The 72,089-nt window shown below is 35.3% G+C and overlaps 2 protein-coding genes and 1 pseudogene across 2 annotated transcripts in view; 2 read left to right on the forward strand and 1 right to left on the reverse strand.

The window, feature by feature from the left end:
* Positions 1-4,021, forward strand: part of LOC115992607 (serine carboxypeptidase-like 31) — a 5,050-nt gene extending 1,029 nt beyond the window's left edge. Inside the window, exons 2-10 of the mRNA XM_031116830.1 lie at positions 285-392; positions 580-675; positions 1,280-1,372; positions 1,453-1,535; positions 1,855-2,142; positions 2,608-2,738; positions 2,916-3,011; positions 3,105-3,210; positions 3,875-4,021. Coding sequence (XP_030972690.1) covers positions 285-392; positions 580-675; positions 1,280-1,372; positions 1,453-1,535; positions 1,855-2,142; positions 2,608-2,738; positions 2,916-3,011; positions 3,105-3,210; positions 3,875-4,021 — 1,148 coding nt within the window. The remainder of the gene's footprint in view (positions 1-284; positions 393-579; positions 676-1,279; positions 1,373-1,452; positions 1,536-1,854; positions 2,143-2,607; positions 2,739-2,915; positions 3,012-3,104; positions 3,211-3,874) is intronic.
* Positions 4,022-14,042: 10,021 nt separating this feature from the next.
* LOC115990426 lies at positions 14,043-32,912 on the reverse strand (annotated as a pseudogene).
* Positions 32,913-50,072: 17,160 nt separating this feature from the next.
* LOC115993109 lies at positions 50,073-57,919 on the forward strand. The gene is made up of 6 exons (XM_031117388.1): positions 50,073-50,589; positions 52,267-52,316; positions 52,893-52,970; positions 53,648-54,254; positions 54,463-54,989; positions 57,274-57,919. Exons 1-6 carry the CDS (start codon positions 50,446-50,448, stop codon positions 57,302-57,304), a joined length of 1,437 nt encoding a protein of 478 aa, XP_030973248.1. The 5' UTR covers positions 50,073-50,445; the 3' UTR covers positions 57,305-57,919.
* Positions 57,920-72,089: the final 14,170 nt, after the last annotated feature.

Genomic DNA, 72,089 nt, shown 5'->3' on the forward strand with positions numbered 1-72,089 from the left:
CTCTCTCTCTCTCTCTCTCTCTCTCTCTCTCTCTATATATATATATATATATATATATATACAAAAAATTGCTTGCACATGTTAATGGAAATTTTCTATATAAACAAATCATTGTTAATAAAGAATTACTTCAAAGTATTATATAAATATCTTAGTGGGAATTCTTTTTACTTCCTTTTTTTCTTTTTTTTGAGAGAACCTATCCTGGAAGTTTAAATCTATGATTTTGTTTGGCACTTCGTTTTATGTTCTCTGCTAAGGTGACAAGATGCTTTCCTTTACAGGGCCCGGGTGCTCTTCTGTGGGATATGGAGCAACACAAGAGATTGGTCCTTTTCTAGTGGATACGCATGGAAATGGACTTAAATATAATCCCTACTCATGGAACACAAGTAGGAGAAATCATTCTTTTCTTGTAAAAGTTTTGTCACACAAATATTTTAATGCATAATATATAGATACTTGTACGATAGCACTATGAACCACTATTTAGTACTCCATTAATTAATTTAATTAATTAAGGGTAGCAATAAGCTATTAAAATGTTATGTTAAGAATTATTAATGTCTCATGATACAGAAGCCAACATATTATTCCTGGAATCTCCTGTTGGGGTCGGTTTTTCATACTCGAATACAACTAGTGATTACATTAATTTGGGAGATGAATTTACAGGTAAGGACCATACAAATTCTAGTGCTCATGAGCTCTGTTTATTTTTATAGGTAAATATTGTTAAAATAATGATTAAATTTAATATAGTATTTCTTATAACAGTTTAAAATATTAAGACGTGATAGTTTATCAAGTGGAACGAATGCACTCACCTTTTATTTATGAGAGATTGAAGATGCCACTATATAAGTTTATTTCTGTATATTAAGAAGATTCAGAAAGTTAGTTATAACTTCAAAAAATATAAAAAAATAGCCCTAATCTAATTAGATAATCCTTATTCTTAACAAATAAAAAATGGGTTAAAATTGTAATTCAACAAAATGAAAAAAAAAAAAAAAAACTATCAGAGAAACATTTTTTCTAAAAATTAATACACTCTCTATTTAAATATATTTTATGCACATTTGATACATTTTTTCTTAAAAATTAGCACATTCTAATGTTATTTAAAATTTTTTAGTTTATAATTGCTTGATTATTTTTATGCAGTACATGCAACTTTTCTCCTTTTTGTAAGTTTTACGTTACAAAATCTTGTTCTGCAAATACTTCGAGGGCTCCTGATCATTTTGGTTGTACGTTCTATGACTAATTTTTATAGCAAATGATGCATATATCTTCCTCCACAAGTGGTTCCTCAAGTTCCCTTCATATAGAACGCAAACCTTCTATATTGCTGGAGAAAGCTATGCAGGTATTTTAACTCTCATAGATGTTTATTGTTCTTATCTTAACTGAATTCCTATCAAATACTCACACTCTCCACATTCACAGGAAAATACGTTCCAGAACTTGCTGAGCTCATCCATGACAAGAACAAAGATCCTTTTCTTTATATCGATCTCAAGGGTATTTTGGTATGGTCCTAGACAATAATAAAATTAATTAATATGTTCAAATCTAGGTAAAACTTAGGTATAGTTTATTAAGTGATTAGGTGCAGTATATTAGGTTTCTCAATTAAATTTGAACATATAGTTACATTGACTTGTAAAATACTAATAGTAATATATATTTTTAAGGATAATTAAATTCAATGCAACTATGTACTTTGAATTTGTTTAGGAAATATAATATATTACACAAAAGGAACTGTACTAAAATTTTACACTATGCATCCTATTGTTCCATGATTGGAAACCAAAGTACACAACTAATCCCTTTCTCAAAGTACAGTTGGGTAATCCTGAAACATCTGATGCTGAGGACTGGAGAGGTCTAGTGGATTATGCTTGGAGTCATGCTGTGATATCGGATGAGACTCATAAAATAATCAAATCAAGCTGTGATTTTAACGTTAATGATACATGGAGCAACAATGATTGTAGTGAAGCCATTGATGAAGTACTCAAACAGTATAAGGAGATTGATATCTATAGCCTCTACACCTCAGTCTGTACTGGCAATTCAGCTGATTCAGATAACAAATCAATGCAAGTCATGATGAAGCGCACATCTAAGATGGTGAGGAATAATACATAATTCATTTTCGCGTTTATTGGAAATCAATTTATGTACAACGGAAAATACTCTTTTATAAAATCAACAGGCACTAATCATCATTTCATTTTGAAATGAAAGTTTAGAGTGATTACACCTCACTTAGAGTATTATCTATGTAGAATTGATCTCAAGAACAGGTTTAGGTTCCAACTTTAATAATTTGGTTTATATACATGTTAGGAAATAATTAATTGATATTTTATTCTTTGAATCTAATCATGTATAGAGTATCGTCACACCATATAAAATTATTTGAAACATACCATAAGAGCCTCATTTAATCTAATTTTAATCATGTAAGGGAAAAGGTTGTCCTCAAAATATATATGATTCTCCATATTGCCTCCCATGTTGCACATTAATTTCATTCAAAGTGTTGCGAGTTGATTGAATAAATAGATGATGGTGATGGATTTTGTTTAAAAGATGCCAAGAATCATGGGTGGTTACGATCCATGCCTTGATGAATATGCTAAGACATTCTACAACAGACCAGATGTTCAGAAGGCTCTACATGTTAGTGATGGTCACCAGCTAAAGAACTGGAGCATCTGCAAGTAATGCATTTTCTATTAATTGTTAACATTTCGTTTGCCTTTGTTTGAAGTTCCCTGATCTAAAAGAAACTTGAAGCAAGTCTTTAACTTTCTAATAAAAAGAAGCGGCCAAGAAATTTTTTAATATGATTTTCATGATACAAACTGAACATTTTTTTTCTAAAATTTTGGCTGTAGTATGAATATATTTGACAAGTGGTCAGACTCAAAACCATCTGTCCTTCCTATATACAAGAAGCTAATTACAGCAGGACTTAGAATATGGGTCTACAGGTATAAGTTTCCTAGCTACCGTATATTATTTTCTAGAGATTGTGATGATAACATATTTATCAATCTTATGGTATTCCTTTGTGGGTGGCTCAGTGGAGACACAGATGGAAGAGTTCCTGTATTGTCTACAAGATACAGCTTAAGTGCCCTGGGACTACTCATCACTAAGGCATGGAGGCCTTGGTACCACCAGAAAGAGGTAATCATCAAGATTCAGAATATGGCAATTACTACATTAAAATACAATTTTATTTTCCATTTTAACAACTAATCCTGACATAGATAATATCTTATCTTAATATACAACTCTATTTTATTTGCACTTATTTAAAAGTAAATGGGCATTGGTTATCTCAAATTCCTTAATGTACACTCTCCATACACATCATCAGTATCATGTGTTAAATATGAACATTTTAAAAAAAAAATGTGGACGCTAGGTTTGAAAATATAAATATTGTATATATAGAGTTACATCTAAGTGAGAAACCATATTTTGCTATTTAGGAAGTCTTTAAGGTATTCCAATACTCCACTAGTCCACAGTTTATATCTTGGAACAAAGAGGAAAACTAGAGTGTTTCACAAAGAGAGTGCAAGTATGATACATTCCTGTTTTCAATTGAACACTCTTCATTCTTGTGAATTGTGACGTCACTTTGATACCTACGTATAGTAAGAATTATTCGTAAGTGCTGCATTTACATGCTGAGTTCCATTAACTCTTGCTTAGAGTACTTATAACATGAGCTCGCTATTTGATGCAGTACAAAATTCATGGTTGTAATAGTAATAAATATTAACAGGATTTTTGGTACCTTTTAAGTACTAATCAATATGGAATGGAATGGTATTTGGTTCAGGTCAGTGGTTGGTTCCAAGAATACGAGGGACTTACTTTTGCAACGTTTAGAGGAGCTGGCCATGCAGTACCTTGCTTCAAACCAAGCGACTCATTGGCATTTTTCTCAGCCTTTCTCCAAGGAGAATCTCCACCAGCTGCTCGTTAAATCAAAACTTACAGCGGATTGTCTCTGTTGCTCTCCCAAAAAATTTTGGTCTTAGTTTTCTAGCTTGTTATGTGTAATTACATAGAGATCACTCCTCAGTATAGAGAGTGTTGCCCTATAGTACGTCTAGGCAAAAATGACATCTTCCTTTTCGTGGGTGCAGAAGAAAGTTCTCATATCTAGCATGCAAGTGGCTTTCCGAATCTCTTAATAAACTCCCAATATTATTATTAGCTACCAGCGCCATATTAATGGGAATGGTTATAATGCAATTATCTTAGTTGTAGTGAATGCTTCATTTTCCGGAAATCCTTATGAAATGTTAAAGTTGTTGAATGATTGAGAGTTTGAAAGAGAGAAAAGTGAATAGAGCAAGCAATAACATGTGGTTTTGTCTTAATTATGGCCTACGTGCATAACATGAAGTTCTTAACTTCTACATTTTTTATATTAAACTCTTCAATTTACAATGATCTTAATTTGGAGATTATATATTAGAGAACCCTAAGTTAATCTTAAATTAACCCATAGTTTACTTGTTATATAACTGCATGAGCCTACAATTGGTTTATACCTCTTGGGTCATAATATGTCTAAAATGAAGTAAAAATTATCCAATAATATGATTAGAGATTAAATAATTAAACTTCTTACTACCAAAAATAAATAAATAAATTTTAGTAATTTTTCATTGCCAAAGTTCGCCTTTGTTTTTTATTATTTTTTCAAATTAAACATTTGTTGCGATTTTCTGATGCACTTGGTATCATAGAACTAATCCTATGTCACATGTTCAGCCAAAAGAAGTTCATTGTAGGCAACACAATACGCTGGATATTTATGTATTTCACAATGTACCATATTTGATTTCATTGTCTCCCCAAAGCAGCAATACAAATCAAGATCTATTCAAGATTTATTAAACAGCAATACTGATCATTAAACCATATTGGGTAATGACTTTATTACTATATAATAGTAATACAACCGTAGTTCCAACAATGGTAACAATATTCTCCCCACTAGAAAACGTTAATTTCTGAATTTTATGAACATGCTACCCCCACAATATTATTCCAATAATATATATAGCTACTGTAGGAGCTAATTAAGGAGAAATAGCAAATATTAATTTCTTGGTACCGATTTAAGCGAAAGAGAATCTAATTTTTGGTAGCATAAACATTTTCCCGTGTCCATAATTTCGTAAGGCTGGCATAGAAACTCGTTCTAGGGATGGCAATGGGGAGGGGCGGGGCCGAAGGATGGGATCTTCGTCCCCACCCCGCATGGTTTTGTCTTGTCTCATCCCCGCCCCACCCCGCCCCGCATGACGGGAAATACTTTCTCACCCCATCCCCGCCCCTTGGGGCCCCACGAAACCCCGCCCCACCCGTAAAACTTTACTTTTTGTTAATTTGCCCTACAACTAGTACAATTTTTTTAATGAAACCTATTTCATTAATAAAAATATACTTGAAATTACAACTAAATTTATCCCATCAAATCAAATAAATTTTTAGAAAAAATTGAATAATATATCCAAGTGTTTAACAAGACAATCATTAAAAAAAATAAATAAATAAAAATCTCATAGTATAACACATAACAAAATAAAAGCAGAGAATCACATCAAGTAGAATAAAATATGCTAATATTAATATATTTGTTTACATAGTAGGGTTTTAGGGTATGAAAAATTTACAATTATAACCTTTAGTAACGTGGGACGGGGCGGGGATGGGGAGGGCAGGGCGGGATGGGTCTAAAAAGTCTAAACCCATCCCCGCCCTGCCCCATGGTGCTGGGCTAAAATCTTGCCCCATCCCCGCCCCATCGCCTTTGCGGGCGGGGAAAACCCACGCGGGGCGAAGTGGGGAGGGGCAAGTTAAGCGGGGCGGGGAAAAATTGCCACCCCTAACTCGTTCTATTGCAAAACTTCCCACCTTGGAATATTTGAATGATGGTTTCAATTGATAATTCATTGTTGGATATATTATCATTGCTCCAAAGTAAAGAGGTAGAGGCTTCACAGGCTTTGAGCTTTCAATTTCAAGAAGAAAATAGCTAAAAAACGTTCTAAATTATAGAAGCCTAAAATTAAGGTTAATTTTGTCTAAAATTAGCAGCTCTAAAATAGGAAAATAGCTCATAAATGTTCTAAATAATAGAAGCCTAAAATTAAGGTGGATTTGGCCTAAAATTAGCAACTCCAGAATAGGAAGAATATCTATTAATTGGTATAGAGCTGGAAAGTGAATCAATCATTAATCTACACCATAAATCACGCCCAATTAAGCCAAATCAGCCCTTAATAGCTTGGATTAAATTTATTATGTCTTCATCTTCCTTTAGGCCAAGTTTGGAATGTCTTGTGTTAGAATCAACCCAAATCTCTTGAATTAGCCCATTAAGTGCTTTTTTGATCTTTCTTGGATATTGCTCCAGTAATAGGCCCAACTGGAATATGCAATGGATCCTTTAATGCTTGTTGATTCTCATCATTCCCCCTCTCTTCAAAAGGATTCATCCTCGAATTGTCACCTACATCCCCTCTAGGATGTAGCTTGGACAGCCTACGGGTTGGAAATTTTTCTTTTCTTGTATGCACCTAAACCCAATCACTCAGTTCAAAGAGGACTTGTCAACAACCCTTGTTGGCTTTGGTCGCATATTGCTCATTTTTCTTTTCTATATGTCATCATACACTTTCATGGAGTTTCTTCACCATCTCAGCCTTCTTTTGACCATCCAAACTAGTCATTTTATTAACTTGTTTGTATTTGATCACATAAGGGAAGGTCTTAATGAATTCCACCAACTTGGCATGTCTTCTATTTAACTTACGTCCTTTCAAGCGCTTCAAGGACTCATGGTCAGTATGTATGACAAATTCTTTCGGCCAAAGGTAATGTTACCAAGTCTCCAATGCTCTCACCAGTGCAAAAAGCTCCTTGTCATGTGTTAGGTAGTTCAAAGCTACCCCATTTAGCTTTTCACTAAAATAGGCTATTAGCCGGTTCTCTTGCATCAAAACAGCTCCAATACATATTCTTGAGGCATCACACTTAATCTCAAAAGTTTTAGAAAAATCAGGTAATGCTAATAAGGGAGCACCACATAACTTTTCTTTAATTTCAATAAATGCACGATCTTGCTCACAACCTCATTTAAAACCTACAAATTTTTTAACAATTTTAGTGAGTGGTGCAGCTAGTATACTGAAATCTTTGACAAATCGGAGAAAAAATCTAGCCAAACCATGAAAAACTTCTTACCTTAGTGATTGACTTAGGTGTAGGCCATTCCTTGATAACCTTCACATTTTTCCTCATCCACTTCAATTCCTTTCGTGCTAACAACATAACCAAGAAACACAACCTTGTCTATGCAAAAGGAACATATCTTTAAATTGGCATATAGTTTTTCTTTTCTCAAAACAGCAAACACATAATGCAAATGATTGATATGCTCATCTAAGTTCTCGCTATATACCAAAATATCATCAAAATAGACCACAACAAATCTGCCTATAAATGCATGCAATCCATATTTAGTTTTAAAGGCAGATTTCCATTCATCACCCTTTTTCATCCTAATTTGATGATAGCCACTTTTCAAATCAATTTTTGTGAAAATACATGACCTATGCAATTCATCTAACATGTCATCTAGCCTAGGGATGGAATGTCTATACTTTACTGTAATGTTGTACTTTACCGTAATATTGTTGATAGGCCTACAATCAACACACATTCTCCAAGTTCTATCATTCTTAGGCACAAGTAGCATCGGCACCATGCATGGACTTGTTAGGAAATTTAGACCTCGGTTGATAGAATTAACAAGTTTTAAACCCAAGTTGTTAATTAGATTTATTATGAATAAAACTTGTTAAAACAAACAAACATCAATATCATGTCAAAATCATGCAACGGAAAAGTAAATAAGACAAGATATGATAACTCAGGAAAACCAATGAAACAAACTAGTTTCATAGTAAAAAAAAATACCTAGGGGGGAACGTTCCCGAAAAGCAATCCACTATAGTAAATAGAAGTTTCAGATCTAGTATAAAACCTTTGTACCTAGACTCTACAATCCCCGTAGATGAGCTTACAGCAGAAACCTTCTGCTGCTTCAAAACCTCTAAACTCTTCAATATATGAACGCCACCCTTTTTGCACGGGTCCCAGTATGTGACTAACCAATGATGCACAACTCCTAGTACATGACTAACACAGCAACTTGAAGAAGATTGTTGGCTGCAAAGTTCTTCATTTCATCAACAATGAAGATCAAGAAGCACTTAGTTACAAAACCCTAAAGCACAAAGACGCAATAGCTTCTTTCAAAGAGAATAAGGTTTCGGTCACCTTTTTCATGTGTTCTCCTTGTGTTCTCTAAAATAAGCCTTATATATGTCTAGGGTTGTGAGAAAAGAAACCTGACAAAAATACATAAGCATGGGCCGAAAATCAGATTTGAAAATCTGAATTCCCGTAACCTCGATAGATACCTCGATAGATAGTATCTGTCGAACCTCATTAAACCTCGATAGATAGCTATCTGTTGAGCTATCTATCCGCAAGTGTCGAGCTATCTGTCCAGTTTTAGTGAACAGTTTTTCTTCACTTGTTTCTTGGTCCAATCTTCATGGCTTAAATACTAGACTTAAACAACATGTTTCTTGAAGTATTAAACATATCCTAGATCTACCCAAATATAAGTAAAGTGAGTTTTGTCAAATGATTAGCCAATTACACAAAATATGTCCTTAATAATCTCCCCTTTTGGCAATTCGTGACAAAGCCACAACAAAAACAAATGAAATATTAAGAGAAGTCATAAATCACTCTACACATATTCACTTGTTGAATACAATAAAATCTATCCTAATATAAAATCTTGAAAAACTTTGGAAGAAGAGAGTTTATGGCAAGTAAACTTTGAGTACCTGTATTTCTGAAACACTTTAAACAAAACTCATCAAGGCATCTTTATGTGAAATAGAAATAATAGATTGCATACAAGTAATAAAAACCATGTGTATAAAGAAAGAAAAGAAACAACACATGTAGAGGTAGGTGAAGAAGAACATACATCATATATATATATATATATATATATCAAATATAATCACAATGTATGTAAACATGGTCACAAGACCGGTGTACAAGAAGAAGGAAGTAAGCACTTCCCCTAACAAGATGAAACACATCTCCCCCTTACAGGGGCATGTATTTCTTCCCCTAACATGTAGAATCTTAAAAAGAAACCATTCTTTACAATTTCTCCCCCTTTTTGTCATGATTGACAAAGGGTACAAGAAGCTAGAATGCTTCATCCGAGAAATATAAAGATGATCAAGAGGGCACAAAGAATCCATAAAAATGCATGAATGTAATGAAACAAGATTCTATGGATGACGAGATAAAAGAAAGATGCAAAACATGTGAAAAACAATGCATGCAAGAGGATCTCGATCGATCAAGAGGTGTCGAGATGCTATCGAGCCAACCTCGATGGATCGAGAAGTTGTCGAGGATCCAGAAGAAATCTCAATCGATCCACCTAGCTGTCGAGAAGCTATTGAGATTGCGATAAGAGGAAGTTGAAAAGCTTGATAGATAGCCAAGTGTCAAGGAGGTGTCGATAAGCTGCCGAGATTGCTTAAAAATAGTTTTTCAAGAAGGGAAAAACACAAATATGAATACAATCAAGCATGCAACTCAACCAAGGGTCCAATCAACATTTTAAGTTCTCAAAATCATCTTTCAACAACAATTTGAAGCTCATAGATCCCAAAAACACACACACACACACACACACAACAAGTCTAACCAATTTTATATTTCAAAAATGAGTTTAGACAATTTAGTGAGCATACATTAACACATGTAAAACCTTGTGATGGCCAAATCACATTGTACCTACACATGTATCAAAAGTAGCAAAGAATATTGCGTATTGTGTGTGAAAAAACATCGCAAGATTGCACAAATGTATACATGTTATGACGATTTGAGATATGAGAAAATCACTTTAACTCACGCACAATCATAACTGTTTAATGGAGACTATCACCTTCAAGGTACATCCTATAACTCCCACTTCTCCTAGAATACACGCTTACAATCATTTATAAAGCATATTTATTCTTTTTGCTTTATTTTCTTTGCATATTTTTATTTTAATAAGCATATCATACATGGGCATATAAGAGAAAGAAAAGAAATACTCAATGATATTAAGCTTTTGACATTGCACTTTTACTATACCGAAACATATAGATGTCATTTCATGATTGGTGGGCAACAGTGGTGAGATGGTTATTTATGCCTTTCTCTTAGGATTTTTTAGTCCTTCCCATCAAAAAGAGTGATACGAGTGTTAAGTACAAGAGATTACTTAATCTTTCTCATCACAAACAAGAGCCACAAAACTTACTTGCTTAGTTGTGTATAGAGATGCTCATCTAAGTTACAAGAGATACAAAGTTTAGAGGCCATCCAAGGTACGTAAGTACCAATATACACAAATATACACTATTTTTGTATTTTTCTAATTTTTCAAATTTTTTTATATGAAAAACAAAATAAACAAAACTGAAAACAAACAAAAACATGTTAAACAAAGCAACACAATGCATAAAAACTAGATGCAAATGCATGAGAGCATGATCCCAAAAAGAAAGTCTAACTTTAGATAGAAAGAATTAAAGCAAAGGACAAACAGAAAGATAATTAAGTCTTAGGATCCTTTGTCACCCACACAGCATGAGTCTTTGGCCATGAAGATGAAAAGGCACGTGTCCTAGTATGACTACTAAAGGACATAAAGGAATTAGAATTCCCCTAAAATTGAGTTAAAAAGTTCAAAACTTCTAATAACTCACCAAGAATAGGTACAGAACCTTTAGACAAATGATGAGACCTATTGGACACTCACTTATGAGGAAACAATTAGGACAAGTATAACCTAAAGCACCACAATGGTGACAAACATGAGTAGTTTTAGAACTACTCGGTTTCCTAGAAGGAGGTCTAACCTTGGAGGTTGACAGAGACCTTAACTTAGGAAAATTTGGCCTAATATGACCAACAATATGACAATGATGACAAGTGAGGACAAATTCAGAATTTTTATTCTTCCTATGAGGAGTTTTAGACATAGGTTTAGAAATTTCAGTGTTAATCTCAAAAATTTTACCTTTATCTATCCTAGCAATATTAGCCTTCAACTTTTCATTATTCATTTTAAATGAAGGAATATAAAAATCTTTTTCTTTTAAGTTAGGCTCAACAACAAGTTTGGCACTAGTTAATTTTTCAACTTCAGTTTTAAATTCAAGTAGTTGCTCTTCCAAACTTTAAATTTTGTCCACCTAAGATGAAATTTTATTTTTAAAATTTTTATTCAAATTATTGGCTTCATCCAATTTTGCAATCAAATCAACTTTTTCAAGCTTGACCTTTTTAATTTTAGCTTTTAATTTTGTAGAATATTCAAGAGATTTCATACAAAAATTATAAAGCTTGCAATAGGCATCTTGAATATCATCATCATCATTCAACATAAGATAATGTAAATCAAAACAATTAAGAGTTTCTATGAATGGATCACATAGCAAAGATTAAACCTAATCAGAGTGTGCCTGCTCTGATACCATTTGTTGGGAAATTTAGACCCCAGTTGATAGAATTAACAAGTTTTAAACCCAAGTTGTTAATTAGATTTATTATGAATAAAACTTGTTAAAACAAACAAACAAACATCAATATCATGTCAAAATCATACAGCGGAAAAGTAAATAAGACAAGATATGATAACACATAAAAACCAATGAAACAAACTAGTTTCACAGTAAAATAAAACCTGGGGGAAAACCTTTCCAAAAAGCAATCCACTATAGTAAAGAGAAGTTTCAGATCTAGTACAAAACCTTTGACCCTAGACTCTACAATCCCCGTAGATGAACTTACAGCAGAAACCTTCTACTACTTCAGAACCTCTGAACTCTTCAATATATGAACGCCACCCTTTTTACACGAATCCTAGTACGTGACTAACCAATGATGCACAGCTCCCAGTACGTGACTAACATACCAAATTGAAGAAAATTGTTGGCTGCAAAGTTCTTCACTTCATCAACAATGAAGATCAAGAAGCACTTGGTTACAAAATCCTAAGGCGCAAAGACACAATAGCTTCTTTCAGAGAGAATAAGGTCTCGGTCACCTTTTTCATGTGTTCTCCTTGTATTCTCTTATGTGACGGCCTCTAAAATAAGCTTTATATATGTCTAGGGTTGTGAGAAAAGAAATCTTACACTAATACATAAGCATGGGCCGAAAATCAGATCTGAAAATCTAAATTCCCATAACCTCGATAGATACCTCGATAGATAGTATCTATCGAGTAGCTGTCGAGCTATCTATCCGTAGGTGTCGAGCTATTTGTCCAGTTTTAGTGAACAACTTTTCTTCACACTTGTTTCTTAGTCCAATCTTCATGGCTTTATTACTAGACTTGAACAACATGTTTCTTGAAGTATTAAACACATCCTAGATCTACCAAAATACAAGTAAAGTGAATTTTTTCAAAGGATTAGCCAATTACACAAAATATGTCCTTAATAGGACTCATGCTCTCTTTCATATGTCCTTTGGTCAGCAAATCCTCAACTTGCTTTTGAAGTTCATTTGTCTCCTCTAGATTACTCCTATAGGCTAGTTGGTTAGGAATTGTCACACCTGGCACAAAATCAATTTGATACTTTATTCCTCCAATAGGTGGCAATTTACTAGGCACATCATTAGAAAATACGTCCTCATATTCCTACAACAAAGTGAAAACAACACTAGGTAAAGATTCGTCAAGTTCGTTAGTATTAAAATATGTCTCTTTGTACAAGAGTACAAATATAGGCTGGTTTGTATAAAAAAAACACTCTTAACATCACTCGCCTTAGCATAAAAACTCGCTTGTTTTTTTTTTTTTTTTTTCTCTCATTTTTTTCACTCTCTATTTTCTTTTCACTGTCTTTTTTCTTTTCCCTCTCTTTTTTCCGTTCACTCTTTTTTTCCCTTTCACTCTCTTTTTCCCTTTCACTCTCTTTCTCATCATCTTTTTTTGAACTCTCAGTCTCACAATTTTTTTTCAATTCATTCTCTCTTTTCAATTTCATTTAATCTTCATCCACTTGTCTTGGAGTCAATGGTACAAGAGTAATGGTTTTATTGTCTTTTACAAAAGAATGTCTATTCTTGAACCGATCATGATTGACCTTCCTATCAAACTGCCATGGCCTGCCCAATAATATGTGACTCGCATGCATTGGAACAACATCACAAAGTACTTCATCCTTGTACCTCCCAATTGAAAAAAAAAAAAAAAAAAAAAACCTTGTACTTGCTTATTTACCTTAATCTCCCCACAGTCATTCAACCACTACAACTTATACAGTCTAGAGTATTTCAAGGTAGGTAAATTCAATTTTTCAACTAAAGTAGTGGTAGCCACATTAGTACAACTCCCCCCATCAATGATCATACTACATACCTTGTTGTTGATGTGGCATCTAGTATGAAAAATGTTCTCCCTTTGCTATTCCATGTCATCCTCTTTGACTTGAGCACTTAAAGCACACCTAGCCACAAGTGACTCAGCCTCCACTGAATACTCCACATCATTGTCACAAGCATCCTCAAGTGATGGACTGGTCATCATCGCCCTCGCTTTCAATTTCCACCTCTCCATCAACATGTGCGATCATGGTCCTTTTATTTGGGCATTGCGAAGCTATATGACCTACTCCCAAACAACAAAAACATTTAATATCATGATTACAAGTTATTGATTCGTTTTTACCTTTGTTGACACTAGGAACTTCATCTCTCCTTTTCGGTGATTCGGTTTTAGACTTAAAAACAACCCTTTTGTCTTTCCTCCCATTTGACCTCCATGAAGCAAAGGAGTCCGGATTTTGAAATGACTGAGTTCCTTTCCTTTTAAGCTGTCATTCCACCTTTATTGCCATGTGCACCATGTCCTCCAACTCCACCATGTTGGTAATGTCCCTATTCAGCCCATTCAAAAACCTAGCCATGGTAGCTTCTCTATCCTCTTCTACATTAGCCCGAATCATGGCGATCTCCATCTCCTTGTGGTAGTCATCCATGCTCCTATGGCCTTGAGTAAGACTTTGTAATTTCTGATACAAGTCCCTATGGTAGTAACTAGGGACAAACCGCCTCCTCATGGTGGCCTTCATTTCCTCCCACGTCTCAATAAGCCTCTCATGGTTTCTCCTTCTGTTCATCACAAGTTGATCCCACCATATAATAGCATAGTCAGTAAACTCAATGATAGCAAGTTTTACCTTTTTCTCCTTGGAGTAGTTGTGGCACTCAAAGATTAACTCCACCTTCTTTTCCAATTCCAAGTATGCTTCAAGATCGTTTTCCCTTAGAATGATGGTATCTTCATTTTGATGTTTCCTAGGTTTTTGTCAGTTCCGTCTTGCCATCTCAAATCTCTTTAGAAACCTCTACCACGCCTTTCTCCCATTGGCACAAACCTACCTCATTGTTTAGTGGAGCCTGATCCTTTTCATCTTTGAACTCATCCTTGTGGTTGTCATCAAAATCATTCATGCACACATGCCTTTCTTGCCTTCTAGCATTAGGGACTCTTTAGGGTGCTTCTCATGCAAAGTAGCAATAACAGCATCTTTCCTATCCATCCAATCCTGAATCTCATTAAACAACACGTTCATGCGTTCAAATTGTTGTTTCATAACCTGCAACATTAAGGATGACTCCTCCCCCCTTCTATGTTTGATGCTTTGCCCCTGGATGACATATTTTTGAAATTATAGAGAAATGTTAGAAATAATTACTCACAACACTCCCTCACGTGTTTGCACTCAAATTATGTCACTCACACCCGTGTTTCACTCTTAAATTGGCCTTTTCCTGATATTAGTCTCACACTCTCTTGTCTTTTTTCACTTGTAGCTTCCCTTTTTCCAGTTCTTCATTAAATTAATAAACTTGATCAAGAAATTCAACTTGTAGTATTAAATCAATACTGACGGCAAGAAAATATTACAGAAACAATGAATCAAATGAAGAGGATAAAAGAAAACAATATTTTGGTTTAAGAGAACTGAAACTACAAACAATTTTCTTTTCTTTTCTGACATCTCTACTTTTTTTTCCACTTTTTTTTTTTGGGTCCTTTGTGCACGACTTTAACTTGGTTCACATCACAAAATAAGAACAAAGAATAAAGAACATAAAAGGAATAAGATAGGATGATAATAGGAAACAAAAGATAAAGGGATAATAAAACTGATTTTAGAATTTGTGCTCTGATACCAAATGATGTAAACCTCAATCGACACGCAAACTAGAGGTATAAATAACAAACCTTGACCCAATGATTACAACTGAATCGCGAACCGAAGGTATAAATTTTAAACACCACAAGGAAGAATCCCTAATAAGTTCACAATTCTTGAAGAGCCAAAAGAAGAAGCAAAACCTCACATTTTTCTGATTTTTATTCAATAATTTTCTCCATTACAATGAGTGCATGCTATTTATAAGACATGACTAAAAATAGGAAAATATAAAAAACGTACTAAATAATAAAAGCCTAAATTAAAGTTAATTTGGTTTGAAATTAGCAGCTCCAAAATAGGAAAATAGTTAAAAAAAACGTTATAAATTATAGAAGCCTAAAATTATGGTTGATTTGGTCTGAAATTAGCAGCTCTAAAATAGAAAAGTAGCAAAAAAAATGTTCTAAAACCCCATCGGGTGATTTTAAGGTCACCACTCCTAAGAATCCACTATTATCAAAACAAGCAGTTACAATTAAAGGAATCCCAACACCTTATACCAATCTACAGTTGAACCCTTATTGAAAGTTCAAAAACATGTACAAAACACCTTTGAACGTTTAGACCCCCAAATTACAACTTAACCAATTCAAGCAATATGTCAAACAACTAGTGTGCGGAAACTTAACATATGCTATAATATGAAATTGGTTAAAAACTATCTAACCCATAACAAAATAAAACCACAGCAGATAATGAAAAGGCAAAGATAGAGAGGAAGGAAGATGCAAACACAAAGACAACACGCGATGTGTTATCGAAGAGGAAACCGAAGCCCTCGGCGTAAAACCTCTCCGCCGCCCTCCAAGCGGTAAACAATCCACTAGAAAATACAGTTAGGATACAAGGACAGCAATAGACCCTCCAAGCCTAATCTGCCCAGTGCACCTAAGCCCTCCAAGCTTCTTGCTCCAACGAGGTTGCGCCGAACCTTTTTCTTTTCTAGCTTCCCGGATTCCGCTACTAGACCGTAGCATCAACCAATGAAGATTGGTTCCTTCCTAACTGTTTCCCAGAAATCCAAACAGCAGTCTCACAATGATGATGATGGTGAGAACCTGGTTTGGTATAATGCCTCTCAAGGATTTGACAATGGAGAGGAAGAGAGTTGAGGAATTTGAAGAGTCTCTAAGGTATGGATTGTGTGTGAATTAATCTTGTTTTTCTTTAGGGTTTCTCTCTCAAAATTCTCTCTGGAAGCTCTCTTTCAATCGTGGGTAATAGGGGTATTTATACTGGAGTGGGAGAGGAATATGAAACGTCAGGTTTTACAAAACAGGGGTGGCTCGCGGCTTGACCTCGCGGCTTGACTAAGTCGCGAGATCCAGTCGCGAGATAATCGTATGGCCATTTGTCCTGTTTTGTCCTGTAGTGCTCCAGCTAGTATGACTGTTCATCTTCCAGCATGCTTGGCACGTGTGCTGCTTCTGGCGGCTTGCAGCCGCGAGTCACCCGCGAGTCCCAGCCGCGAGTCTCTATTTTCTTGCACACTCTTGAGCAAACTTCACTTTATCTCACTCACTACCCTTACATCAAACCCACCTAAATACAGGGTTACTAAATGCTGAATTACAAGCAAATTTGGCATGGAATAAAGCCAATTAGATGGTTGAATAAATTCAACCTTACACTTATCCCAATACCCAATTAGACAGGTTTTGTAATAACAATCTCTTCTTTCAATACACGGCTCCCAGTACGTGACTAACCAATAGATGCGTAGGTCCTAGTACGCGACTTAATCACCAACTTGAGAAAGATGCTGGTTGCAAACAGTAAAGTTATGATTTACAAATATGTATTATGTTGGCTTTTATTCTGTGCCAAATTTGATTGTAATTATATTCAATCTTGTGTATCCTATATTTATTGTGGAATTTGATTGTAAGGGTTGTGTGATAGAGAGAGAGGGTGTGAAGACTCAAGCAATTGAAGCTAGAAGATTTCTTGCGGGTATCTCACGACTAAGCATACTGCGAAGTGAAGCATGTGCCTTGCACATGACTGGAATGCGAATAGTCAGTACAGATGGAGACAGCTGTGTTTCGCAAGTATCTCACAGGTAAGGCCTTCCCGTGAGACACCCGCGAAACATTCTGTTCTACCAGACTGTACTATCTGATACACACTTTTTGTACCCATACTATATATACCCACATTACCCACAAATGTTGAGGAGTGTTTCTGAGAGAAAACCCTAGCCAAACACCTTGAGAGTTAGAGATTATCATACCCATATATCTCTACACATAAGCTTGTGGATTTCCTCAACTCCTACCTCTCCATTTCCATACCATTGAGAGGTTGATAGCCCAAACACTTACCACACCAAGTATCAAGTAAGGTTTTGGTGCTACTGGTAAGTATTGGAAGAAGCCAAGGATTGCAGATGCAACATGGAGCTTGTTGTAGGATCCGGAGAGTTAGACAAGACACGGTTCTGAGAAACCTTGTTAGAGTAGGAGATTGGAGGGCTTAGGTATAGTGGGTAGATTAGGCTTGGAGGGTCTCTTGCTAACCCATGTATCCCAACTAATTGTCTAGTGGATCGTTTACCACTTGGAGGGCGGAAAAAATATTTTTCGCCGAGTTCTTTGGTTTCCTCTTCGATAACACATCGGCATGTTATCCGTGTTTGCATTCTTCTTCCCTACTCTTTTACATTTCATTTTACTGTTGTGTTTATATGAATATGTGTTAGAGTAGCTTGTTTGTTTATCCGCTCGCATTTTCACTATTCCGCACTTAGAATTAAGTTAGTGTAAAATCTATCAAGCCGTAACTTTGATTTGGGGGTCTAAACAGCTCGTGTTTTTTTTAACACATTTTCGAGCTTTCACAAAGTTCTTCAGTTCATCACACGATGAAAATCAAGAAACTCCTTGGTCACAAAACCCTAAGGTGTACAAACACAGTAACTTCTTCAATAGAAAGATGAACTAGGGCAAATTCTATCTCCGGTCGCAATTTGCATAAACAAAACATTGCTTCACACTTGTGCAACCTGTGTAACCTTTAATGGCCCTTAAAATAATCCTTATATATATTTAGGGTTGTGAAAAAAGAAAGCCTAAACATGTACTCACGGATTGGATGAAAAATCATCTTGAAAAATTGAATTTCATAAACCTCGATAGATAGCCATCTATCAAGCTAGCTGTTAAGCCACGAGCATTAACAGCTTTTAGACCTCAATAGATACTAGCTGTCGAGCTTTAAAATCCTGTAATTTCTCAGTTGATTCTTGGACAAACTCGCATAACTTTAATATTTGAACTTGAAACCTTGTTTCTTGGAGCATTAAACACATCTTAAATCTACCCAATTACAAGTAACGTGCGTTTTGTCAAATGATTTGCCAATTACATAAAATATTAACATATGTTCCTGCAAAGTTGTGATTTACAACTATGTTTTATGTTAGCTTTATTCCATGACAAAAAGTGTTGTAATTGCTTTAATTTATTTCCTTGTATTTTATGGGATTTTATTGTATTGGGTTTAGTATTAAGTTGGTGAAGACTCAAGCTTAATTGAAGATCAGTGCATTTCACAACTAGCTAGCGAGAAGTTAGCAAGAAGGGTTCCCGCGAAAAGAGCATGTGAGGAGCACATGACTGGAAGCTGAAGAGTCGTGCCAGGCTGTCTTTTTTACAAGTGTCTCACGGGTAAGGCTTTGCTATTCGTGTATCTCAACTTATTATCTGGTGGATCGATTTACCGCTTGGAGGGCGGCGGAGAGGTTTTTCGTCGAGTTCTTCGGTTTCCTCTTCAATAACATATCGCTGTGTTATCTTGTATTTGCATCTCTTATCCCTTACTCTTGTACTTTACTTTTATTGTTTGTTGTTCATATTTATGCACTAAAGTAGTATCAGTTGATTGTGTTTCATTTACTCTTATTTCCACACTTAGATAAGTTAGAATAAAAGCAATCTAGTCGTAATCTTATAATTTGGGGTCTAAACAGCTCTTGTATTTTTTAACACATTTTCGAGCTTTCAATTGGTATCAAAATGGGTACACTTGCTGTGGTTTTACAACCTAAGTGTGATCCTTAACCCCTTGTGTGTATTGCCATGGATAGTACTTTTGTATGCTTCTATGAATGTTGTTGAATGTAACATGCCATGTGTTTGTAAAAACGCCTCTATGAGTGTTAATACTCATAATTGTGATGACATGTTTCATGAATCTATGGGTGTTGTTGTTGATATTCAAAATGTCAAACTCTTAAAGAAAAAGGCTAAGAAGTTTCATGAGAATTTCAGCAAGTTCATTTGTGAAAAGGAAGATTTGATTGCTTAAGTCAATGAATCCAATAAATTGGTTGAAAAGTATAAGAAACTTGTTGAACAGTCTCTTGAAAAACTAAAGGAGTTTGAGTGTTTGAATATGGACTTGGATACTAAACTTGTTTTGTCTAACAAACATGTTGATGATCTTAAATCTGAAAATAAATCTTTTAAGATGCATGTTGATTGCTGACCCTATTGCTAAAAATGATGAAATTATTTCTTGCAATCATGTTGTGGCACCCGATTGTGTGCCTATTTTGTATTCTACCTCAAAGGACAAATCAGTGTACATTCCTCCACACAAAAGAAATCAAAAAGTAGAAAGAAAGGCTCTTAAGCCTAAGCCTCTATTTAGGTCTCATCCTAGGGAATTGAGTGGATCTAAGTTTGTTTCTACTTGCCACCATTGTGGTGTGATTGGTCATATAAGACTATAATGTCATAAGTTGAAGAGAGAACAAACTCATGTTGCTAGATCCCTTCCCAAAAGGCCTAGTGAACCTAAACACATTGTTTGTCACCATTGTGGTGCCTTTGGTCATCTAAGACTTCATTACTCTAAGTTCAAGCTCTTCAAAGAATCAAAAGAAAATAGAAACTTGAGCTTCTTAGAAGTTGTGCTAAAAAGGGTAAACCGGATTTGAGTGAAAATAGCATGTTGTTAAAGAAAGTATTTAATGCTCTTAACTCCTTGTCTATGTGCATCTCTGGTTCTCATTCTTCCAATCCTTGTTTCACTTCTCATGAGACACTCATTCCAAACAATCATTCTGTTTGGATGAAGAAAGGTTCATATGGTTGAGCTTTTGCTCTCTTGGTCCTTGATCTAATTCTTTCGATCTTTGTAGGACCCTTCATGCATTAGATGCTTCATTGTCATGCATTTGTGTATCATGCATCTCTTTATATGCATTTTTTTGTTTTTGTTTTTTATCTTACTTTATTGCTTTTTTTTTTATGTAAGTAAAAATCCAAAACCACATAAACAGTGAAAAATTCAAAAAGTTTGATTATATATGTTTGAGCACATTTCACATATGAGTTTGGCTTATTACCTTCGTACTAATGGCATAGTGCATTTACAAGCTTAGCTTGTTATGTATGCACATTTATCTGTGTGGGAGAAATCTTGAAAACTATGTGTGGTTGTAAATAGATCTTCAAGCTTGTCATGAATGATTGGTCAATAGTCTTGATGGTCTTGATACTTGTATAGACTTGTATCTATATCTCTTCCTACTTTATTTTTATGTTTTTGCTTAAAGAACTCAACAAATGTAAATCTCTAAATAAAAAGAGATAATGAGTTGCAAAAACCGTCGCACATACTAGTATTTGACTAGAAAAAAGGGAAAACAGCTTTTTATTGAAATATATGGTACTCAAAAAGCCAAAGGCTCACTCTCAATATTGAAATATCAAAAATTTCAAGCACCGATCTCAAAATGAGATGTACTGTTAAAAAATGATCAAATGTTATGATTTGTGCAGAAGCCAAATAAAAAGCTTCCAAGATTTGTAATCATTTTTGTGGGAGGTCATATATGCTCATTTCTATAGTTGAAATAGACCACTTGACTTAGTACTAGTTGAGTATGACTTGATTGAATTGATCATTGAAGTTTCACTCTAGACTAAAAACTATTCCACAATTGATCCACACACACAACACACAAGTTCAATGATCAATGAATGCCTATTTCATTTGTGTGCTTATACATATTCAACTGTGATGTGTGTGTGCTCAACCTTATGTGGATCAGACCAAAAAGATTTTTGCACTTTTTTTTTTTTTTTTTTTTTGCTTTTGGAAGTGATTTGTATCACCCATGTTTTTCAAAATTCTTCAAGTTGTTTTTGTGTAAAAAAAATGTTTTCTGGGAATTTTTGTGACTTATTTCAAGTTTAAGTTCAATCGCAATTGAAATTTTTGGCAATTTTTTTGAGAATTTTCTTGCTTGGGTCGTGTAGGAACAAAATTCCGGAGGAAATTTTTTTTTTTTTTCTCTCTCTCTCTCTCTCTCTCTTTCTCAGCCTATCTCAACCCGGTTTGGATAGAAATATTACAAGAGTGATGTTTTTTAATTTTTTTAATTTTTTCGCTATTTTCTTTGGAATTTTCTCGCCCAGGTCAGGCAGGAACGAAATTCGGGACGAAAATTTTTTTCTCTCTTTCACGGCCTATCTCAGCCCGGTTTGGATAGAAATATTGTTGGAATGATGTTTTTTATTTTTTTTTGAATTTTTTTGCTATTTTTTTTGGAATTTGTTAGCCCGGGTTGGGTAGGAACGAAATTCAGGACGAAATTTTTTTTCTTTTTTTCCCGGCCTATCTCAGCTCGGATCGGATAAAAATATAGATAGAATGATGTTTTTCAATTTTTTGAATTTTTTTTATATTGTTTTTGAATTTTCTTGCTCGGGTCGAGTAGGAACAGAATTCGGGACGAAATTTTTTTTCTCTATTTCTCGGCCTATCTTAACCTGGTTTAAATAGAAATATTGCCAGAATGATGTTTTTTAGTTTTTTGAATTTTTTTTTTTTGCAATTTTCTAGCCCGGGTTGAGAACGAATGGAATTCGGGATGAAAATTTTTTTTTCTATCTTTCTCAGCTTATCTCAACCTGGTTCTGAAAGAAATAATACCGAAATGATATTTTTTTTGGAATTTTCTAGCCCGGGTCGGGTTGGAACGGAATTCAAGAAAAAATTTTATTTCTCTCTTTCTCGACCAATCTCAACTCGGTTTGGATAGACATAATACCGGAATGATGTTTTTTAATTTTTTGAATTTATTTGCTATTTTTATTGAGATTTTCTAGCCCGGGTCGGGTTAGGAACGGTATTCGGAATGGAAATTTTTTTCACTCTATCTCGGCCTATCTCAGCTTGTTTTGGATAGAAATATTGCCGAAATAATGTTTTCGAAATTTTTTGATATTTTTTCTTTTTTTTTTTTTTGGAATATTCTTGCTCGGGTAAGGTAGAAACAGAATTCGGAATGAAAATTTTTTTCTCTCTTTCACGGCCTATCTAAGCATGGCTTGGATAGAAATATTGTCGGAATGAGGTTTTTTAATTTTTTTTAATTTTTTTGAGAATTTTATAGCCCGGGTCGGGTAGGAACAGAAGTCAGTAAGAAATTTTTTTTTCTCTTCTCTCCACCTATCTGAACCCGGTTTGGATAGAAATAATGTTGAAATGATGTTTTTCAATTTTTTTGCTATTTTTTTTTTTTTGGAATTTTCTAGCCCGGGTCGGGTAGGAACGAAATTTGGGATGAAAATTTTTTTTATCCCTTTCTCGGCCTATCTCAACCCAGTTTAGATAGAAATAATGCCAGAATGAAGTTTTTTAATTTTTTTGCTATTTTTTAGGGAATTTTCTTGCACGGGTCAGGTAGGAATGGAATTCAGGATGAAATTTTTTTTTTTTTTTCTCTTTCTCGGCCTATCTTAGCCTGGTTTAGATAAAAATATTGCTGGAATGATGTTTTTTAATTCTTTGAATTTTTTTGCTATTTTTTTGGGAATTTTCTCGTCCGGGTCAGGCAGGAATGGAGTTTAGGATGAAATTTTTTTTCTCTTTCTTGGCCTATCTCAGGCCGATTTGGATAGAAATATTGTCGGAATGATGTTTTTTAATTTTTTGCTATTTCTTTTTGGAATTCTCTATCCCAGGTCGGGTTGGAATTGAATTCATGACGAAAATTTTTTTCACTCTTTCTCAGCCTATCTCACCTCGGTTTGGATAGAAATATTGTCGGAATGATGTTTTTTAATTTTTGATATTTTTTTCCCTTTTTCTTTTTTAATTTTCTTACCTGGGTCGAGTAGGAATGAAATTCGGAAAGAAAACTTTTTTCTCTCTTTCTCGGCCTATTCATGCCCGGTTTGGATAGAAATATTTCCGGAATGATGTTTTTTAAATTTTTAAATTTTTTTAGGAATTTTCTTGCCCGAGTCTGGTAGGAACGGAAGTCGGGACAAATTTTTTTTTTTTTTTTTCTCTTTTCTTGGCCTATCTGAACCCGGTTTGGATAGAAATAATGACAGAATGATGTTTTTTAATTTTTTGAATTTTTTTGCAATTTTTTTTGGAATTTTCTAGCCCAGGTCGGGTAGGAACGGAATTCGGGAAGAAAATTTTATTTTCTCTTTCTCAGCCGATCTCAACCCGGCTTGGATAGAAATAATGCCAAAATGAAGTTTTTTAATTTTTTGAAAATTTTTACAATTTTTTTTTCGAATTTTCTTGCCTAGGTCAAGGAGGAACAAAATTCGAGACAAAAATTTTTTTTTTCTCTTTCTCGGCCAATCTTAGCCTGGTTTGGATAGAAATATTGCTAGAATGATGTTTTTAAATTTTTTTTGGAATTTTCTCTCCTGGATCGGGCAGGAACGGAGTTCAGGACAAAAAATTTTTTCTCTCTTTCTCGACCTATCTCAGTCCGATTTGGATAGAAATATTGCCGGAATGATGTTTTCTAATTTTATGAATATTTTTGCATTTTTCTTTTTTGGCATTTTCTTGCCCGGGTCTGGCAGAAACGGATTTTAGGACGAAAAATTTTTTCTCTCTTTCTCGGCCTATCTCAGCCCGATTTGGATAGAAATATCGCCGGAATGATGTTTTTAAATCTTTTGATATTTTTTTCCCTTTTTTTTTAATTTTCTTACCTGGGTCGAGTAGGAACGAAATTCGGAAAGAAAACTTTTTTCTCTCTTTCTCGGCCTATTCATGCCCGGTTTGGATAGAAATATTTTCGGAATGATGTTTTTTAATTTTTTTAATTTTTTTAGGAATTTTCTGGCCCGGGTCTGGTAGGAACGGAAGTCGAGACAATTTTTTTTTTCTCTTTTCTTGGCCTATCTGAACCCGGTTTGGATAGAAATAATGACAGAATGATGTTTTTTAATTTTTTGCATTTTTTTGCAATTTTTTTGGAATTTTCTAGACCGGGTCAGGTAGGAACGGAATTCGGGACGAAAATTTTATTTTCTTTTTCTCGGCCAATCTCAACCCAGTTTGGATAGAAATAATGCCAAAATGAAGTTTTTTAATTTTTTGAAAAATTTTTACAATTTTTTTTCCAATTTTCTTGCCTAGGTCGAGGAGGAACAAAATTCGAGACAAAATTTTTTTTTTTCTCTTTCTCGGCCAATCTTAGCTTGGTTTGGATAGAAATATTGCTGGAATGATGTTTTTAAATTTTTTTTGGAATTTTCTCTCCCAGATCAGGCAGGAACGGAGTTCAGGACGAAAAAATTTTTCTCTCTTTCTCGACCTATCTCAGCCCGATTTGGATAGAAATATTGCCGGGATGATGTTTTTTAATTTTATGAATTTTTTTGCAATTTTTTTTTTTTTGGGTATTTTCTTACCCGGGTCTGGCAGAAATGGATTTCAGGACGAAAAAAGTTTTCTCTCTTTCTCGGCCTATCTCAGCCCGATTTGGATAGAAATATTGCCGGAATGATGTTTTTAAATTTTTTTGCTATTTTTTTTTAAATTTTCTTGCCCGGGTTGGGTTGGAACGGAATTCGAGACGAAAATTTTTTTCTCTCTTTCTCGGCCTATCTCAACCCGGTTTGGATAGAAATATTGCCGGAATGATGTTTTTTTTTTTAATTTTTTTTTAATTTTTTTGCTATTTTTTTGGAATTTTATAGCCTGGTCAAGAAGGAAAGGAATTCGGGACGAAATTTTTTTTTCTCTCTTTCTCGGCCTATCTCAACCCGGTTCGAATAGAAATAATGCCGGAATGATGTTTTTTAATTTTTAGCTATTTGTTTTGGAATTTTCTAGCCTAGGTCGGGTAGGAACGAAATTCGGGATGGAAATTTTTTTCCCTCTTTCTCAACCTATCACAACCCGGTCTGGATAGCAATAACGCCTAATGTTTTTGAATTTCTTTTGAATTTTTTTGCTATTTTATTTGGAATTCTCTATCCCGGGTCGAGTAGGAACGGAATTCGCAACGAAAATTTTTTTCTCTCTTTCTCGGCCTATCTCAGACCGATTTGGACAAAAATAATGCTCGAATGATGTTTTTTAATTTTTTTGTTATTTTTTTTGGAATTCTCTGTCTAGGGTTGAGTAAGAACGGTATTCGGAACGAATTTTTTTTTTTCACTCTTTGTCGACCTATCTCAGCTTGGTTTGGATATAAATATTGCCAGAATGATGTTTTTTAATTTTTTGATATTTTTTTGGTAATTTTCTGTCCCAAGTCGGGTAAGAACAGTATTTGGAACGAAATTTTTTTTCACTCTTTCTCGGCCTATCTCAACTCGGTTTGGATAGAAATATTGTCGGAATGATGTTTTTTTAATTTTTTGAATTTTTTTGCTATTTTTTTGGGAATTTTCTTGTTCGGGTTGGATTGGAATGGAATTCGGGACAAAATTTATTTTCTCTTCTTCTCGGCCAATCTCATCCTGGTTCAGATAGAAATAATAGCAGAATGAAGTTTTTTAATTTTTTGAAAATTCTTGCTATTTTTTTGACAATTTTCTTGCCTTCGTCGGGAAGGAACAAAATTCAGGACGAAATTTTTTGCTATTGTTTTGAGAATTTTCTTGCCTGGGTCGAGTACGAACAAAATTTGGGACGAAATTTTTTTTTTTTCTCTTTCACGGCCTATATCAGCCTAGTTTGGATAGAAATATTATTGGAATGATGTTTTTTAATTTTTTTAATTTTTTCGATATTTTTTTAGGAATTTTCTCGCCCGGGTCGGGCTGTAAAGGAATTCGGCACAAATTTTTTTTTTCTCTCTTTCTCAGCCTATCTCAGCCCAGATTGGATAGAAATATTGCTGGAATGATGTTTTTTAATTTTTTGAATTTTTTAGCTTTTTCTTTGGAATTTTCTTACCCGGGTTGGGTAGGAATGGAGTTCGGGATGAAATTTTTTCTCTCTTTCTCGGCCTATCTCAACCCGGTTTGGATAGAAATATTGCCGGAATTATTTTTTTTTTTTTAATTTTTTTGCTTTTTTTTTTTTTTGAATTTTCTAGCCCAGGTCGGAAGGAACGGAATTCGAGACGAAAATTATTTTATCTCTTTCTTGGCCTATATCAATTTTTTTCTCTCTTTCTCAGCCTATCTCTGCCCAGTTTGGATAGAAATATTGCCAGAATGATGTATTTTTAATTTTTTGAATTTTTATGCCATTTTCTTGGGAATTTTCTAGCTCGGATCTGGTAGGAACGGAAGTTGGGACGAATTTTTTTCCCCCCCTTTTCTTGGCCTATCTGAACCCGGTTTGGATAGAAATAATACCAGAATTATGTTTTTTAATTTTTTGAAAATTTTACTTTTTTTTTGGAATTTTCTATCTCGAGTCGCGTAGGAACTTTATTCGGAACGAGATTTTTTCTCTCTTTCTCAGCCTATCTTAGCCCGGTTCGGAAAGAAATATTGCAGAAATGATGTTTTTTAATTTTTTTTTAATTTTTTTGCTATTTTTTTGGGAATTTTCTAGCCCTGGTCGGGTAGGAGTAGAATTCGAAACAGAAATTTTTTTCTCTCCTTCTCGGCCTATCTCAGCCCAGTTTGGATAGAAATTGCCCTAATGATGTTTTTTCATTTTTTTGCTATTTTTTACAAATTCTCTATCCTAGGTCGGGTAGGAACGGTATTCGGAACGAAAATTCTTTTCACTCTTTCTCGGCCTATCTCAGCTCAATTTGGATAGAAATATTGTCGGAATGATGTTTTTTAATTTTTTGATACTTTTTCCTATTTGTTTTGGAATTTTCTTGCCCAGGTTGGGTAGGAACGAAATTCGGAACGAATTTTTTTTTTCTATTTATCGGCCTATCTCTGCCCGGTTTGGATAGAAATATTGCAGGAATGATATTTTTGAATTTTTTTGGAATTTTCTATCCTAGGTCTGGTAGGAACGGAAGACGGGATGAAAAAATTTTTTTTCGCTTTTCACGGCTTATCTGAACCTGGTTTGGATAGAAATAATGCCGGAATGATGTTTTTTAATTTTTTGAATTTTTTTGGAATTTTCTAGCCCAGGTCGAGCAGGAACAGAATTTGGGATGAAAATTATTTTCTCTCTTTCTCATCTGATCTCAACCCAATTTGGATAGAAATAATGCCAAAATGAAGTTTCTTAATTTTTTTAAAAATTATGCTATTTTTTTGGGAATTTTCATGCCTGGGTCGGGTAGGAACAAAATTCGGGGCGAAATTTTTTTTTTTTTCTCTTTCTCGGCCTATCTCAGCCTGGTTTGGATAGAAATATTGCTGGAATGATGTTTTTTAAATTTTTTAATTTTTTTGGGAATTTTCTGAGCCCGAGTCGGGTAGGAACAGAAGGCAGGACGAAAATTTGTTTCTCTCTTTCTCAGCCTATCTGATATGAACTTCACCAACAATTGTGATGAAACCTGATAATAATGATGGTTTGGAACCCCAAGATCATGTAGACAAGATTTGTTGAGCCTTAACCCGTCACCTAACCAGATGAGAACCAAGACTACGGTAGAATTGAAACGCCACACCAAGAATTCCTAAGAATCTCTCAAGAATCAAAGGTGATACGTTTGGTTGTTTGAATGCCACAAGATTAACTTGATAAGTTCATGAGTTCTTTTAAGAACCAAAAGGATCACAAGAATCACAAGGAGAATAATTTTCTGAATACCAATCTGTCTTTTTAAAAATTCGTATTACCAGATATATGCTTGGAACAACCCTCCAAGAATAGGTAAAAATCATAATTACAACTTCAAAAACAACACAAAAATTAATCTAACCAAGCTCCCACGTTTTTTAGTTTTCTAGGGCTTCTAAAGGCAGTCAAAAATAGCTAAATGACTAGAATTAACATGCCCAGCCAATACCAAGACATCTTCCCATTTAATATCCTTGGAACTTAACAAATTCACACCCTTTTTATGGTCAGACCATGCTGGTTGCAAATTTACATGCATTAGCTTCTTCAATTGCTTTGATGACATGGACTGAGCCTTGATTATTATTTGAGCCCATCTTGGTCTTTTTAGAATCAACCCATTTAGTGCTTCCTTGAAACATTTGGCTCTAAGTCTTGTAATTGGGCCACTAGAAAATGACAAAGGATCTTGTGCAAATTCAGCGTCATTTCCACTTGTATGATCAGCATGTCCAGCTCCTTGGTGTGCATCATTCTCCCCCTCTTGAGAAGGATTTGTCCTCAAATCATCACCTACATCAAAAGGAGTCAAATCAGCAACATTAAAGCTTGCACTGACACCATACTCACCGGGTAAGTCTAGCTTGTAGGCATTATCATTGATGCGCTCCACTACTTGAAATGGTCCATCACCCCGAGGTAGGAGTTTTGAACGTTGTTTCTCTGGAAAACGTTCCTTATTTAAGTGCAACCAAACCCAATCTCCTGGTTCAAACACTACCTTCTTGCGTCCCTTGTTGGACATATTGTTGAGTCCTCCTTTCAATGTTCAGCCGTGCCTTTTCATGAATCATCTTTACAAAGTCTGCTTTCTTTTTGCCATCTAAGTTCACACGTTCACTCAAAGGTAAAGAAGTTAAATCCAAAGGTGACAATGGGTTAAAACCATAAACAATTTCAAATGGTGAAAACTTAGATGCAAAATGTATACTTCTATTGTAAGCAAATTCAACATGTGGCAAACAATCTTCCCAGTTTTCAAGTTCTTTTTAATGATAGCACGCAACAAGGAAGACAAAGTTCTATTTACTACTTCAGTTTGACCATCCATTTGTGGATGACAAGTAGTAGAAAACAACAACTTGGTTCCCAACTTTCCCCACAAAGTTTTCCAAAAGTAACTCAAAAACTTTGCATCCCTATCAGAAACAATGGTCCTAGGCATACCATGTAGCCTAACAATTTCTTTGAAGAATAAATCAACTATATGTGATGCATCATTAGTTTTGTGACATGCAATGAAGTGTGCCATCTTGGAAAATCTATCTACCACCACAAAAACTGAATCTCTCCCCCTCTTAGTCCTAAGTAAACCTAAAACAAAATCCATAGAAATATCAGTCCAAGGTTCACTAGGTATTGGCAAAGGGGTGTACAAACCATGGGGTTTCAACTTAGACTTAGCTTGTTTACACATGATACACGTCTCACAGATTCTTTCCACATCACGTTTCATATGAGGCCAAAAAACAATGATCATGCAAAATTCCTAAAGTCTTAGCTACACCAAAGTGACCCATCAAACCACCACCATGAGCTTCTCTCACAAGCAATTCACGCAAAGAACACATAGGCACACACAGTTTATTTTCCCGAAACAAAAATCCATCATGCCTATAAGACTTACCAAATGCTACTTTTTCACATGCGTTGAACACATCACAAAAATCAGAATCTTGTGCATACAGATCCTTAATGTATTCAAAGCCAAGCATTTTTGTATCTAAAATGGAAAGTAAAGCATACCTTCGGGACAATGCATCAGCCACCACATTTTCCTTACCTTGCTTGTATCTGATCACATAAGGAAATGTTTCAATGAATTCCACCCACTTGGCATGGCGTTTGTTCAACCTTTGCTGTCCTTTCAAATGCTTCAAAGATTCATGATTTGTGTGAATCACAAATTCCTTTGGCCATAGATAGTGTTGCCAATTTTCCAAAGCCCTTACCAAGGCATACATCTCCTTATCATAAGTGGGGTAATTTAGGGCTACCCCACCCAACTTTTCACTGAAATAAGCAACTGGACGCCCTTCTTGCATCAAAACAACTCCAATACCTATTCCTGAAGCATCACACTCAATTTCAAAAGTTTTAGCAAAGTTAGGTAAAACAAGCAAAGGTGCATTAGTTAACTTTTCTTTGAGCTGATTAAATGCCTTTTCTTGTTCTTTCCCCCACTTAAACGACACATTTTTCTTGATGACTTCAATGAGAGGGGCGGCTAAGCTACTAAAATCACACACAAATCGTCTATAGAAGCTAGCTAAGCCGTGGAAACTCCTCACTTGGCTGATAGTTGTAGGCGTTGGCCATTCTTGGATTGCCTTCACCTTTTCCTCATCCACCACAATTCCTCCTTTACTAACAACAAAACCAAGAAACACAAGCTTATCCGTACAAAAGGTGCACTTTTTGAGGTTAGCAAACAACCTTTGATATCCACTCTTAAGATCAATTTTTGTAAAGACACAAAAACCATGTAATTCATCCAGCATATCATCTAATCTAGGAATTGGATGACAATATTTTACCGTTATGTTGTTGATTGCTCGGCAGTCGACACACATCCTCCATGTTCCATCCTTCTTAGGAACTAATAACACCGGAACCGCACAAGGACTCATGCTTTCTCGCACATACCCCTTTTCCAATAATTCACCTACTTGCCTCTGAAGTTCCTTGGTCTCCTCGAGATTACTCCTATAAGCTGGTCGGTTTGGAATTGATGCACCAGGTATGAAATCAATTTGATGTTCAATCCCTTGAATTGGAGGTAAACCATGAGGTACCTCTTCGAGAAGGACATCTTCAAACTCCTGCAAAAGAGAAACAATATTGCTCGGTAATGCACCGGCGAGATCATTAGTACATAAAAGAGCCTCCTTGTACATGAGTACAATAAGGGGCTAGTGTGAAAATAATGCTCTTTTGATCTCACTTTTTTTTGCAATGTAATTGAATTTTTCATCTCTTGCTCTTATTATGGCTGAATCCCTCTCTCTTTCTTTTTCACTCTGATCACTGTTTTTCTCTCTCTCCTTTTTTTTTTTTAAAAAAAAAAACTCTTTTTTCAATTTCGGCCTTCCTTTCTTTTTCCTTTTTTTTTTTTTTTTCATTTGATTTTTGTAACTTCAATTGGTCCTCCCTGACCTGTTTTGGAGTTAATGGCACAAGAGTAATAGGTTGCCCTTTAAGAGTGAAAGAATACTTATTTGTGAATCTATCAAGCATAACCTTCTGATCATACTGCCACGGTCTTCCCAACAATACATGGCACGCATGCATGGGAACCACATCACATAGCACCTCATCCTCATATTTGCCAATGGATAATGCCACCAACACTTGTCTTGTCACCTTGATTTCGCCACATTCATTTAGCCACTGAAGCCGGTAAGGTTGAGGATGTTTTAAGGTAGTTAAGGCCAATTTTTCCACCAAATAAGTGCTGGCTACGTTTGTGCAACTCCCTCCATCGATAATGACATTGCAAACTTTGTTATTTACAAAGCACCGAGTATGAAACAAGTTCTCCCTTTGATTACTTTCTTCCTCCTTAACCTGCACATTGAGAACTCGCCTTACTACCAATAAATCTCCAACCACAGCATTTTGCTCATCATCGGCATCCTCCAAAGATGGCATGTCATCATCATCTACTTCTTCCACATTCTCTGACTCAAGCTCTCCTTGAGCATTTATCACCATCACCCTTTTGTTTACACATTGGCTGGCTATGTGTCCCCGCCCTTGACATTTAAAACACTTAATATCACGTGTTTTAGAACTCGAAGCCTCGGTGTTACCTAAAGTGGTCTTTGAGTTGGCACTCTTAGATGGTTCAAATTTTGGCTTATTTTATAGCTGCTCGTCTCTTTTTGGAGCTGTCTTCCAGGGACTGGTGGTAGCCATAAGTTATCCCCTCCTAGCCAATCCCTTTCATTTGAATTGTTCCTCCTCCTTTATGGCTTGATGCACCATATCCGTCAATTCAACAGTGTGCTGCATCTCAACTATATCCACAATCTCACGATTTAAACCGTGCAAGAACCTAGCCATGGTGGCTTCCCGATCCTCTTCTACATTAGCCCGGATCATAGCTACCTCCATCTCCTTGTAATACTCATCCACACTCTTGGAACCTTGAGTTAACCTCTGCAACTTTTGATACAATCCCATATAATAGTGATTGGGTACAAAATGCCTCCTCATAAGCATTTTCATCTTCTCCCAAGTGTCCACGGGTGGTTCTCTATTCCTCCTCCTATTAATCAATAATTGATCCCACCAAACAATGGCATAATCAGTAAATTCAATTGCAGCCAACTTAACCTTCTTTATCTCCGAATAGTTGTGACAATCAAACACCGTCTCCATTTTAGTTTCCCACTCCAAATAAAATTCAGGATCATTTTTACCTTGAAAAGATGGGATTTTAATCTTTATGTTTCCTAAATCATTATCCCTCCTAGGCCTACCCATCCTTGCTTCTCTATTCCCATATCCACGCTTAAACTTGCCTCAGTTCACATATGGCCCATCAACCTCCTCCGACTCCGCCTCTTCCTTAACATTCCGCCATGGAACACGCCCACCTTGCTGCCTATTGGGATTGTCATGTTGCTGGCCCCTAGGAGTTCCTGCTTCTACCCTATCCAACCTCTCATGAATAGGTTCTAATTCAGCCCTCAACATACGCCTCATCTCCCCTAGCATCGCTTGCATTTGGAGGGTCTAATCCGTTGGTGGTTGAAGTCCTTCGGTTGTGTCTTCTTCTTGATTATTGGACATATTTAAAATCTGCAAAATAAAGTTAGAATCCTCACAAGCCCTCCCTTACGTGTTTCACTCAAGAATTGATACACTCGCACTCGTGTTTTCACTCTAAACGACTTTTATCCTCTTATGGTCTCACACACTCTTGCCTTTTTCCACTCTTTTGTGTCTTCTTTAGTTCTTAATCGAACTTCAAGAAACTAATTCAAAATAAACTAGCAGCAATTCAAAATGAGAAACAACCAAAACTCATCAACAAGGTCAAGAACTTGAATAAGGTGAGAAACAAGATTGAAATGAAGAAATTTTCTTACTAGAAATGATATGACTGAAAAATTTTCCTCTTCGTGTACTGAGAAATCTTTTTTTTTTTTTTTTTTTTGAGCCAGGAGCAGGAAATATAATGAAAATAAAAGATAGTCAAACTTATCTTAAAACCAAAGCTCTGATACCAAAATGATATTAACTTCACCAACAATTGTGATGAAACCCGAAAACAATGATGGTTTGGAACCCCAAGATCGTGTAGACAAGATTTGTTGAGCCTTAACTCGTCACCTAACCAGATGAGAACCAAGACTACGATAGAATTGAAACACCACACCAAGAATTCCTAAGAATCTCTCAAGAATCAAAGGTGATAAGTTTGGTTGTTTGAACGCCACAAGATTAACTTGATAAGTTCAAGAGTTCTTTTAAGAACCAAAAGGATCACAAGACTCACAAGGAGAATAATTTTCTGAATACCAATCTGTCTTTTTAAAAATTCGTACTACTAGATATATACTTGGAACAACCCTCCAAGAATAGGTAAAATCATAATTACAACTTCAAAAACAACACAAAAATTAATCTAATCAAGTTCCCACGTTTTCTAGTTTTCTAGGACTTCTAAAGGCAGTCAAAAATTGCTAAATGACTAGAATTAACATGCCTAGCCAATACCAAGACATCTTCCCATTTAATATCCTTGGAACTTAACAAATTCACACCCTTTTATGGTGAGACCAGCAATACCAAGACATCTTCCCATTTAATATCCTTGGAACTTAACAAATTCACACCCTTTTGTGGTCAGCCCATGCTGGTTGCGAATTTGCATGCATTAGCTTCTTCAATTGCTTTGATGACATGGACTAAGCCTTGATTATTATTTGAGCCCATCTTGGTCTTTTTAGAATCAGCCCAATTCTCTTGGACTAGCCCATTTAGTGCTTCCTTGAAACGTTTGGCTCTAAGTCTTGTAATTGGGCCACTAGAAAATGACAAAGGATCTGTTGCAAATTCAGCGTCATTTCCACTTGTATGATCAGCATATCTAGCTCCTTGGTGTGCATCACTATCCCCCTCTTGAGAAGGATTTGTCCTCAAATCATCACCTACATCAAAAGGAGACAAATCAACAACATTAAAGCTTGCACTAACACCATACTCACCGGGTAAGTCTAGCTTGGATAGAAATAATGCCCGAATGATGTTTTTAAATTTTTTTTTTTAATTTTTTTTGTTTTTTTTTGGAATTCTCTATCCCGGGTCGGGTAGGAATGGTATTCAAAACGAAAATTTTTTTCACTCTTTCTCGGCCTATCTCAGCTCGGTTTGGAAAGAAATATTGCTGGAATGATGTTTTTTAATTTTTTGATATTTTTTCCTTTTTTTTTTTTCATTTTCTTGCCCGGGTCAGGTAGGAACAAAATTCAGAACGAAAATTATTTTTTCTCTTTTTCGGCCTATCTCTGCCCAGTTTGAATAGAAATATTGCTAGAATGATGTTTTTTTAATTTTTTTTGAATTTTTTTGCCATTTTTTTGGGAATTTTCTAACCCAGGTATGGTAGGAACGGAAGTCAGGATGATTTTTTTTTTCCACTTCTCGGCCTATCTGAACCAGTTTAGATTGAAATAATGCCGGAACGATGTTTTTTAATTTTTAATTTTTTTGCTATTTTTTTTTTTTGGAAATTTCTTGCCCGAGTCAGGTAGGAACAGAATTCGGAACGAAATTTTTTTCTCTCTTTCTCAGCCTATCTATGCCTGGTTTGGATTGAAATATTGCTGGAATGATGTTTTTCAATTTTTTGAAATTTTTTACCATTTTTTTGGGAATTTTCTAGTTCGGGTCGGGTAAGAACGGTATTCGGGATGAATTTTTTTTTTTTTTTTCTCTTTCTCGGTCTATCTCAACCCGGTTTTGATAGAAATATTACCAAAATGAAGTTTTCTAATTTTTGGAAATTTTTTTGCTATTTTTTTTGGAATTTTCTAGCCCAGGTAGGAACGGAATTCGAGACAATTTTTTTTTTCCTCAACCTATCTCAACCCGGTTTGGATAGAAATAATGCCAGAATGAAGTTTTTTAATTTTTTGAAAATTTTTGCTATTTTTTTCAGAATTTTCTTGCCTAGGTTGGATACAAAATTTGCGACGAAATTTTTTTTTTCTCTTTCTCGGCCTATATCAGCCCGATTTGGATAGAAATATTGCTGGAATGCTGCTTTTTAATTTTTTTGATATTTTTTTTTGGGATTTTTTCTCCCGGGTCTGGCTGTAATGGAATTCGGCACAATTTTTTTTTTTTTTTTTTTTTTTTTTTTTTTTTTTTTTTTTTTTTCTCTTTGTCAACCTATCTCAGCCCGGTTTGAATAGGAATAATGCTAGAATGATGTTTTTTTAATTTTTTGAATTTTTTTGCTATTTTTTTGGAATTTTCTAGCTCGGGTCGGGTAGGAACGGAATTCGGGAAGAAATTTTTTTTCTCTCTTTCTTGGCCTATCTCAACCCGGTTTAGATAGAAATATTGCCGGAATGATTTTTTTAACTTTTGTAATTTTTTTGCTATTTTTTTTAAAAAAATTTAGCCAAGGAATGGAATTCGGGATGAAAATTTTTTTTCCTCTTTCTCGACCTTTATCAACCTGGTTTGGATATAAATAATGCTAGAATGATGTTTTTTAATTTTTGGAATTTTCTATCCAGGGTCGGGTAGGAACGGAATTTAGAACGAAATTTTTTTTTCTCTCTTTCTCGGCCTATCTCAGCCCGGTTTGGATAGAAATAATGCTTGAGTGATGTTTTCTAATTTTTTTGCTATTTTTTACGAATTCTCTATCCCAGGTCGGGTAGGAACGGTATTTCGAATGAAAATTTTTTTCACTCTTTCTCGGCCTATCTTAGCTCAGTTTTGATAGAAATATTGCCAGAATGATATTTTTAAATTTTTTTGATATTTTTTCCTTTTTTTTTGGAATTTTCTTACTCGGATCTGGTAGGAACGGAATTCAGAACGAAAATTTTTTTCTCTCTTTCTCGGCCTAGCTTAGCCCGGTTTCGATAGAAATATTGCCGAAATGATGCTTTTTAATTTTTTGTATTTTTTTTGGTATTTTCTAGCCTGAGTCAGGTAGGAACGGAATTCGTGATGAATTTTTTTTTTTTTTCTCTTTCTCAACCTATCTCAGCCTGGTTCTGATAGAAATATTGCTGGAATGATGTTTCTTATTTTTTTTAAAATTGTTTTACTATTTTTTTCTAAATTTTTTCGCCTGGTTCGGGCAAAAACGGAATTCGGGACAATAATTTTTTTTTCTCTTTCTCGACCTATCTCAGCCCGATTTGGATAGAAATATTGCTGGAATATTTTTTTAATTTTTTGAATTTCTTTGCTATTTTTTTTGAAATTTTCTAGCCAGGACCGAGTAAGAACGGAATTCGGGATGAAAATTTTTTCTCTCTTTCTCAGCTTATCTCAGCTCGGATTGGATAGAAATATTGCTAGAATGATATATTTTAATTTGTTTGCTATTTTTTTTTTTAATTTTCTTGCCCGGGACGGGTAGGAACGGAATTTGGGACGAATTTTTTTTTTTTTTCTCTTTCTCAGCCTATCTCAACCCGATTTGGATAGAAATATTGCCTGAATGATATTTTTTAATTTTTTGAATTTTTCTGCTATTTTTTTGGAATTTTCTACCCCGGGTCGGGAAGGAACGGAATTCAGGATGAAAATATTTTTCTCTCTTTCTTGGCCTATTTCAACCCAGTTTAGGTAGAAATAATGCCGGAACGATGTTTTTTAATTTTTTTGCTATTTCTTTTGGAATTTTCATGCCCGAGTCAAGTAGGAATGGAATTCGGGGCGAAATTTTTTTTCCTTCTTTCTCAATTTATCTCAACCCGGTTTGGATAGAAATAATTCCGGAATGATGTTTTTTAATTTTTTGAATATTTTTACTATTTTTTTTGGAATTTTCTAGCCCAGGTTGGGTAGGAACGGTATTCGTAACGAAATTTTTTTCTCTCTTTCTTGGCCTATCTTCGCTCGGTTTGGAAAGAAATATTGCCAGAATGATGTTTTTTAATTTTTTTGGGAATTTTCTAGCTCGGGTTGGGTAGGAACGGAAGGCGAGACGAAAATTTGTTTCTCTCTTTCTCAGCCTATCCGAACTCGGTTTGGGTAGAAATATTGTTGGAATGATTTTTTTAATTTTTTTAATTTTTTGCTTTTTTTTTTTTTGTAATTTTCTAGCCCAAGTCGAGAAGGAACAGAATTCGGGACGATAATTTTTTCCTCTCTTTCTCGGCCTCAACCTGGTTTGCATAGAAATAATGCCAGAATGATGTTTTTTGATTTTTTGAATTTTTTTTTACTATTTTTTTGGAATTTTCTAGCCTGGGTTGGGTAGGAACGGTATTCGTAACGAAAATTTTGTTTCTCTTTCTCGGCCTATCTCAACTAAGTTTGGAAAGATATATTGCCGAAATGATGTTTTTTTTAATTTTTTGATTTTTTTTTGCTATTTTTTTGGAATTTTCTAGCACATATCGGGTAGGAACGGAATTCGGGAAGAAATTTTTTGTTCCCTCTTTCTTGGCCTATCTCAACCCGGTTTGGATAGAAATAATGCTAGAATGATGTTTTTTAATTTTTTGAACTTTTTTACTATTTTTTTTTTGGAATTTTCTAGCCCAGGTCGAGTAGGAACAATATTCGGAACGAAATTTTTTTTTCTCTTTCTCGGCCTATCTCAGCTCTGTTTGGAAAGACATATTGCTGGAATGATGTTTTTTAATTTTTTGAATTTTTTTTACTATATTTTTGGGAATTTTCTAGCCAGGGTCGGGTAGGAACGGATGTCGGGACGAAATTTTTTTTCTCTCTTTCTCTGCCTATATGAGCACGGTTTTGATAGAAATAATGCTGGAATGATGTTTTATAATTTTTTGAATTTTTTTGCTATTTTTTTTTGGGATTTTCTAGCCCGGGTCGGGTATGAACAGAATTCGGGATGAAAATTTTTTTCTCGCTTTCTTAGCCTATCTCAACCCTATTTGGATAGAAATAATGCCAGAATGATATTTTTTAATTTTTTTTTTTAATTTTTTTGCTTTTTTTTTTTTGAAATTTTCTAGCCTAGGTCGGGTAGGAATGGAATTCGAAACAGAGATTTTTTTCTCTCTTTCTCGGCCTTTCTCAGCCTGGTTTGGATAGAAATAATGCCCAAATGATGTTTTTAATTTTTTTTTTATTGGAATTCTCTATCCCGGGTCGGGTAGGAACGGTATACGGAATGAAAATTTTTTTCTCTCTTTCTCGGCCTACCTCAGCTCGGTTTGGATAGAAATACTGCCAGAATGATGTTTTTTAATTTTTTGATATTTTTTCCTCTTTTTTTTTTTCGGAATTTTGTAGCCTGAGTCGGGTAGGAACGAAATTCGGAACGAAATTTTTTTTTCTCTCTTTCTTGGCCTATCTCAACCGTGTTTGGATAGAAATATTGTTGGAATGATGTTTTTTAATATTTTGAATTTCTTTGCTTTTTTTTTTTTTTGAAATTTTCTAGCCCGGGTCGGGTAGGAACAGAATTCGGGGCGAAATTTTTTTTTTTCTTTTTCAGCCTTTCTCAGCTTCGTTTGTATAGAAATATTGCTGGAATGATGTTTTTTAATTTTTTGAATTTTTTTGCTTTTTTTTTTTGGAATTTTCTCACCCGGGTTGGGTAGGAATGGAGTTTAGGAAGAAATTTTTTTTCTCTCTTTCTCGGCCTATCTCTGCTCGATTTGGATAGAAATATTCCCGGAATGATGTTTTTTAACTTTTTGAATTTTTTTGCTATTTTTTTAAAAATTCTTTATCCCAAGTCGGTTTGGAACTGAATTCATGATGAAAATTTTTTTCTCTCCTTCTCAGCCAATCTCAACCCGATGTGGAAATAATGCCAAAATGATTTTTTTTTTTTTAATTTTTTGAATTTTTTTGGAATTTTCTAGCCCGAGTCAGGTAGGAATGGTATTCGGTTTTTTCACTCTTTCTCGGCCTATGTCAACTCGGTTTTAAAAGAAATATCGTCGGAATGATGTTTTTTAATTTTTTGATATTGTTTCCTTCTTTTTTTTTGGAATTTTCTTGCTCGGGTTTGGTAGGATTGGAATTCGGAACAATTTTTTTTTTTTCTCTTTCTTGGCCTATCTCTGCCCAGTTTCAATAGAAATATTGCCGGAATGATGTTTTCTAATTTTTTGAATTTTTTTTTGCCATCTTTTTGGTAATTTTCTAGCACGGATCTGGTAGGAACGGAAGTCGAGACAATTTTTTTTTCTCTTTTCTCGGCCTATCTGGACTCGGTTTGGATAGAAATAATGCCGGAATGATATGTCTTAATTTTTTTGAATTTTTTTGCTTTATATTTTTTTTGGAATTTTCTTGCCCGAGTTGGGTTGGAATGGAATTTGGGATGAAATTTTTTTTCTCTCTTTCTCGACGTATCTCAGCCCGGAATGGAAAGAAATATTGCCCGAATGATGTTTAAATTTTTCGAATTTTTTTGCTATTTTTTTTGGAATTTTCTTGACCGGGTCGAGAAGGAACGGAATTCAGGACGAAAATTTTTATCTCTCTTTCTCGGCCTATCTCAGCCTGGTTTCGATAGAAATATTGTTGGAATGATGTTTTTTAATTTTTTGAATTTTTTTGGAATTTTCTCGCCCGGGTCTAGGAAGAACCGAGTTCAGGACGAGAAATTTTTTCTCTCTTTCTCGGCCTATCTCAACTCGGTTTGGATAGAAATATTGCCGGAATGATGTTTTTCCATTTTTAAAATTTTTTTGGAATTTTCTAGCCTAGGTCGGATAGGAACAAAATTCGGAACGAAATTTTTTTTCTCTCTTTCTAGGCCTATCTCAGCCTGGTTTGGATAGAAATAATGCCCAAATGATGTTTTTTAATTTCATTGCTATTTTTTATGAATTCTCTATCCCAGGTCGGGTAGGAACGGTATTCGAAACGAAAATGTTTTTCACTCTTTCTCGGCCAATCTCAGCTCGGTTTGGACAGAAATATTGCTGGAATGATATTTTTTAATTTTTTGAATTTTTTTGGAATTTTCTAGCCCGGGTCGGGTAGGAACAGAAATTACCTTTCTCAGCCTATCTCAGCCCGATTTGGATAGAAATAATGCCCAAATGATGTTTTTTAATTTTTTTGCTATTTTTTACGAATTCTCTATCCCAGGTTGGATAGGTACGATATTTGGAATGAAAATTTTTTTCACTCTTTCTCGGCCTATCTCAACTCGGTTTTGAATGAAATATCACCGGAATGATTTTTTTTAGTTTTTTGATATTATTTCCTTTTTTTTTTTGGAATTTTCTTGCCCGGGTCGGGTAGAAACGGAATTCGGAACGAAATTTTTTTTTTCTCTTTCTTGGCCTATCTCTGCCTAGTTTCAATACAAATATTGCCAGAAATGATGTTTTTTAACTTTTTGAATTTTTTTTGCCATCTTTTTGGTAATTTTCTAGCCCAGATCTAGTAGGAACGGAAGTCGGGACGATTCTTTTTTTCTCTTTTCTCGGCCTATCTGGAGCTGGTTTGGATAGATATAATGTCGGAATGATATTTTTTAATTTTTTGAATTTTTTTGCAATTTTTTTTTTTGGAATTTTCTTGCCTGGGTCAGGTAGGAACAAAATTCGGGATTAAATTTTTTTTTCCTCTCTTTCTCGGCCTATCTCAGCCTGCTTTGGATAGAAATAATGCTGGAATGATGTTTTTAATTTTGTTGATAACATTTTTTGGAATTTTCTCGCCCAGATCGGGTAGGAACGGAGTTCAAGTGGAATTTTTTTTTTTCTCTTTCTAGGCCTATCTCATCCCGATTTGGATAGAAATATTGCCGGAATGATATTTTTTAATTTTTGAACATTTTTTATATATTATTTTTTTGGAATTTTCTAGCCCGAGTTGGGTTGGAACTGAAATCGGGATGAAATTTTTTTTCTCTCTTTCTTGACATATCTCAGTCCGGATTGGATAGAAATATTGTCGGAATGATGTTTTTGAATTTTTTGAATTTTTTTGCTTTTTTTTTTTTTTTGGAATTTTCTTGCCCGGGTCGAGAAGGAACGGAATTCGGGACGAAAATTTTTTATCTCTCTTTCTCAGCCTATCTCAACCTCGTTTGGATAGAAATATTGCTGGAATGATGTTTATGAATTTTTTTTGGAATTTTCTCGCTCGGGCCTAGCAAGAACGGAGTTCAGGACGAAATTTTTTTTTCTCTTTCTCGGCCTATCTTAACCCGATTTGGATAGAAATATTTCCAGAATGATATTTTTAGATTTTTAAATTTTTTTTTCTATTTTTGTGGGAATTTTCTAGCCCGGGTTGAGTAGGAACGGAATTCGGGACGAAAATTTTTTTCTCACTTTCTCGGCCTATCTCAGCCCAGACCAGATAGAAATATTGCCGGAATGATATTTTTTAATTTTTTGAAAGTTTTTTTTTTTTTTTTTTTTTGATTTTCTATCCCGGGTCAGGAAGGAACGGAATTCGGGGCGAAATTTTTTTTTTTTCTCTTTCTCGGCCTATCTCTACCCGGCTTGGATAGAAATATTGCCAGAATGATGTTTTTTTACTTTTTTTGGAATTCTCTAGCCCGGGTCGGGAAGGAACGGAATTCGGGACAAAAATTTTTTTCTCTCTTTCACGGCCTATCTCTACCTGGTTTGGATATAAATATTGCCGGAATGATGTTTTTTAATTTTTTAAATTTCTTTGCTTTTTTTTTTTTTTTGAATTTTCTAGCCCAGGTCGGGAAGGAACGGAGTTCGGGATGAAATTTTTTTTTCCCTCTTTCTAAACCTATCACAACCCAGTTTGGATAGAAATAATGCCGGAATGATGTTTTTTTGATTTTTTTGGCTATTTTTTTTGGAATTCTCTATTTCGGGTCAGGTAGGAACGGAATTCGCAACTAAATTTTTTTTTTCTCTTTCTCGGCCTATCTCAGCTCAGTTTGGATAGAAATATTGCCGTAATGACGTTTTTTAATTTTTTGATATTTTTCTGCTATATTTTTTGGAATTCTCTGTCCCGGGGTGGGTAGGAATGGTATTCGGAATGAAAAATTTTTTCACACTTTCTCGGCCAATCTCAGCTTGGTTTGGATAGAAATATTGCCAGAATGATTTTTTTTTTTAATTTTTTGATATTTTTTCCTTTTTTTTTTAATTTTCGTGCCCAGGTCGAGTAGGATCGTAATTCGGAAAGAAAATTTTTTTCTCTCTTTCTCGGCCTATCTCTGCTCGGTCTGGATAGAAATATTGCCTGAATGATGTTTTTTAAATTTTTTGTTATTTTTTTGGGAATTCTCATGTCTGGGTCGGATAGGAATGGAATTAGGGAATTTTTTTTTTTCTTTTCACTATTTCCGAGTCTATCTTAATCCGGTTCAAATAGAAATAATGGTAGAATGAAGTTTTTTAATTTTTTGAAAATTCTTGCTATTTTTTTGAGAATTTTATTGCCTGCGTCGGGTAGGAACAAAATTCGGGAGGAAATTTTTTTTTTTTTTTTCTCTTTCTCAGCCTATCTCAGCCTGGTTTGGATAGAAATATTGTTAGAATGATGTTTTTCAATTTTTTGAATTTCTTTGATTTTTTTTTGGAATTTTCTCGCCCGGGTCAGGCAAGAACGAAATTCAGGACCAAATTTTTTTTTTCTCTTTCTCGACCTATCTCAGCCGATTTGGTTAGAAATATTGCTGTAATGATTTTTTTAATTTATTGAATTTCTTTGCTATTTTTATTGGAATTTTCTAGCCCCAGTCGGGTAGGAATGGAATTCGGAACGAAAATTTGTTTTTCTCTTTCTCGGCCTATCTCAGCCCGGATTGGATACAAATATTGCCGGAATGATGTTTTTTAATTTTTTGAATTTTTTTGCTATTTTTTTTTTTTAATTTTCTTCACCAGGTTGGGTAGAAATGGAATTCAGGACGATTTTTTTTTTTTTTTTTCTCTTTCTCGGCCTAGATCCGGTTTGGATAGAAATAATTTCAGAATGATGTTTCTTAATTTTTTGCAATTTTTTTTTGGAATTTTCTAGCTCGGGTCGGGAAGGAATGGAATTTGGGATGAAATTTTTTTTTTCTCTCTTTTTTGGCCTATCTCAACCCGGTTTGGACGGAAATAATGCCGGAATGATGCTTTTTAATTTTTTGGATTTTTTTTTTTTTTTTTTTTTTTTTTTTTTTTTTTGGAATTTTCTAGCACGGGTCAGGTAGGAATGGAATTTGGGACAAGAATTTTTTTCCCTCTTTCTCGGCCTATCTCAACTTGGTTTGAATATAAATAATTCCAGAATGATGTTTCTTAATTTTTTGAATTTTTTTACTATTTTTTTTGGAATTCTCTAGCCCAAGTCGAGTAGGAATGGTATTCGAAACGAATTTTTTTTTTTTTTTTCTCTTTCTCGGCCTATCTCAGCTCAGTTTAGAAAGATATATTGTCAGAATGATGTTTTTTAGTTTTTTGAATTTTTTTACTATTTTTTTGGGAATTTTTTAGCCCGGTGCAGGTAGGAACGGTAGTTGGGACGAAATTTTTTTTCCTCTTTCTCTACCTTTCTGAGCCCCCAGTTTGGATAGAAATTCTGCCGGAATGATGTTTTTTATTTTTTGAATTTTTTTGCTATTTTTTTTGGGATTTTCTAGCCCGGGTTGGGTATGGATGGAATTCAGGACGAAAATTTTTTTCTCGCTTTCTCAGTCTATCTCAATCCAATTTTGATAGAAATAATGCCAAAATAGTGTTTTTTAATTTTTAGGAATTTTCTTGCCCGGGTTGGGTAGGAACGGAATTCGGAACATAATTTTTTTTTTCTCTTTCTCGGGTCATCTCAGCCCAGTTTGGATAGAAATATTGCCAAAATGATGTTTTTTAATTTTTTGATTTTTTTACTATTTTTTTTTTGGAATTTTCTAGCCCGAGTTGGGTAGGAACTGAATTCGGAATGAAATTTTTTTTTTCTTTCTTAGCCTATCTCAACCCGGTTTGGATAGAAATTTTGCCTGAATGATGTTTTTTAATTTTTTGAATTGTTTTGCCATTTTTTTGGGAATTTTCTTGCCCAGGTCGGGTAGGAACGAAAGTCGGGATGACTTTTTTTTTTTTTTTTTTTTCTCAGCCTACCTGAACCCGGTTTGGATTGAAATAATGCCAGAATGATGTTTTTGAATTTTTTTGCTATTGTTTTTGGAATTTTCTAGTTCGGATCGGGTAGGAACAGTATTGGGGATGAAAATTTTTTTTGCTCTTTTTCGGCCTATCTCAACCCGGTTTTGATAGAAATATTGCCAGAATGAAGTTTTTTAATTTTTTGAATTTTTTTACTATTTTTTTGGGAATTTTCAAGACCAGGTCAGGTAGGAACGGAATTCGAGACAAATTTTCTTTTTTTCTCAACCTATCTCAACCCGGTTTGAATAGAAATAATGCTAGAATGAAGTTTTTCGATTTTTTTTTTAAATTTTTTGTTATTTTTTTGAGTATTTTCTTCCATGGATCGGGTAGGAACAAAATTTGGTATGAAATTTTTTTTTTCTCTTTCTCGGCCTATATCAGCCCGGTTTGGATAGAAATATTGCTGGAATGATGTTTTTTAATTTTTTCGATATTTTTTTTGGAATTTTCTCGCCCGGGCCTAGCAGTAACGTAATTCAGCAAAATTTTTTTTTGAGTACCATTTAGAACTCAAGTTTAGTGAGCTCGAGTACCTAAAAATTGGTACATTACTAATTAGTTCCGAAACAGTGCTAGATTGCCAAAATTTTTGCCAAAACGTGGCATTTGGCTATTTTCATCTCATGTTCTTAGCAAATTAATTCTTAGTTTCTTTTCATTTCTCTATCTTTCTTGTACTTTCTTTAAAGCCAAACACATCAAAACTTAGATCAATAATAGTTAAATAAAATAAAATTTAATTAAGCATTTTCTTGGCAACGTCAATCTCAAGATCTGAACATTTTTCTCTCCTAATAGGTAATCCAGAAAGTCCCCTTTACATAAACCTAACAAATTCTCATTCATGTGTTTGATTTAGGATTTTGGGGTTTTGGGTTTGCTTTGGTTTTGTTGGTATGCTTGTGGGCTCTATGGTGTTGGGTTTGTGTATGTCTTGCGAATTTTCTCCCTTGTTTGAGAGTTACCTCCCCTATTTCTTGAACATGTTTTCACAATATGCTCTGTTTAATCAAAAACTGTCCAATATATATATATATATATATATATATGTGTACAAATTCCAAATTGAAGGCTTGAGAAAGTCCTTGATCCCATGGAGTTTATTCAAGTGCGAGGTAAACAATGAGAAACAGTCCATGATGATATAATCTAATATTAATTCAAATATAGAATCTTGTCTGCAATGCCATATTCAAATTGAAATTAGTAATCAATGCTTGAACATGTTTTGGGTTCTGTTTCTGGAGTTTTGGAGAAAGAAAAATAAAAGGATCTTGCATTGCTGGACTTTAGATAGTTAGAGATGTAATTTGTAAACAAAAATATAATAACTTGCAAGTCAAATAGTCTGAGGTGGTTACTTTGTTGTAAGGAGATGCAAGTTTAATAAACTTGTCATTCAACAAGAATTCTAGCACTCAATTTGTATTTCTAATCATTTGAAGATTATGAGCTAAATAGCTGTATCATTGCAGCAATGCCAAAGACCTTCTAAGTAAATGGCAGAGGATGTCTTAAGTTACACATGATTGAAAGTGTAAGGCAAGCCAGTATATTGTACCTCAAGTGCATTAGAAATTCATAAAAGCATTGAATTGTGGCAGTTTATCATTTTAGAATCTTTCCATCTTGCACCAGACATAGTTCTTGTCAATTTTTGCTTCTTTAAAAGTACCGTGCAAATTATGTGCAAGTATTATAATTGTGAGAACTGTGTGAAACCAAGCTGAAAAAGAAATGAATCAGTATGAAGCTGTAATATCCATAGGACATAGGAGTATTGCTTAGCATATTGTAACAGAAATACTTCTTCAGTTGTTGAATCAGCACACCATTTATGTCCTTTCTCTAAGTTCTCTCACATTCTCTCCTTCCTCACAATTATAGCCTAATTTGGAGGGTTGGTCTGGTTGTGGCAGAAAATTGTTGCTGTTTTGTGTTTGTAGTTGCTGTTGTTATTGAGAATGGTTTGAATTAACAGTATATGTGATTTGAAGTTAGTAGATTTTGCTTGTAAAATAAATAAAAAATAAATAAAAAATAAAAAAACCTCAAGATCCCAATCTGTTACTGAAAGTTCAATATGTGTATAAAACACCCTTGAACGTTTAGACCTCAATAAAAAAAATCAATTCAAGCTTAATTTCAAACAATAAATGCGCGGAACATGAACATAAGCTAATAATCGAATTGATAAACAATCTAAACCATAAGTAATCACAATCACAACAGTAATTAAATGGTAAAGATAAAGGGAAGAGAGATGCAAACATAAGGACAATACTCGATGTGTTATCGAAGAGGAAACCGAAGCCCTCGGCGTAAAACCTCTCCGCCGCCCTCCAAGCGGTCAATAATTCATTAGAAAATGTAGATGGGATACATAAACAGCAATAGACCCTTTAAGCCTAATCTACCCAGTGTAACTAAGCCCTCCAAGCTTCTTGCTCCAACGAGGTTGCGCTGAACCTATTTCTTTTCTAGCTTCCCGGATTCCACTACTAGACCATAGCATCAACCAATGTAAAATTGGTTTCTTCCTAACTTCTTCCCAAAGCACCAAACAACCCTTTCACAGAAATGGATATGGTGAGAAAAGGTTTTGGTAATAAGCCTCTTAAGGATTTAACAATGGAGAGGAAGAGAGTAGAGGAATTTGAAGAGTCTCTTATGTGAAGATTGTAGATGAATCAATCTTATTTTTCTTTAGGGTTTCTCTCTCAAAATTCTCTCTTCTTTTCGTGGGTAAAATGGGTATTTATACTAGGGTGAGAATGGAATGTGAAGAGTCAGGTTTTTCAAAATAGGGCTGGCTCGCGGTTTGGCCTTCCAGGTTGATTGAGTTGCGAGTTCCAGTCGCGAGGTAACTGAAGGGCCAGTTGTCCTATTTTGTCCTATAGTGCTCTAGCTGGCATGACGCTTCAAATTCTAGCATGCCTGGCACGTGTGTAGCTTCTGGCGGCTTGCAGCCGCGAGTCACCCATGAGATTTAGTCGCGAGTCCTTGTTTTTCTTGCACACTCTTCAGCATTTCTTCACACTATCTCACTCACTACCCTTACAAGAATCCCACCTAAATATAGGGTTACTAATTGCTGAAATACAAGCAAATTTAGCACGAAATAAAGCTAACAAGATGGTTGATTAAATTCAACCTTACAGTTACTGTTGAGTGTCAATTGTTAATGTGAGCTTAATGGTTAATGATGTCCATGGGAAGCTAAAGATACCTCAAGATACCATTTTTGTTGATGGTTTTTATTATTTATAGTTAGCCTTATTTACAATAATGGGGCTTGTGCTATAACATCAAATAGAGAACATGATGGGGAAATCAGATTTCCATGAGATGTCCAAGCAAAGCCCTTTTATAGTTTAACACTATTTGTATTTTAGTCATTTCAGATAACCAAGGCCTGCTTCTCATGTCTGAATTTAGTGCTTGTAGCCTTCTTTTCTTTTTTATCCATTGAGTAGGCTTGCATCTCCTACCTTCATAGGAATAGGGATGAGGTTATGGGTTTGAAACACATTGGTCCATGCAGATGCAGAGCTTACGAATTACGGGGAAAGCAAAGTAGGCTCACATGCTTACTTTGACATTGGTCATTGATTTGGTGCTCCAATTCATTGTTACTTTGACATTGGTCATTGATTTTTATTTATTATTTTTCTGCTTCAAGTTTGGCATGTTGAAAGGTCTCCAAATTGACTTGCAGATTGGAGGTACTTCCCCAAGCTGTCAAAATCTAGTAAAATGGCCAATAAAATATAGTAGGAAGAGTCAAAACAATAATTTCCTATTAGGTTATGTTTATTTAAAGGCCTTTGAACTATGATTTGGTACTATTCTATTGTTATTTCATGTTGTTTGATGCACTTCAAAGGTCAGAAAATAATTTCCCATGGCCTCCATCTGGTAAGATATATTGTTGCCTTGCTTACATATTTACAATTTTTAAGTTTAATCCATTCGCCATGTCATACTTCTCTCTATCTTATTATTATTTTTGTTAGGTGGCTATTATTTAGTGGATTCTGGTTATCCATGCACCTTGGGGTTTCTACCTCCATACCGTATTAAGGGATACCATCTACGAGACTTTTGAGGTGGGGATCATCGTGGAGGTGCTAAAGAGCTTTTCAATTATAGACATTCCTCTCTTCGTAATGTAATTGAAAGATGTTTTAGCGTTTTAAAGGCACGATTTCCAGTCTTAAAAACCACGTTATAAACCATGTCGACAAGGGAATGTGATGAGAGCCTGTTGCACAATTCATAACTTCATTCGAATGGCAACAAGAAATGATTTCTTGTTTACTCAATTCAATATTGATAACCTTACTGTTGAAGGTGAAGGTAGGGATAATTCGGGTGAGCCATCGCACGCTATTGACTTATTTGATAGGGATCAGATCACAGGATTGATGTTGGTAAATAATAGGCATCATAGATGCCATGTTATTTATTTATTTATTTTTGGATGAAATTGATTCCCTGGCATTGATGACATGTAGTAAACTTTTTAGTTATTGATTATCTTTTATAACACTTGATAATTGTTATAGTTTCAGTCTTATATGATTAAAGTTTTAGGCTTGAATGTTATATACAAAACAATTGATTTATAGTTTCTTTAGGTATAAGGATTTTAAATACTTTGGAACAAACGTGTTTTTGAATTAGAATAAATATAATTTAAAAAGAAAAACCAAAGAAAACAAAATTCAACTTTTTCAAAAACAACTACCAAACAAATTTCTTGAATTTTGTTTTTGATAAATATGTTTTTCAAAACAACTAACCAAATGTGTTTTTCATTTGAAAACAGGAAAAATTTGTATTCTTTTTCTTTTTCCCTTGAAAACAAGAAAACGTGCTCTTCATTTTCTGCAAGCCTCTCACCTCGGAAAACAAGAAAACAAAAATAGAAAACGAAAATAGTTACCAAACATAAAATTTGAGATGCTACTTTGCAAAATAATTTGCAAAATTTGTTAACTAATGAAATTGTTAATAATTTGGTGTTAAATGGCAAAAATACCCGTGGATGATGGGGGGACATTTCAGACATTCCGCTAGAAGCGTAGTGCTATATAATAGTCGAGAATATTAAGGCAATACAATACAGCACGTATTTATTTATTTATTTATTTTTGATGAAACACGTATTTAGATAGGGAAAAACAGAGGGAAAAAAAAAAAAAAATCTAACCCATATTGATATTGGTCTTAAAATCTTTGTATAGATAAAAAAGAATACCATCACGTTTCCTTGCTTTCTCAGCAAATTCCATTTTTCCTTAAAAATTTCAAAACATCCACAGCCACAACAATTTACACACACTCTCTCTCTCTTCAAACCCCCCTTGCATTTAGAATAGAATCCGTCAACCCCATCTCTCACGCTTCCTATTTTTAACTCCAAAAATTAAAAATCAACTCAAAAATCACATACTTCAAAAAAAAAACTAATGAAACAAAAATAAAAGAAAACCATTAATACCCTCTCTCTCTATTTAAAAAAAACAAAAAAACAAAAAAAAGCAAAACAATCCTGCAAAAACCACCCTTCATATCCGAAAACCACTTTTTTGTTTGTTTATTTTTGTCAACTACCCAAAAGCCGTTCCATGGTTTAATTCATTTTTTGTTTTTCCAATTTAATTTTCGTTCTCATATAATTTGTTTTGTGGGATGAGAAAGAGAAAGAGAAGGTGATGGGTGTAATAGAGAAGTGGGGTACATGGGAAGAGCTCCTCCTTGGTGGGGCCATACTCCGCCACGGCACCCGAGATTGGGACATCGTCGCCGCTGAGCTCCGTGCCCGAAACCAGTCTTCTCCCTACATTTTCACCCCCGAGGTAAATTTTTACTATTCATCCAAACTAATATACTCTATAAAATACTTATTTTGCTTTACCATTTTCTTCGTTTCGCTCCATTTTTCAGTCGTACTCGTTTTTATATATTTTTTTTACTTTATAAAATTAAAATTAAAAAAAAAGTAATTGTTTACTGTCTCTTTTTTATTTTTACAGTTTTACTTTTATTTAGGGACCCGCAACCGCAAACTGTTTTAAAGAGTGTAACCGTTGCATGTAATGTAACGTTGGGTTTGTTTCTCATTTTAATTACTGTGTCTGTTACTCTGTGTTTCTGAAAATGAATCTCACTCAATGACTCAAACATCCTTATCTTCTAAAATCAATCAATCAATCAATGTTAAGCCTCATTACTTGGACTTGTTTGTTTTCCTTTTGCAATTCCTTGTGATTTATTTAAAAAAAAAATGTATATGCATTACTAGGAAAGAGCTTAGCCAATGACATTGACTTCACTCATGTCATTAGCATAATATTTTCTCTTTCGTTAATCGGACATTTGATATTCAGGGTATTTTATAAATGTCATGGAAAGTTGTCACATAGAAGAGCATCTCATATGTATTATTAATGAATTAATTAACAAGGATGTGCTTTCCTTATTTATTTTATTAACTACCCGATGATCTTACTTCTCTAGTGTATATATATAACTGAGGTTACTCACAATTTATTTATGATCCAATGATTCTGATGTTATTTACTAGTCTCCTAAACAGTAGTAAATAAATTCCGATTCTGTAACTTGTGTTAAATAAATTTTATATAGTCACAACAAATGTTTCTTCCTTTCTTGTCAATTGCCATGTAGTATTATTGAATTTGACTCTGTAGTAGATGCTACAATACAGTCATGTAATAGTCTAGATGTGTATTTTCTTTTCAAAGTCACAATTTCATTTCCATAACTGCACTATCCTATTCCTATCCATCAAAAAATTAATGTTTGTAAGAAAAAGTGGCTGCAGTTTTGAGCTCATTATTGGTTTGTTTTGATTATTATGAAAATGCTGCTGTTTTTGGCAATCTTAACAGAGAGTTTATGGCCCTCTTGTTGACACGGATGGCTTCTTTAAACGCAGATTAGTTAATTGCATTTTTACTTTTTTTTTTTTTTTTTCAGTATTCTGAAACATGGACCCACCCATTCTTAGGTTCCAATATTGGTTTAATTCATTCATTTATGTTTTAAAAGTTGGGGTAATGCAGGACTTAAGGACTTACTTGCTTGACTTCGCCCCCACCCCACAACCCCCCTTTTATTTTCTATATATATATATCCTTGTTTTGTGTATATTAATCCTGGCTAAGTAAGCCATAGGACCCTCCTTAGCATTTTATTGTGCAAATTAGGCATGCTGACTTCTCAACTTGTAATCATTCTCTGCCGAGGTGGACCTTCCGTCTATTGATTTTCTGATTGGAATTCAGTACTTCGAAAAGCCTGAAATCCTTCGCTGACTAATTCTTTACTTCATATTTCATCCACATGATGACGTGTCAAGTTCAAATTACTTTCTTTTTTTTTTTTACTATGATCATTGGATTAAAATCTTTCATCAATATGTGAAATACGGGGAAATTGTCAGACTAATTTCTCAATTAAATTCTTTTTCACACCCAGTGTAGTAAAGATATATAGTATCTTGTTTGCAGTTATGTAAAGCCAAACATGAGGACTTGCAACAGCGTTATTCTGGATGCACGTAAGTTACTGTGATTGTCTGGTAATGCATAATATTTGGTTTGAATTAGTATAAATGATGCTTTTTTTCCCCTTGTGTTTTTTTCTTTTTTCGAAACAAATTTTTAAGATGCTTTGGGGTGTTTGGTACATATTTTCAAACAACAATTTTCAGTTTTTAAACAATATTACACTTATTTTTACACACTTTTTCACCCACACGTATTTCTACACATGTTTTTAAATAACAATTTTCAGTTTTTAAGTGCATGCACCAAACATTCCCTTGGTTTTTGACTTTTTTACATATCACTCTGCAATTCACCTCATTTGTCTCACAAATTTTTTTTACTTTACTTTTTCAACTTTTACTTTTACTTCTCATAAAGTTTTTCTTAACTTTTTTTACTTAATGATTGAGATTGAAAGTTACTTTTTACAACTATCAATCTCAGCCATTAAAAGAAATTGCATTAGGCACCTGATCCTAATCCCTTTTCTTTTCAGTATGTATTTCCACAATATATTTTTATCTATATTTATATATTCTGATAGGATGGCTCTTTTTCTTACGTAAATTTCCTGATTTTTCCCTTAGGGCTTGGTTTGATGAGCTACGGAAGAAGCGAATGGAAGAGTTGAGGCGAGCTCTAGAGCTATCTGAGGACTCAATTGGGTTAGTTATTGAAGACTGTGTCTAATCATATGACCCTGTACACATATATTTGTATTAAGACTAAAATGCTTACTCCCATTTCCCATCCTCTTCAAAAAAGCATATATTAGCAGTATGATGGCATCCCCTTTTACTTTTCCTTTTTGGTACTTTATTGATAGTAGATCTAGTCATTTCAATTCCTAAAACTGTCCCTGATGGAAGGCATAATGCAGCACTTTACGTGGGAACAAGTTAAGATATAGAGTCCTACACCTAAAGCATGGATCTCAACTATCTTCAAAGGACATGTTCTTTAGTTTAGTGTGAATCATTTGTTTTACCTAAGTAGTTAGTTGAAGAAGATGAAGAACAGTTGCTTGAACACGGAGCGCCAATGAGCTGTAGCTCAATTGGCATAATAATGGGATGGAGGGTAAGGTCTTTGGTTCAAGACCCATTGGGTGAGTGTGTTAACTTACCAATCAAAAGAAGAACAGGTACTTGAGCATGTGATTAGTCAAAAATTAGAGGTCAGACCGTCAAAGGAGCATGACAAACCATATAATTATAAATTTCCTATTTGATGTATGTTTAAAACTTTTTATTTGCTTTTCTGTTGGGAGTTGTAGTCTGCAGCAAGCTATAGTCTGTGTTCTTGCATTTGTGTAGTGATTTGTATAAGTTGCCTGTTCCAGGTCACTAGAATCAAAGCTTGAATCTCTCAAGGCTGAGAAATGGGATGGCTGTCATGTTGGTTATGGCTCCATCCGGACTGAATCACCTGTTCCTTTTCAAAAATCAGAGGGAGTTGAATCTTCTGGTAAAGAGATATCTAAGGATGGGCTATCTGCTGGTAGTTTCACAGAGGAAACCCGTACAAATTGGTTGGCTGAATGTCAGAATCCTGGAGTGATGCCAACTGAAGGGGTGGAGACAAAGCTGGAAACTTCACAGTCTTCTGAGCAGGATAAAGTGTCAGGTATCAAGAAAGTGGCAGAGACTTTATATGGGGGACGAGGAGGGGGTGTGAGAAAGAGGAGGGGAAAGAGAAAGAGAAAAGATTGCAGTTGGGATGTCAAGGAAGGTAGTGTTGGAGAAAGTGAATTTGTGGGTTTGGCTGATGTTTTAACTCCCTCCCGGTGTAAAGAAAATTCAATCAGCAACAGTGGTGAGGATGCTGGATCTTCTGGTGCTGATAACAGAAGTTTGGGTAAGGATGGAATTGATGTTCTGATGGAGATTTATAATTCTCTTTTGGAGAATAAAAGTGCAAGTGTCTTCTGTCGACGACTTGATAGCCAGGTATGGACAAATAATTTGATGCTTGGTCACCATCTTACCATCATTCTAGACTGCGCCTACAATTTGTTCTAGATTTCTTATCATCTACATCATTGAATCAACTAATCTAAATCTTAATCTTACACATTTATGATCTTCACTTGCAACTCAAAAATAAACCTTTTGAGTCATGCATGGAACTCATATTAGTTATTTATATTCCATACAGAAGAGGGGAAGATACAAGAAAATGATCCAGCGGCACATGGATTTTGACACAATAAGATCAAGAATTGCTAGCCATTCCATCACATCTGCTTTGGAACTCTTCCGAGATCTACTGCTGCTCAGTAACAATTCATTGGTCTTTTACTCCAAGAACACACGTGAATATAAATCGGCTCTACTCCTCAGAGACCTCATCACCCAAAAATTGAGGCAGCATTCTAGGGATTCTAGCAGCAAGGCTACCACTGCCAACCATTCCATTGAAACCCCAATGCCTAATCGTACTGTCAAACCCCGAAGTGCTCGCCCTGCCAACAACAAGGTGCCAGGAAAAGTAGCTAATACCGGGAATGCTGCTACGAAGACCTCAAGTGGAGGTAAAAGACCAAGTATTGCTGATTTCCCTTCATCATTAGAATACTTGGCTGTGACAAATAAAGGCTTTGGTCGGTCAAGAAAAAGTGGACGTGGAAGTGCTAGTCAAGAACCTGTTGCTCCCATGAAAGGAAGGAAGAGAGTTCAAGCAAGGTAAATATGCTAGTCTTTTTTCATACCTTTTTCCTTTCAAACCCAGTTGTAGTCCCAGGCTCTAGATTCAGCAAAGTTGGTCTTTTCAGGGCCTTTCGGTGTACAATTTTTTTTTTTCCCCTTTTTTCTGTTGAATAGAATATTATAGTGCTAATATAAGTTGGAAATAGAAAAAGGCTTTGCCTGAGGGTGCCTTTTGCATATCACTTTGATAATGCAAATTTTTAATAGGTATTGTGGCCCTCTCCACCAATTAAGCTCAGCGAATGAATATAGATAGCTAAATATTGTGGCCAACAGGCTAACCAAAGAAATTGGAGGACATTGCAATTTTTGAATGAGTGAACTAGTGAGAAAATCATCACCTAAAAGCAGGCTGGAAAAAGGAGAGAGAGAGAGAGGGAGAGAGATAAGCAATGCAACACGGAATACTTCATAATAAATCCTGCCCTTAAATGTCTTGTGATGCAAAAATTTCACCATTATCCTCCCAAGGTACAGCAATAGTATAGAAGAAGGTATCTTAAGCAGTTTTTATATGCATCCAGTCTCTCACACGTTGCACTGAACACCATAGGTTGTGAGAGGCCTTTCATAGTTTTCCGCAATATAGGTGCCTTCCTAAGCAGTTGCTGTATAGCCAGTCGCAGAAGTGTTATGAATTAGAGATGTGGCATTGGAGATGACATCCTTTTTCTATGCGACTCTTACAGAGGGTGGTATGTGAAATTTGGATAAGTGTCACCTATGGTGTTTGTGACAGATTTTCTGTAAATCGTACTCACTGTCATATCATAAATACAAGTTAAGCGAGTTATAAAACAATCCAATGATCAACAAACAGTCTTCTTGCATACCAATTATTTGCAGGTTGTTGGTTTATTGATGTGCATTGTTATATGATCACAAAACCATGCAAAATCTTTAATCATGAAAATTTCCAAATAAAGTTTCAGGCTTTGAGTGTAAGCAGCTGTTATTTTCTCAGACTCCTTATGACACCTAATAATAATTTAAAAAAAAAAAGTTGAATCTTCCAGTACATGTTCTTTCTATGGATAAAGTAGTTGATGCAACTACAACTAATCAAGAAAGATCAGTAGATATTGTTGCCAAACGGGTAACTAAAGAATTTGGTGACCATAATGCAATTTTGAATGAGTGAACAATCTTCATCAGTATCTCATTTTTATTGTTAGGAAATTGTGATTGGTGTTGTGCTAGTAAAACAATCATCATCAGTCTCTATTTCTCCCGTTTTCTCCTCCTGTTTTTAAAAACAGATGGAATACATCTGTCACTTACCGGATCTAAGGATATTTAATAAACCATGTCACATAACATAAGCAGACAAATTTCGTATACCAATTAATTAGTTACCTGCCAACAACACACTGCTCCATTTTTCTCCTTCCCACTAACGCCATCCCTCTCTATCTCCTCCAGATTTCTACTAAAAGTTCAACATCCCTCTCTATACCATACCATATTTTGTTCTTTTTCCTTTCATTAATTTTTTAAAATAGGAAGATCTTGGATAGGCGACCACCCGCATCATATTTTCCTCTGAAAAATTTGCTTGGTTTAGATATGATTGAAGAAACAATATGCTTATCGGTTCCAAAGAAGTCACTTGCTAAAAGTGGAGTTCTTTTATGAGTTTTTGTGTTCAATTATTTTAAACGATTTCCATGGAAAAGGAAAAGATAGTGATGGAGTTGTCTCAAAAAAATTCGAAGTTTTCTTCCAACTTCCTTCATTTTGCGATGCTAACTTGCTATCTAGTACACAACAATTGTATTGAAAGCAACATTGCGTAGATTCAATATACTACCCCAGGTGACTAAGTTGAGCAACTTGTAAAGAGAAGTAATGGTGACCCTTGAAAAGTAGTGAAAGTGTTTGTAAAAATGCTTTGGCTGATGGTAGCTTGTTCTTTGTAAAATATACCTCACAAAAAGCATCAATTTGTCAGCAATCACTCCTTTTTTGCTTGGCACTTAGCCATTGAACGAATATTTTTAGTCCTCTGTGGATCTGATCTTCTGCTTGCTATTTTTGAAACTTTAGTTCTCTGTAGGGTCATTTTTTTGTTGGGTTCAATTTGAATATGAGGCTTGTTTTTGTATTTGCTGCTCATGTAACTATTATAAGTTACCTTGATTTGTGAAATTTTTTTTGTTTATTAGCATTCCTCAATCTGTCCAATATTGTTAAATGCTCACAAAAGCCATCAATGGCTAACTTGTTAGAGTTTAATACTGATGATGCAAAAAATTGTCAGTGAGTCAATCGTCCAAACACGCAATCGCTAAAGATACTTGAAGAATGAAGAACCTACAAAGTTCACCGGTGTGGTGCTGACCAAGTTCCTATGAATTTAGGCTCCTCCCTTATAGGGGCGTAGTGGAGTTAATGTCCCGAGATATTTGGGCCTAACTTCCTATACTTGGGAGATACAAATATCTAGAAGGATCTTTAGGTATGGTGTGCAAGTTCTTTCTTTATGAAGATAACAAAGTGGTGGACACGCAAATGGCTTGGAGGACTAAGTGTAGAAGATCATCCATTGCTACGGGATATTGGACGAATGGGCATAGGACGGATCGCATCACAAGGTGCCAAGCATGGGTGCCAGACAATGCTCTTGTACGTGACGATCCGTCGGAATCCTAACAACTCTGATATATTAGATTTATTTTGTTTTGGTCAAAATATTCCCTATCAAGTACAAATGGGATCTTTTTGTATTTTTTGCTTCTTGGAGAGAATCTTCCCAAGGCCGTATTTGTATCCTTGCCAAAGATATCACAGAATAGGATTTATTGTTGCCGTGATAAAAGTAATAATTGTAGGAAATTATTCTCAAGGAATCTAACAAGATTTGTTAGCTGCCTGTCTTGAATTTCAAATGTATTAGACCTATCTGCTAAAATATTGCAATTTTTTAATGGTGCCTCTCTAGAGTCACCACTATGACAATAATGTTGTCTGTGCTTTTCTTTTGGAGAGCAAGCCTTGGGAACAATGGGTCATTTGACCTCTTAAACCTGGATGCGATAGAAAAATTTTGCTCCAAAAGCTTTATCATAAACAATGTTTAGAATACAGAACTTTTCTTGGCTAACAGTTTGCACCGCTAATTGTTAATTGCAAAATTATCGCACAATGGTATATATGAAAAGTATGTGTCTTATCAAAACCAAGATGAATGTTTGAACCACATAGTTAGACAACTGAGGAGAAGAAAAGAAGAAAGGTGAAAGATGGAAACGCACACTGACAACTCGTCCTATGAAACTGACGACCCCGAGAGCAATTTTCTGAAGGACAACTCACGGAAAAAAACCTATGAGCAGTCTGGAACTGAAACCGAAGATGATATGCAGACAAGGACAGACGGTGAACAACACAGGGAGGAGAACTGCTTGACTGAAGATGCATGGGAAATCACGGTGTCCACAGAATTGAAGCATAATCAGTCAGGCAGCAGAACGCCTAGGAGAGTTCAACTAGTGTGGAATCACCGGAACATCTACCCGAAGCCATTTTTCGCTTTCTTGACTTAAGCGAAATCAACATCATGATGAGGGAGGACGAACCAAAACTGTACATCATCATGTACTCCAGACCAAGCCTCCCATTTATCGTTGCTGTCACGCATTGGGCAAGGTTAGGAGAGCTAGAGCCAATGTACAGGGTAAAGACAACAACAACGAGACATCAATGCACTGCTCGGTTCGTAGTGAGGACTCCGAGGACCTAGGGAGTCCCCAATGACTACCTAAATCCCAACTCTTCCTCCATAAAGATGTCGCATGGAATTGCCAGGGCACTGGTAATGTAGCTTTTCAGAACCATGCTTACAAACTGCATCATAGACATCGTCCACAAATTCTGATCATCGTTGAGCCCTGTATTGCTGAAGAGCGGGCACAGGCTCTATCGACACCCTTTTGTACACCCATTCTCGGCGGGTGGACTCGACTGATTTTTCGGGAGGCATTTGGATGCTTTGGAATGAGAGTAGCAATCTCAAGGTGGAGATTCTCACTAATAGTGAGTACAGTATACATGTGCTCGTTAAGGTACCGACCCCATCTCTTTCTTTTCTGCTTACTGCCATTTATGCTTCTCTTAATTTCAATAAGAGGAAACTTTTTGGAACTACTTAAAAAATTTAGCTACAGTAGTTAAGGGCCTGTTTGGGTAAGGATTTTTCATCACTCAATTTCCGTCACTCAATTTCCATCACTCATCACTCATCACTCATAACTCATCACTCATCACTCATTTTTTCACACTCATTTGGCAACATCACTTTTATTTTCATCACTCAATTTTTTCACACTATTCATGGGTCCCACACCTGTCAGCCAGTACAGTTTTTTTTTTTTTTTTTTTTTTAGCACCCAACTCACCGAAGCTAATATATATATATATATATATATATATATACAACGCCAACCCCGAACAGCCAACCCAGGAAAAGGAAAAGAAAAAAAAAAAAAAAGAACAACGCCAACCCAAAAAAAAAAAAAAAACTGAACGGCCAACCTAGGAAAAGAAAAAAAAAAAAAAAAAAAAACAAACAAACAGCCAACGCCAACCCAAAAAAAAAAAAAAAAAGTTAAAAGTTGCGGTTGTGGGTCCCTCATGTGTGTTTATTTACAGAAATGCCATTGAGTTATGAGTTATGGAAACTGAAAACAGCCTTTTGTTGTTTTCAGTTTCCATAACTCATAACTCAAAAATCAGAGAATTGAGTGATGGAAATAGAGTTATGGAAACAGAGTTATCGTTTGGCCAAACAACCTTTTTACTATGGGTCCCACCATTTTTGAGTTATGAGTTATGGAAACAGAGAATTGAGTTATCAAAAAACTCAATCCAAACAGTCCCTAATTTTCCTTGAGTTTCATTGGGAGATTTTAATGATATGCTCTCTGAGGATGAAAAAATGGGGGGGGGGGGGTGTTTACCTTTAAACAGAACAAGGATATTTGCTTTTAGAAATTGTATGGATCAGTGTGGGCTTCTTGACCTAGGTTTTCATGGCCCTAGATTCGCGTGGACTAATAAAAATCCGATTTGGCAGTGTAATATAAAAGAGCATTTGGATAGAGGTCTAGGCAATGCAGAATGGAAAATACAATTTCCTTAAACGGAAGTTCACCATCTTCCCAAAGTTAAGTCTGATCATTGCCCCATTTTGCTTATTACTGACCCCATGGATCGGAAAGCTCCTAAGCCTTTTCGGTTCGAGCAAATGTGGCTTACTGATCCTTCCTTCCCCATCTTAGTGAAGGATAGTTGGCAGGCATCGGAAAATGTTCCATCAGGTTTATCCTCCCTTTCTAGGTTCCAACATTGCCTAGTCTGTTTAACTGGTATTATCATCGACTGGAATAAACACCACTTCGGCAATTTATTCTAGCGAAAGACCCGTCTTTTGGCTAGGCTTCGTGGTATCCAGAATGCGTTAACTAGCAAACCCTCGGCTTTTCTATACTCGTTGGAGCAATAGCTCATCCAATAGTATAATACCACTCTACACCAAGAATACCTTTATTGGCAACTCAAATCTTGGATCATGTGGCTTAACTATGGCAATGCCAATACTAAATACTTTCATCTAAAAACTTTACAATGATGTAGCCAATCTTGTATTGTGACTCTAAAAGATGGCACTGGTTTTTGGCTTTGTGGGGAAGCTTTAACCAATCACATTATTGATGCGTTTAAAAAGTTGTTTATGGCCACCTCGGCTCATATAAGGACAACGACTAGTTTAGGTCCGCAATTTAGTCATAATAGCCCCTTTTTAGATCATTCTTAGTCGTTATCAAGTATTCCCCAACCAGTAGAGATTCTTAGGAATATTCTTTCACTTCCTCCCCTGAAGGCCCCAGGGACAGGTGGGTACCACGCTCTCTTTTTCCAAAATAATTGGTACATCCTTGGGCCAAGTGTGATTCTAGTCATTCAAGAGATTTTTGAAAAGTTAACTATTTTGCTTGACTGGGGCATAGCCAATCTTGTCCGTATCCCGAAAGTAGCCCATCCAGATCTGATTACTTAGTTTCAACCGATTAGTCTATGTAATACTCTCTATAAGTTGGTATCACATATTATCTTGTAGCATCTTAAAACCCATATTGCCGATGTTATAAATCCTTGTCAGGTCGAATTTGTGCCAGGGTGGAGGACAAGTGATAATATTATCCTGGTTCAGGAGATTATTAGGATTTTGATGCATAAAATGGGTAGAAATGGTTACGTAGCTTTAAAATTAGACCTTGAGAAAGCCTACGATCGTTTAGAATGGCCTTTTATTAAGGAATCGCTAGAATTTTTCCACGTCTCGCCAAACCTCATCACGCTTATCATGAATATGATATCATCCACCCATTTTCATATACAATGAAATGGGGCTCCTCTTTTGGAAGTGATTCCTAGTAGAGGAGTGTGTCAGGGCGGTCCCTTATCCCCATACCTTTTTATCCTTTGTTTGGAACGCCTTTCCATTATGTTGGAAGAGGCTGCTCGGGACAGACTCATCCACCCTATAGGTTTCAAGGGCCAACTTTGTATTTCACATTTATTTTTTGTGGATGATATCTTTCTGTTCACTAAAGCCAAGGTCAGGGACTGCCAGAACTTGAGTTGTATCCTACAGAAATTCTGCCAATGTTCGGGCCAAATAATGAGCACTCATAAATCCCGAATATGGCTTTCCCCTAACACTTCTTGGTGAACAAAAGAATAGGTGGTCGGAATCTTTGGCATCCCAACCACGGATCACATAGGCCCATACTTAGGAACCCCCATTTTCACAACCCACTGAACGACCAATGCATACCAGTATTTAGTTGACAAAATTCAAAAGAAAATTGAAGGATGGCAAGCCAAATATCTTTCAATGGCTGGTCGGGCCACATTAGTAAAATCATCGACGGCTTCCATCCCCATCTATGCCATGAAAACTACGTTGCTTCCTCAGAAGATTAGTTAACAACTAGACAAATTAAGTTGCTAGTTCTTATGGGGGGATGCAAACCAATGTTGATGTTGTCATACATTTAATTGGGACATGATAACCTTACCAAAGAACGCAGGAGGGTTGGGAATACAATTGATCCGACATAGGAATAGGGAAATCCTTATGAACTAGGCCTAGCACCTGTATCATAATCCTAATATGCTCTAGGCCTAAGTATTAAAAGCCAAATAGTTTTCACATATGAGCCTCTTTAAGACTGCTAGAAACTTGAGAGGGTCCCATATTTGGAAAGCCTTGTTTGACGGAATTTAATAGTTACGATATGGTATGAGATGGATAGTAGGGGATGGGTAAACTATCAGGGTATGGGATGATCATTGGATCCCTGGAGGCACCCTTCGTAGTCGCATTGAAGGACCGCTCATGCGTAATGACAAAAACAGCTGAGTTAGTTCATTGCAAACTAATCATACTTGGACTTTCAGCTCTCTTCACGTTCCTCTCCCACCACAAATTGAGCAACTTATTAAAGGTATACCCGCGGCATATATTACCAGGCTTTCAGATACCTTTGTATGGCCCGATAATAATGGTACTTGCTCGGTTAGTTCAGCTTCAAAATTTTTATATCACCAAAAACAAGTGCCTTTGAATAAACAGTTGTGGAATTGGATTTGGAAATTACAATGCCCCAAAAAGATCCAACTATTCCTTTGGAAAGCTATGCGCAATCGGCATCCCACAAGGTAGTATTAACCTTTTCTTGCCAACACATAACTGACCAATGCCCCAGATGCAACACTCCAGAAACAACAATTCATATCTTACATAACTACCCATGGGCTAAGGAGGTTTGGGGTCAATCCCCGAGGATCTTGACTCTATCCTTTTTCCACATGCCCTTACAAGCTTGGCTATGAAGCAACGCGACTACAATGGGGGTTATTCTGCACCAGCAACTCCATTAGAACATATATTTTCCTTTTCTTTGTTGGAATTGATGGCTAGCCAGAAATGAACGTATTTTTAAGAACCAATCTCAATCCTAGCATAGTCTAGTTTACACAATGTTGCAAGCAGCCATAGAATATTTTTTCTTAGCCAACTCTGATAAACTAGTTCAAGTTAGGACCTCGCAATTTATTAGATGGGCTGTACCCACTGACCCTTATATAAAACTTAATATGGATGGAATTGCCATCGGCAATCCAAGGTTGGCTAGTGTAGGGGGACTACTATGTGATAGCTCTGGATTTTGGCTATCATGATTTTCTCTAAATCTGGGCATAGCAACCAATAATATGGCTGAACTGGCAGTAGTTTGGCAGGGTCTCTTATTAGCATAGGAATTGGGATTTAAGTTTATCTAGCTTGAGATTGATTCTATTACAGTGTTATCATGATTAACTAATATAAATGCTACTTAACCTTCTGATGTGATGTCTTTAATATGTGATTGCAGGAGCCTCATGGAGCAAGAATGGGAGGTGCAGGTGTGTCATATATATCATGAAGCAAATGGATGCGTGGATGCGTGGATGCACTAGCAAAGCAGGGAACCCACCAACAACATATTTTGTCTGTTTATACTATTTGCCTTAGTTTTGTATACCACTGTTTCCTAAGGGATTTGGCCAGCCTTAGGAATAATAGATTGTGTGCCCAATAATTGGATTATGATGTTGTTGTATGAACTCTATATTAACTAAATAAGACCTCCCGTTTCTACCCAATATATATATATATATATATATATATATAGCACAATGCAAATATATGATGTCCTACTTCTACCAAAATAATAATAATAATAAGCAGTTTGAGATAGATAGAGAATGCAAGCAGTTTGGCTACATCATAAACTTCTAAGTTGAAGGAGACGGAGCTCGTAGTTGGATAGGAAAGGATCATGTTTTGGGCATCACTCCCTCCCCTACAATCATGTTTTGGGCATTACAGAGAGTTGTTGTTCAAGGTAGAAAATTTTACCCAAAAAAAAAGGACAACTATTTTTCATGAGATTGAACTTAACATCAACCAAAAATTTTTGCAATTAGTTTTTTCTATTTCAGTTAGAGTATAATCTAGGAATTGAGGTAACAAAAATGTGTTACAGTTATCAAGTGAGTGACAACTATTTGCACACAATCAGTTCTAATGACCATTTTTTTTTTTTTTTGGTAGCCTTCCTTACAACATACATTTAAGTAGGGGCAAAACTTGAGAATAACACTGTAAAAATATATCTATAACTCTTACCTAAAACATTTCCTACAAAATAGGATCACTCTCCCACTAACCCACTTCTTCAAAGCAACAATGAGTTTATTGTTTTTTATTTAAAAAAAAAAAAAAAAAAAGTTAAACAACCTCACGTTGCTTCTTTTTTTTTTTTTTTTTTCTATAAAAAAACTAAAATATATACATACATGTTCGATTACAATTTGCTTCAACAATTTACATCTTTTTTTTTTTTTTTTCTGGTTGATAAAACGGTTTACATCATTTTTTCTTTACATAAAACTGCTCTAAACTTGTTAACTACATGGTTACCTCTCTCATTTGAATTCAAATGTTAAATGCCACTCATCCTTACCTCATTCCATCCCATGGATGCAATTAAAAAGATAATCACCAAGTCATTACATACTCTCGCCCTTCGCTTTTTTATTAAAAAAAAAAAAATCTATTGGATTGCAAAAACTGAGTTTTCACTCTTAACATCTACATTTTTTCTTCTTTTGAGTTCCATTCATTGTAGTCCAATTTTTTAATGCCCGGTTTGCAAGCATTGTCATATAGAATCTAATGATGCAAGCAATCAGCAATTGAGTTCCTCATCTCTATCGATAAATGAAGTTAGGTTGATTATGTCTTTGATGTGAAACTTACAATAACATTTGAAACGGGATGGAATACACTGGTGTGGTGTTTGCCAAAAACACTTCGATAATTAAGTCAAAAAGAGAAAGGCTTTTGAGAGAGAAATTGACTTGGGTGTAGCTTTTGGTTGAATTTTTTTTTTTTTTGTGTACCTTTGGATTCTGTCACTTCTTTCTTTTCAAGCCGTTCCTTGCCTTAATGGTTAAAGAATCTTTGTATTTATGTTCAATGGCTAATGCGTTACCAATGGGTGCTTTGATGTGCGCAGCTCACTTGTTACCGTTGCTCCATTTGTTATTCTTTGTCATCAATGCACACAATAAATGTGTAGCACTTGCTTGGGTCATCATTATGGAGAATGACGATTCTAGTTATTTTTCAACTCATCAGCTACCCTCCTATTTGTATCTTCATCTGTAGGACAAGATAAGAGCACAGTTGTCCGTCGCTTCGTGTTCCTTGTTTGATGCATTTATTGTGAGATGATGTTTTGTCTGCCACGTGACACGTGTACGGTTAGGATGTTCTCGTTGTGTCAATTTTTCTTGATTTTCCTGCACTCAATCTTCCATTTTTTCCGTGTTTTTCCCTCCTTTTCTTTTCTTTTCATTTTCACTCCATTTTCCTCTTTGCTTCATGGCATTTCATCCGATTGGAGTCCTTCTTCCTTGAGCTTTCTTACCTTTTTTTTTTTTTTTTTTTTTTTTTTTTTTTTTTTTTTTTTTTTTTTTCTGGTAAGTTTTCTATGCTCCTTACTCTACATTTATGCTTTTATGGTAGATTATTCTTTGGTTAGGTTAGATTTCCCCTCAATTTCTTTTTTCTTTACTCGTTCGTATGGTCTACTCGAGGTAGGTAGAAGACGTCCCAAAATTGGGCTTTTCGTAGGGAGAGATTGTCCCTTTAGGTTCATTTTTCTTTTTCTTTTTCTTTTTACTTTAGTTCATCGTTTAGTAGGGATTGCCCAAACCTTGGCAATGTCTGGGGAGGGAGACTAGGTCTAGTGAACTCGAGACAGGTTTGTCCTCGTCTGAGGACTGTAGGGCCCTTGAAGTCATTTCTCCATCCACTCCTCACAAAGCCTAGGGTATACATGTTAGGATTAGTACCTTTAAATCCTATTGTATGATACTATGTATGACATTACGTATGATTTAATGTTGTAATTAATAAAGTTATTTTATTATTATCTGAAATAATGGTAACATGGATATTCATACATTATCATATAGTTCATGAGATGCATAGTATGTGATTTATGTGATTTAGTCACAGAAGATATAAGTCACAAGTTCTTTGTAAACTCAGAATTTTAGTTCATAGTCAGTGATGAAATTGGGCATTTCATCTGCGAAGACTATAACATATCAACTAAGATGATTTGTCTTGATCATGGAAGTGGAGACTTCTAGTTGATGTGTTGATATGTTTTAAGAGTTAAGACATATTGAACTGGACCGTTGTGAGATTTATTATTCTTCTAACGACTGTCAAATGAATAATAAATCTCACGACTTCTATTTACATGAACTCTTAATCCTGAGAGAATAATGGACCTGATTATAAAGTGTAAGTTGCTTTGATATATCAGGAGTGAGATCTAATGTAACGGTCAAAATCTCAGTATGTGGGGCAGCCACATTTAGTGTTAATGGAACATATATTCTCAAAATGGAATTCATAGTCTCTTAACGGAGATATAAAATATTCTCTTGAGATAAGTTTAATGGGTTTGGTTATTCAGAGAGTTAGGTCTAACCACTTTGGTAAGAAATTACTAAAGTATATATTTATGAAATTGGATTTCATAAATATATGATGAATAACTTAAAAAGATTAAACCGGGTACTCAAGGATTAAAATGTAGTAATTTACAAAGTGGTAGTCTACATTTTTGACTTTGTATTACTACGAATATTTTATGAAGGGGTTGCATGTATAATAAAGTTTTGGGATATAATTTATTAATAAGGCCTAGAGTGCAATTATATTTATATAGTGGTATTAAATATAATTAATGATAACTTTGAACTTATCAAGAGTTGACAGAAAAGCCCAAGGCCCATTGGAGCTAGAGTCTTATTTGTTCCCTTTTGGTCCCACTCCAAGCCACACACTAAAGCCTAATTGGAAAGGCCCAAAAGGCTAGCCCAATTAGATAATTAGTTATGTGGAGAGAAACATACAAAATTTTTAAGAACATGAAATGGTGTGTATGTTAGAGTAAGACTTCTTTCATTCTCCTAGAACAAACTGATTGAGAGACCACACTTCTTGGGCACAAGTGGAATTAGAGTGAAGATTAAAAGTGTTCTCAAGAACTTCTGATTTTCGGTTTTGAAATTCACCACACCAAGGTACACTTTCATATACCTAAATTCTGAAACTTACATAGTACATGTTAACAATTGTGAATGAAGTAGATCCGTTAATTTTTCACTGCGTACATTCATATTTCCAACAATACATTGTGCTCTTAAGGAGAAGGACGAGAAAAGAATTAGAGGTAGGTTTCAATTTCCTTCTTCCATTAGGATTAGGATCACTCATAGTGAGGATAGGGCTTGTCACTCGTATGCTGACAAAGTGTGCTTTTATGAGGTTGACTTTGTCAGTGGACTCCACTTCCCAATTCATCCTTTTGTTAGAGAGCTTTTCTTTCTTTTGTTACTTGCTCCGGCCTAGTTAGTGCCAAACTCATGGAGGATAGTGGTTTATTGTATGGTAATATGGATGTCCGCTAATGACAGGGACACCATTAGGATAGATGAGTTTCTGCATTTTTATTGTCTAAGACGATCCAATGATTCGGGCTACTGGGAGTTTAAACCATGGGGCAAGAGTTCAAGGTTGGTTCTTGACTCTCCATTGTCTCTTCAAAATTGGAAAACCAACTTTTTCTTCATCTTTGGTGATGGCTGGGAATTCATTCTGGGTGAGGACCCAGATGATGCTCCCAAACTACTTTGTAGTTGGGGCACTCTTGTGTCTGGTGCGTCTTTTTGTTTATTCTCCCTGTATGCGTATAACTTTCCAAATGGATGTGGTACTGATATATATATATATATATTTATATATATATATATATATGGTTTTGTTATTTTTGTAGCTTCTGTTCATCCTTGTCTGAAGAAAAGGTACCATAACCGTGTTGAGAGGGTCAGAGACTATCTTGAGATTGTTAAAGACTTTGACGAGCTCATCTCTCCCCAGTCCCTTTTTCTTCACTTCCTTGGCCCAAATCCTTCTAACCACGTTTGAAAAAAAGTTAAGACAATTAAGAAGAGTGAGTTTACTAAATTGTCATTTACATGAGTTTAATATACTAGTACTTGACTTTTCTTCTCTCCTTTTTATTTTTTATTTTCTATTATAGGAATGACAACCAGGTTTAGTAAAGGGAAAATGGCCAAGATCCAAGAGAAGAAAGATAAGGCTAGCTTGACGAGTGACCTACTGACGAGGAAGCGTCAAAGGGATAGCAAGCCACCCAAGTACGATCCCATGGTGACCTCGCCTATTGCCAAGTCTAAGCCTTAGCATCCAACATCGCCTGCTTGTTCCTTGGAACTAATTACACCTTCTAACGATGGTTCCAAGGCCAAAGGACAGGGCAAGGCCCCAATGGGCTCTTTTTGGGAAGATGCAGGGGCTACTGTGTTGAAGGCCTATGAGGCAATATCTATTGACGACCTTTCGCCTTTGGGAGTGAGGCCTTCTCATGAGTTGATGTCTTCCCACGTACATAAGATCATGCAAGTATGAACTACTAACAAAATTTTTCTTCTTCTTTTTTAGGTTCTTTTCTATGTCTTTCTTTTCTCTCCTTCAGGTTTTTGGCGAATCCTTGTACATTTCTGGGAAGTACTTGGACTATGAAGAAAAATATGTAATGGCTCAATCCAAGGTGGAGTCTTTCTCCTTAGAGAAAAAATCTTTTAAGGGTCAAGTTTTTGCTTTTTTAGACGAGGCTAAGAAGGATAAGGATCTTCTGAAGACTCTGGAGAAGAGCATTGATACTGAGAAGGACTTTTCTAAGTTGAAGGATAAGCAGATAGATGAAACTCTTCTGAAGGTTGAGAAGGTTGGCTTGGAGGTGGTAGAGAAATTCAAAGTTTCTAATGAATACTTGGACAAATTGTACGATTATTATGTGGAAGGTTTTGAACTTTTCAAAAAATACTTGGCCAAGCATCATCCTAGTTTGGACTTTTCAAAGCTTGACATGGAGGCCGTTAAGAAGGAGATCCTAGCGGATTGTGAGTCTATCGAGGAAATTGGAGAAGGTGGAGAGTGTTAGGACATATGTGATTCAATGATAGGAATATATGTCACTATTTTATGTAATTGGCTAATCCTTTGACAAAACACACTTTACTTGTAATTGGGTAGATCTATGATGTGTTTAATGCTTCAAGAAATAAGGTTTCAAGTTCAAGTGCTAAACCCATGCGAGTCTGTTCAAGAATCAAGTCAGAAAGTGCAGGATTTTAAAGCTCGACAGCTAGCATTATCGAGGTTTAAAGAGAGATGTTTCAGCCTGAGGCTCGACAGCTACTCGACAGATAGTGTATCTGTCGAGATTTATGAAGTTCAGATTTTCATCCAATCCATGAAAGTATGTTTGGGCTTTCTTTTCTCACAATCCTAAACATATATAAGGATTATTTTAAGGGCCGTAAAAGGTGACACAAGTTGCACAAGAGCACAATTTCATAAGTGTGAAGAAGAGTGTGACCAAAAACCTAGTTTGCCCTAGTTCTTGAAGAAGCTGCTATGTTTGTGCACCATAGGGTTTTGTGACCAAGCAACTTCATGATCTTCATCTTGTGATAAACTAAAGAACTTTGCAGCCAATATCCTTCTCAAGTTGGTGATCAAGTTGCGTACTGGAATCCGTGCAATTGGTTAGTCACGTACTGGGAGCTGTGCATTAAAAAGGAGAGATTGTCACTACAGAATAAGTCCAATTGGGTATTGGAGTAAGGGTTCAACTATAGGTTAATATAAGGTACTGGGATTCCTTTACTTGTAACCACTTGTTTTGATAATAGTGGATTCTCGGGAGTGGTGACTTTAAAATCACCCGGTGGGGTTTTTGTTGTGTAGGTTTTCCCCATTCGTAAACAAATCACCATGTCAATTTATTTTTTTCTGCATTCTTTATATAATTGGTGATTTGTTTGTGCTACCATGCGCTTTGCATGTTAATTTGATTAATTAATAAACTTGGCTAATTAATCAATTAATTTATCACAAGGGGTCAATACGATTTTTGCCTATCAGAAATGCTGTTACTATTAACGAGGCTACTAGCGTTGACCCGTCATCTTCTACTTTACCTTAGAACATTACTTTTTTTTTTTGAACAATCTCTCAGGCAGCAAACTTATCTCCTTCTTTTAAATAGCTTACTTAGGTGTTTTCTGAGTGTGTTTATATTCCATCACTTTTTATTGTCAGTTTTTAACTTTTAACTTTGCTTGTTTTCCTTTGTCATTGCTTTTTGTTTTAATATTTGTGTATCAATGTCGATATCATAAATCCCAATAACTAATTCTTTTCTAAGTCATGTTGCAATGACAATGCAGTTATTAATAATTTTTTTCTAAGTCATGTATTAATGACGAAATGGCTACTAACAACTTTCTTCTAAGCCATGTATCAATGACAGGACAGTTATGTATTAATAACTTTCTTCTAAGTCACGTATTAGTGACAGTGTGGTTATGTATTAATAACTTTCTAATGACGGGATAACTATGTATTAATAACTTTTTTCTAAGTCACGTATCAATGATGATATTGTTACGCATTAATAACTTTTTCTAAGTCATGTATGAATGACAATATCGTTATGTATTAATATTTTTTTTTTCTGAGTCATGCATGAATGATGATATCATTATGTATTAATAAAGTTTTTCTGAGTCATGCATGAATGATGATATCATTATGTATTAATAAAGTTTTTCTAAGTCATGTACGAATGACGATCTTGATAGGTATTAATAACTAAATTTGAAGTCATGTATCAATGATAGTGTAGTTAACAGTTTTATAATAGAAATATTTGTGAAAATGACTTTTGAATAATACTGCTCCTCATGCTTTATCGATAGAGAGATAAAATCATCTCTTCGTGTATGAAACAGAAAAAATAGACACAAAAATACATTCAGATAAAGATAGGAATTTTGGAATACTTGAGATTTCTTACTGATAGTATTTCTTCAAGTGCTCTATGTTCCATGGACGAGGTAGTTCTTGACTGTCTAGTGTCTTCTGATAATATGACCCTTGCCTGGAATGACGAATGACTTCATAGGGTCCTTCCCATGTTGGTCCTAATTTCCCCTGGGATGGGTCTTTTGTTGCTTGTGTGAGACCTTCCTGAGGATGAGGTCTCCTATGTCAAACCTTATTACCTTCACCTTCTTGTTGTAGTATCTGGCCATTGCTCCCTTGTACTTCGTCATTCACTTTATAGCTTCATCTCTAATTTCATCGATCAGGTCTAGGTTGCTATTAAGCTCCTACTGGTTCCTCTGTTCTTCATAGGCCTTGACCCGAATGCTTGTTAGTCCTACTTCCACCAGTATGATAGTTTCAGTGCCAAACCTCAAATTGAATGGTGTTTCTCTCATTGGCACTCTTTTGGTTGTCCTGTATGCCTACAGGATGTTTGGTAGTTCCTAAGGCCATGCACCCTTTGCCCCCTCAAGCCGAGTTTTGATAATTTTTAGCATGCTTCTATTCGTCACTTCTGTTTGACCATTAGCTTTAGGGTGTCTCGGAGAAGAATAGTGGTATTTGGTTCCCAAATCTAGGAAAAATTTTTGAAACTTGGTTTTGTCAAACTATTTCCCGTTGTCTGATATTATTAAGTTAAGAATCCTGAACCTATAGGCTATGTTCTTCCATATTAAGCTTACGATTTTGGCCTTTGTGATTGTCATTGCTGGCTCAACCTTCACCCATTTAGTAAAGTAGTCGATTATGACGATTAGGAATCTAAATTGCTTCCTTCCTACTGGGAGTGGTCCCATAATGTCGATCCTCCATTGGACAAAAAGCCAAGGTACAGTTATTGGCATCATTGGTTCCCTTGGTCATGTTTGGACGTTCGTGAAGCGTTGGCACTGTTCGCATGTCTTGACAAGGTCACGTGCATCCTTCTATAGAGTTGGCCACTAATAGCCTACTTTAAGTAC

Source organism: Quercus lobata, chromosome 5 (genome assembly GCF_001633185.2).
Source record: "Quercus lobata isolate SW786 chromosome 5, ValleyOak3.0 Primary Assembly, whole genome shotgun sequence".
NCBI lineage: Eukaryota > Viridiplantae > Streptophyta > Magnoliopsida > Fagales > Fagaceae > Quercus > Quercus lobata.

Bases quoted from the DNA above. Each gene is read 5' to 3' on its own strand.
- LOC115993109 (XM_031117388.1), top strand. From the start codon at position 50,446: ATGGGTGTAATAGAGAAGTGGGGTACATGGGAAGAGCTCCTCCTTGGT. The intron at 50,590-52,266 runs GTAAATTTTTAC...TCTTGTTTGCAG, and splicing joins CCTACATTTTCACCCCCGAG to TTATGTAAAGCCAAACATGA. The intron at 54,255-54,462 runs GTATGGACAAAT...TATTCCATACAG, and splicing joins GTCGACGACTTGATAGCCAG to AAGAGGGGAAGATACAAGAA.